The sequence below is a fragment of the Tachyglossus aculeatus genome, chromosome 21, assembly GCF_015852505.1.
Source record: "Tachyglossus aculeatus isolate mTacAcu1 chromosome 21, mTacAcu1.pri, whole genome shotgun sequence".
Lineage (NCBI taxonomy): Eukaryota > Metazoa > Chordata > Mammalia > Monotremata > Tachyglossidae > Tachyglossus > Tachyglossus aculeatus.
In genome coordinates this window covers 73,394,143-73,466,231 of record NC_052086.1, presented here as the reverse complement: position 1 = coordinate 73,466,231, position 72,089 = coordinate 73,394,143, and the positions used below count along the sequence as shown (strand labels likewise).

The 72,089-nt window shown below is 42.9% G+C and overlaps 1 protein-coding gene and 1 non-coding gene across 2 annotated transcripts; both read right to left on the bottom strand.

The window, feature by feature from the left end:
• Positions 1 to 19,611: 19,611 nt before the first annotated feature.
• On the bottom strand, positions 19,612 to 19,749 carry LOC119942965. Its single transcript, XR_005455456.1, has one exon. It is a non-coding gene; the product is annotated as a small nucleolar RNA SNORA7 (small nucleolar RNA).
• Positions 19,750 to 25,656: 5,907 nt separating this feature from the next.
• Positions 25,657 to 54,168, bottom strand: ERCC4 (ERCC excision repair 4, endonuclease catalytic subunit). Its single transcript, XM_038763288.1, has 11 exons — positions 53,957 to 54,168; positions 43,712 to 43,892; positions 42,399 to 42,594; positions 41,337 to 41,544; positions 38,535 to 38,715; positions 36,236 to 36,364; positions 34,469 to 34,579; positions 32,850 to 33,423; positions 31,206 to 31,298; positions 28,550 to 28,662; positions 25,657 to 27,343 (listed from the first exon to the last, which is right to left on the bottom strand). Exons 1-11 carry the CDS (start codon positions 54,128 to 54,130, stop codon positions 26,610 to 26,612), a joined length of 2,694 nt encoding a protein of 897 aa, XP_038619216.1. The 5' UTR covers positions 54,131 to 54,168; the 3' UTR covers positions 25,657 to 26,609.
• Between the last annotated feature and the right edge of the window lie 17,921 nt (positions 54,169 to 72,089).

The following is a 72,089-nucleotide window of genomic DNA, read 5'->3' as shown; positions in this document are numbered from 1 at the left end:
AACTCTACAGGGGGCATGGGGACCCCAAAATAACAGAGAAGCAGGAAGGTTACAACTTCTGGAGGGCAGAGCTAGGGCGTGCATGCATTTCTCAGCAGTTCTTCACTCTAGACGATCTCGACTCCTTAGACTCCCTACACTCACCTCCCATTTTGTCCTGGTCCAGCTTTGTCCCTCTGGCTTTGCCTGGAGTGAGGAAGGGATGGCTATTGTACTAAGTACAATATAACAATAAACAGATACATTCCCAGCCCACAGTGAGCTTACAGTCTAGAGGAATATGCCAGAGAAGTTGAAAGGGAAGTGTAGGAGTTGGCCTTAAAAGGGAAGAGGAGGGGGGATTAGGGAGGGACTGCAGGAATGGGGGTAGGAGAAGACAACTTTGGGGTATGGTGAGGGAAGCTGGAAAGCCATGCATTAAGGTTGAAGATGGTGTGGCAAGAGGGCGAAGGATGGGGAGGACTTACCTGGCAAAAGCAGAAAGCCAAGCACAAATCACTTCCCCAGAAGTGATTAGCACCAGGTTGTCATGGAATCATACATCATCATCATCATCAATCATATTTATTGAGCGCTTACTATGTGCAGAGCACTGTACTAAGCGCTTGGGAAGTACAAATTGACAACATATAGAGACAGTCCCTACCCAACAGTGGGCTCACAGTCTAAAAGGGGGAGACAGAGAACAAAACCAAACATACTAACAAAATAAAATAAATAGAATAGCTATGTACAAGTAAAATAAATAAATAGAGTAATAAATATGTACAAACATATATACATATATACAGGTGCTGTGGGGAAGGGAAGGAGGTAAGATGGGGGGATGGAGAGGGGGGCGAGGGGGAGAGGAAGGAAGGGGCTCAGTCTGGGAAGGCCTCCTGGAGGAGGTGAGCTCTCAGTAGGGCCTTGAAGGGAGGAAGAGAGCTAGCTTGGCAGATGTGGGGAGGTAGAGCATTCCAGGCCGGGGGTCAACGGCGGGATAGGTGAGAACGAGGCACGGTGAGGAGATTAGCGGCAGAGGAGCGGAGGGTGCGGGCTGGGCTGGAGAAGGAGAGAAGGGAGGTGAGGTAGGAGGGGGCGAGGTGATGGAGAGCCTTGAAGCCCAGGGTGAGGAGTTTCTGCCTGATGCGTAGATTGATTGGTAGCCACTGGAGATTTTTGAGGAGGGGAGTAATATGCCCAGAGCGTTTCTGGACAAAGATAATCATACACTCTCTTCACGTTCTGGCAGTAGGCACTCTGTGAAATCTTTCCTACTCTTCGATTGCTCAAAAAAATACTGTTTTTTTTAATGGGTTTAATGATATTTATTAAGCACATACTATGTTCCAGGCACTGTACAAAGCACTGGGGAAAATACAAGCTAATCAAGTTGGACACAGTCCGCGTCCCACACGGGGCTCACGGCCTTAATCCCCATTTTACAGATGAGGTACTTGAGGCACAGAGAAGTGAAGGGACTTGCCCAAGGTCACACAGCGGACAAGTGGCAGACTGGGATTAGAACTCAAGTCCTTCTGACTCCCAGGCCGAGCTTCATCTACTTGGCCATGTTATGTTACATGTTAACCTAGGCAACATCTTTTATAAAGAATTTAATCCCTGGCTTTCTCTCCAAAAGCTCACCTGCTATTTCCCTAATATCCTGGGCCTTTGTAAAAAGTATCAGAGGGCAGAGGGAACACTTGGCCACAGCAACAATATCTTGAATTTATTCTGCAGAATTGCCCCAAAGATTAGAAAGTGCTCTAAATTTCTCACTAATGATTTCCTTTATAAGGAATGAAGTTTTTCATAAATGAAGTTTTTCATGCCACCTAATGAGGTAGGGCATACGAAAATCCCTCTTTTTCCTCCACAATTCCCAATTTGGTCCCTTCAGTTTATTTTCAAAGGAACTATACCTGAATATCATTCCTCATTATCAGGAGAAGCAGCGTGGCTTAGTGGAAAGAGCCCAGGCTCGGGAGTCAGAGGTCGTGGGTTCGAATCCCGCTCCTGCCACTTGTCAGCTGTGTGACTGTTGACGAGTCCCTTCTCTGGGCCTCAGTTCCCTCATCTGTAAAATGGGGATGAAGTCTGTGAGCCCCACGTGGGACACCCTGACTACCTCGCATCTACCCCAGCACTTAGAACAGTGTCTTGGCCATAGTAAGCGCTTAACAAATGCCATCATTATTATTATTATCCTCACAATACCCCTGAGGAAAGGTTAGGCTTATTTCTCCCATTTTACAAATGAGTTTACTAAGCCCTAGAGGTGTGATCTGTTTTGCCAACTGGAGCCTGGTCCCAGAACTTCTAACTATCATTCCAGGACTATCTCTTTCGGCCTCTCGTTTTCGTTTTTTTTGATTCAATAATAATAATAATAATAATTTGGTGAAGTGAAGAGGGTGGAAGCCAGACTGGAGGGGGTCGTGGAGAAAATTTGAAGAGAGGAAGTGGAGACAATGGTTGAAGACAACTTGCTCAAGGAGTTTGTAGAGGAATGGTAGGAGGGAGATGGGGCAATAACAGGAGGAAGCAATGCAGCAAGAAAGGGGTTTTTTTAGGATAATACAGATAGAGTCAGAGTGCAGACATTTATCCAGGGGCTGGTCCACATTAGCTACCTAAGTGAGCCACATGTATCCACATAAGGTGACACAATTTGTCAAATTGGGATGGATGTTTGGAGGTTTTCTGCCACAGGCCTAGTGATAAAAATGAACCCCATTTCCCCTCAGAGAAGGCTTAGTGTGCAAACCTGATAATAATATTAAAATATTAGTTATTACTATTATTATTATGAATAATAATGATTATGGTACTCATTAAGCACTTACTATGTGCCAAGCACTAGTTTAAGCACTGAGGGGTAGATACAAGTTAATCAGGTTGGTCGTAGTCCCTGTCACACTCTTAATCCCCATTTTTACAGATGAGGTAACTGAGGACCAGAGAAGCTAAGTGACTTTCCCAAAGTCACACATCGGACAAGTGGTGGAGGCAGAATTCGAACCCATGACTTTGCTACATCCCAGGACCGTGCTCTATCCACTACACCAACGCTTACTATTTACCAGGCACTGAACTCAGCGCTGGGGTGGATACAAGCAAATTGGGTTGGCCACAGTCCTGTCCCACATGGGGCTCACAGTCCCAATCTCCTTTCTCTTACAGATGAGGTAACCGAAGCCCAGAGAAGTGAAGTAACTGGCCCAAGGTCACACAGCAGAGAAGTGGTGGAGCCGGGATTAGAACCCATGACCTTCGGACTCCCACGCCTATGCTCCACCCACTACAGTTAAAACATTCACCAAGGACTCTTCCCAGTATCCCTACAAGATCACTCGGTATTGTAACCTCCACTTTTCAGATGGGGAAACTGAGGCACAGATGAAGACTCCTAGCCCGTGGTTTCTGTGATCAGAGGCACAGATACACTTAGAATTCAGAGCCCGCAAAGAGTCAAGCGCTTAGTACAGTGCTCTGCACACAGGAAGCGCTCAATAAATACGATTGATTGATTGATTGAGTCCACAAGAACACCCACCTCTTCATTAACTCAACTGAAAACATACTTATAAACATACTGGGTGCCCCACACCCAGCAACAAGCAGTTGATTCAGTTCAGATTGCTCAACAGAATTCGTTAACAAGCACCGCATCAGCGCATACCAGCCCTGAGAACAATCGTTAAACCGAAGAAAAATGCGGCCCAAACGAAGAAAAATGCGGCCCAAACACAACCAGACCCCAGAGAGAGGCAGCAAGTTCCACGTTAGTTAACAAGGATGCACAGGGAGGTTAAAACAGGCTCAGCGACTTAAAATTTAATCTGAAGGTCCGGATACGTGATCTGATGCCTAACTAGCCTGCTTTTCATGTAGTTTTCTAAAGTGTTCCGAGAATCCAGTAGAGACCTTTTAGACTGTGAGCCCACTGTTGGGTAGGGACTGTCTCTATGTGTTGCCAATTTGTACTTCCCAAGCGCTTAGTACAGTGCTCTGCACATAGTAAGCACTCAATAAATACGATTGATGATGATGATGAAGACCTACCTGGAAAATGGCTTCTCTTTTATAGACATCCTCTCCATTTCAAAACCTAGTTCTTTTCCTGTCTAATCAAATGAACAGCCAAAGAGCTAAATAAATACTATAAAAAAAAATTGCGGACATTGATTCCACCACTTTTCAGAAGACCTATTGTCTTTTCTGAAAACCAGTTTCACACTATTTTGTTCCTACAAGGCATTGACTGTGAAATAAGGCCCCAGTTGGCCGTTGGCCAAAATGAGCATATGTTTACCACTTCTGACACCTATGCTGAAAAAGTCCCCAAACTCTGAAATGCCAACCGGAATGCTTCGACTTTCTGATCATTTCCATTATCGTGAATGCACAGACAATTTTTTCTAATTCCTTTATTATGCCCCTAGAAGCTCAGTCCCCTTTCCTTCTACTTTTAAAGTAGAAAAAATAACAGTCTATCCCCCAAACCTTCGGGTCATATCATATTGGTGGGGTTTTTTCGCTGAATAAAATGCTGTTTTTAGCAAATATGCCACAGTGTTGGTTTCCAGGAGAACACTTTGATTTTCACTGGAAGGTCTCTCACCATCACAATTACGATGAATCACTGACTAAATTTTACTTGAAGAAGCAGAGTACAGCGAGAGGGAGGAAGCCAGCCCACTTTCTTTCTTGTCAGCCTGAACCTGCTTCCTTTTAGGTGTTAAATCTGAGCCCAGAGATTAACCTCCCTTCTTCCTTATTTCTCTGGTTGAACACACAAAGAACACACAGCGCTTAGAACAGTGCTTTGCGCATAGTAAGTGCTTAATAAATGCCATTAGCACACATACCATTCTATTTTCTTTCTCCACCACACCACTTCCCGCCGCCTCTTCAGAAATAAAGAGCAGAGGCATTTCCAGGAAGGATCAAGGACCCTTGTTTAGGGAATTTCCTGACCATCCTTTGACTCAAAGCCAGTTCACTTACCTGTAGGGCATGGTGCCGAAGATCATTTTAAATTGTTCTTTTCTAGTCAGTGATGTGTAAAATCTAATTCTTTTCATTCCCTTTGCTGATGACTTTATTATTATCGGAGCTATTTTAATAGTTTAACTTTGGACTTGTGCCTTGGGAGGATCACGTTGTTTAAAAGAAGAGGAGGAAGATGGAGAAGAGGAAAGGAAGGAGGAGGAGAAAGAGGAGGAGGAAGATGGAGAGGAGGAAGAAGTGGAGGAGGAGGAGAGGAAGAGGAAGGAGGAGGAGAAGGAGAAATGACAATTTTGGGTGGGGGGCTGCTAAGACAGTGACATGTTTTCTAGACTGTGAGCCCATTGTTGAGTAGGGACCGTCTCTATATATTGCCAATTTGTACTTCCCAAGCGCTTAGTACAGTGCTCTGCACATAGTAGGCGCTCAATAAATACGATTGATGATGATGATGATGATCTGCTTCAAAATCCTACTGCTTAAGGGGCATGCTTAGAGAAAGGCACCCAGAAACGCGCCCCCGACAAAAAGAACTCCTCCAACCCGAACCAGACTTCATTCAATCGTATTTATCGAGCGCTTACTGTGTGCAGAGCACTGTACTGAGCGCTTGGGAAGTACAAGTTGGCAACATATAGAGACGGTCCCTACCCAACAGTGGGCTCACGGTCTCGAAGATTTGTGACTTCCACCCCGATTCAGGCCCCGGTACGACCGTGCAGGCTCCGCGACGGGCACCGGACGGGCATTTGTTTGTTTATAGTGAGTCATGCTGGAAGTCGGGCAGCTATTTTTCTTCTGGAGTCACTGTTTGGCAAGAAACGGATGAAGAGACTCCCCCATCCAATCTGCCGCCCCTGGCTTTGGCCCTCAAATTGGCGACAGGAGTAGGACGACCAGGAGTCCAGTCTAGGACATGAGCATGTGTAGCTCATTTTTAGACTGTGAGCCCACCATTGGGTAGGGACTGTCTCTATATGTTGCCAAATTGTACTTCCCAAGCGCTTAGTACAGTGCTCTGCACACAGTAAGCGCTCAATAAATACGATTGATGATGATGATAAGCATGTGTGACTCAATAGTGACCCCCATTGATTCAGACGAGAGGCCGCATTCACTCATTCACTCATTCACTCATTCAATTAATAATAATAATAATAATGGCATTTATTAAGCGCTTAATATGTGCAAAGCACCGTTCTAAGCACTGGGGAGGTTACAAGGTGATCAGGTTGGCCCACGGGGGGCTCACAGTCTCCATCCCCATTTTACAAATGAGGTAACTGAGGCACAGAGAAGTTAATAATAATAATGATGGTATTTATTAAGCGCTTAATACGTGCAAAGCACTGTTCTAAGCACTGGGGAGGTTACAAGGTGATCAGGTTGGCCCACGGGGGGCTCACAGTCTCCATCCCCATTTTACAAATGAGGTAACTGAGGCACAGAGAAGTTAATAATAATAATGATGGTATTTATTAAGCGCTTACTATGTGCGAAGCACCGTTCTAAGCGCTGGGGAGGTTACAAGGTGATCAGGTTGGCCCACGGGGGGCTCACAGTCTCCATCCCCATTTTACAAATGAGGTAACTGAGGCACAGAGAAGTTAATAATAATAATGATGGTATTTATTAAGCGCTTACTATGTGCAAAGCACCGTTCTAAGCGCTGGGGAGGTTACAAGGTGATCAGGTTGTCCCACGGGGGGCTCACAGTCTCAATCCCCATTTTACAAATGAGGTAACTGAGGCACAGAGAAGTTAATCATAATAATGATGGTATTTATTAAGCGCTTACTATGTGCAAAGCACCGTTCTAAGCACTGGGGAGGTTACAAGGTGATCAGATTGTCCCCCCGGGGGGCTCACAGTCTTCATCCCCATTTTACAGACGAGGTCACTGAGGCCCAGAGAAGTGAAGTGACTTGCCCAAAGCCGCACAGCTGACAAGTGGCAGAGCTGGGATTAGAACCCACGGCCTCTGACTCCCAAGCCCAGGCTCTTTCCACTGAGCCACGCTGCCCAAATCAATCAATCAATCAATCGTATTTATTGAGCGCTTACTGGGTGCAGAGCACTGTACTAAGCGCTTGGGAAGTCCAAGTTGGCAACATATAGAGACGGTCCCTACCCAACAGTGGGCTCACAGTCTAAAAGGGGGAGACAGAGAACAAAACCAAACGTACTAACAAAATAAAATAAATAGAATAGATATGGACAAGTAAAATAAATAAATAAATAAATAGAGTAATAAATATGTGCAAACATATATACATATATACAAAATAACTTGTATTTATTGATGATGATGGTATTTGCTAAGCACTTACTATATGCCGAGCACTGTTCTAAGCGCTGAGGTAGAGAGAAGCAGTGTGGCTCAGTGGAAAGAGCCCGAGCTTGGGAGTCAGAGGTCATGGGTTCTAATCCTGGCTCCGCCACTTATCGGCTGTGTGACTTTGGGCAAGTCACTTAACTTCTCCGTGCCTCAGTCACCTCATCTGTAAAATGGGGATTAAGATTGTAAGCCCCACGTGGGACAACCTGATCACCTTGCATCCCCCCAGCGCTTAGAACAGTGCTTTGCACATAGTAAGCGCATAACAAATGCCATCATTATCATACAAGGTCATTCATTCATTCATTCAATCGTATTTATTGAGCACTTACTGTGTGCAGAGCACTGGTCTAAGCGCTTGGGAAGTACAAATCGGCAACATATAGAAACGGTCCCTACCCAACAACAGGCGCACAGTCTAGACAACGGGCTCAAGGTCATCAGGTTGTCCCACGTGAGGCTCACAATCTTAATCCCCATTTTACAGATGAGGGAACTGAGGCACAGGGAAGTTAAATGGCTTGCCCAAGGTCACACAGTAGACAAGCGGTGGAGCCGGGATTAGAACCCAGATCCTCTGACTCCCAAGCCCCTGCTCTTTCCATTGAGCCACGCTGTTTCCTCGAGTGCTTTATTTATTTATTGAGTACTTACTATGTTAGTACATATGTATATATGTATATATATACATATATATGTATATATGCATATATGGGTTCTATGTTGCCAATTTGTACTTCCCAAGCGCTTAGTACAGTGCTCTGCACATAGTAAGCGCTCAATAAATACGATTGATGATGATGATGATGATGATGTTAACAGCACTGTACTAAGAGCTTGGCAGCATGGCCTAGTGGCAAGAACAAGGGCTTCGGAGCCACAGGACATGGGTTCTAATCCTGGCTCCACCACTTGTCTGCTGTGTGACCTTGGGTAAGTCACTTCACTTCTCTGTGCCTCAGTTACTCCATCTATAAAATGGGGATTAAGACTGTGAGTTCTGCGTGGGACAACCAGATTACCTTGCATCTACTCCAGTGCTCACAACAGTGCTTGGCACAGAGTAAGTGCTTAACAGATGCCATAATAATTATTATTATTACAATACAGCAATAGAGAGACAATCCTTGCCCACAGAGAGCTCACAGATATCAATGCAAGTAAACAGACATCAATATAAACTACTAAAATGACAGATAAATACACAAGTGCTGTGGGGCAGGGAGAGGGGGGAATAATAATAATGATGGCATTTATTAAGCGCTTACTATGTGCAAAGCACTGTTCTAAGCGCTGAGCAAAGGGAGCTAGTCAGGGTGATGCGGAAGGGAGTGGGAGATGAGGAAAAGTGGGGCTTAGTCCGGGAAGGCGTCTTGGAGGAGATGTGCCTTCCGTTAAGACTTTGAAGGATGGGGATTAATTGCCTGGTGGATTATTCATTCATTCAATCAATCAATCAATCGTATTTATTGAGCGCTTACTGCGGGCAGAGCACTGTACTAAGCGCTTGGGAAGTACAAGTTGGCAACATATAGAGACGGTCCCTATTCAACAGCGGGCTCACAGTCTAGAAGACTAGACTGTGACTAGACTGACTTCTAGAAGTCTAGAAGACTGTCTAGACGTCATTCAATCATATTTATTGAGTGCTTATCATCATCATCATCAATCGTATTTGTTCAGTGCTTACTATGTGCAGAGCACTGTACTAAGCGCTTGGGAAGTACAAATTGGCAACATATAGAGACAGTCCCTACCCAACAGTGGGCTCACAGTCTAAAAGGGGGAGACAGAGAACAAAACCAAACAAAATAAAATAAATAGAATAGATATGTACAAGTAAAATAAATAAATAAATAGAGTAATAAATATGTACAAACATATATACATATATATATAGGTGCTGTGGGGAAGGGAAGGAGGTAAGATGGGGGGGATGGAGAGGGGGACGAGGGGGAGAGGAAGGAATTGTGCTCAATTCATGCTTTGGGATGGGTTCGACCTACCAGTACCCCAAAATTAGACCGTGGGAACGGGAGGACCCATAAGATTTCTGAAAGTAGTGAGACCACAGGAAGGGAACATGTCTGCCAACTCCGTTGGATTGTACTCTCCCAAGTGCTCAGTACAGCGATTTGCACATAGAGAAGCAGCATGGTGTAGTGGTTACATCACAGGCCTGGGATCCAGAAGCTCATGGGTTCTAATTCCGGCTCCACCACTTGCCTGCTGTGTGACCTTGGGCAAGTCATCCAACTTCTCTGTGCCTCAGTTACCTCATCTGTAAAAAATGGGGATTAAGAGCTTGAGCCCAGTGTGCAACGTGGTTATATCCAACGTGGTTAATGGATCTATCCCAGTGCTTAGCAAGTGATTAACAAGTACCATAATCATTATTATCATAGTGAGCACTCAATAAATACTATTCAATGAGTGAATGAATAGGTGCCCTTCTTCTTCCAGCAGTTCATCCCAAGATATAACAGTGGCAATGTGGGAATGCCATGATGCTTTGCCAGGCCCACGCAACAGCAATTACCTAGGTAATTGCTCTAATAATCTTCCTAGCTGAGCCTTAAATAATTCTCCAGCTTCAAATGGTAAGCTTGCCAAATAATAAAAGTACCCCATGGGAAGGGGCAGTTGCAAGAGTAATAACTGAGCCCAAAATGCTACTGTCTCTTTCACCCAGCTTTAAATTCCTGGACATGCATCCTAATAGGAGCACTGAGGATTTCCAGAGAGAATGAATGTCATGTTCAAGGCAACGTCAAAGAGATTTAACTGCTGTTTTGATCCACTGCGGCAAAGTGTTATGTTTTGACATTAACAAATCACCATAGCAACACCGCTGCCCCAGTTACAGTAAGTTCAGTACAACCAAAATAAGAAAGAAAAATCCCCAGAAAAGCCTAGGATTGGCTGGCTAAAGTTGCCGAACATTTACTTTCAGTTTCCAAGACAACATTACTGAGCATATTTTTTTTTTTACATCAAAATTTAACGGCAAGAAAAATAATGGCTTGTAAAATAATTGCACCACAGGCCCAAGCTCCACAACTGAGGCTGGGAGCTCTTCCCTAACTCCAACTTACGCTGGGGTCGGCTTGCCAATCGCATCATCTGGATGTTGTATCCAAAGCAGAAATTCATGCCGAGGAGGCTTGGTAAAGCCCTTGTATATATGTATGTACATATTTATTACTCTATATATTTATTTTACTTGTACATATCTATTCTATTTATTTTATTTTGTTAATATGTTTGGTTTTGTTCTGTCTCCCCCTTCTAGACTGTGAGCCTACTGTTGGGTAGGGACTGTCTCTATATGCTGCTAACTTGTACTTCCCAAGCGATTAGTACAGTGCTCTGCACACAGTAAGTGCTCAATAAATACAATTGATTGATTGATTGATTGATCCTCCTGCTTGACAAGCCAGGAATCAAATAATCACCGAGCTGGAAAGGGACCTTGAGAGACAATCCCCTCTCTCCAAGCAGGCAAACTTGCTGCTATGCACACTTATCCACACCAATTAATCCATGGCATTTATTGCGTGCATACTGTATGCAGAGCACTGAACTAAGAACTTGGGGGAATACAACAAGGTTGGTAAACATGCATGCTCTAAGCACAGTTAATTTAGCTGAGACAATGCATTCTCTGCGGATAAGGCGCGTATGAGGGAATAAGAATTAATAATAATTTTGGTATCTGTTAACTGTGTGCCAAGTACTGTGTTAAGCACTGGGGTGGATACAAGATAATCAGACTGGACACAGTCCCTGTCCCACATGAGACTCTCAATCTAAGTAGGACGGAGAACAGAGTTTAAGTACTCATTTTACAGATTAGGAAATAATAATAATCACAATAATAATAATGATGATGGCATTTATTAAGCACTTACTTAATAAAGCACTGTATAAAGGCTTGTATGAGGGAATAAGAATTAATAAAATTTTCGTATCTGTTAAGGGCTTACTGTGTGCCAAGTACTGTGTTAAGCACTGGGGTGGATAAAAGATAATCAGATTGGACACAGTCCCTGTCCCACATGAGACTCTCAATCTAAGTAGGACGGAGAACAGATTTTAAGTACTCATTTTACAGATTAGGAAATAATAATAATAATAATCACAATAATAATAATGATGATGGCATTTATTAAGCACTTACTATGTGCAGAGCACTGTTCTAAGCGCTGGGGAGGTTACAAGGTCAACAGGTTGTCCCATAGGGGACTCACAGTCTTAACCCCCATTTTACAGATGAGGGAACTGAGGCACAGAGAAGTGAAGTGACTGGCCCAAAGTCAGCTGACAATTGGCGGAGACGGGATTTGAACCCATGACCTCTGACTCCAAAGCCTGGGCTCTTTCCACTGAGTCACGCCGCTTCTCGCTTAGGAAACTAAGGCACAGAGAAGTTGTGACTTTTTTTATGGTATTTGTTAAGCTCTTACTATGTGCCAAGTACCGTACTGTACTGTGCTGGGGTAGATATAAGCTCATCAGGATGGACATAGTCCGTGTCCCACATGGGGCTCACACTCTTAATCCCCATTTTACAGATGAAGGAACTGATGCTTGCCCAAGGTCACACGGCAGACAAGAGTTGGAGATGGGATAAGAACCCAGGGCTGTGATCTAGCCACTAGGCCACACTGCTTCTCTGCCCAAGATTACATAGCAGGGAACAACGAGAATAGCCGAAAAGTAAAGGGGGAAAACCAAATTGCGATTTTATAACTTCCCCATTTAGACTGATGAAGCTTCACACCTTCTCACAAATTTTTGTTAGCTGCCACCAGAGCCAATAACCAAGATGGAAACGAAAAATTTAGAAAATAGCGCAGGAAGGGACTTCAGGTTTACCTGGTAAAATTGACAAAATGCAGCCTCAAATCACCCCCACCTCCTAAATCAATATCTGGACAGGCTTTGCCAGGCCCGCGCAACAGCAATCAATCAATCAATCAATCAATCGTATTTGATTATTATTATTATTATAACCTAGGTAATTGCTCTAATAATCTTCCTAGCTGAGCCTTAAGTAATTCTCCAACTTCAAACGGTAAGCTTGCCAAATAATAAAAGTACCCCACGGGAAGGAGCAGTTGCAAGAGTAATAATTGAGACTAAAATGCTATCCACCTCCTAAATCAATATCTGCAAATAGTCATTTACTGTGCATCAAGCACTTAGGAATTACCAAATGGGTGACTTGATCCACTCAACAGTGTTTTTTAGTTTCTTTATAGCTTCTTCTACCTACCTTGATCAGGTTCCCTTCAGGCACACCTCTTGCTTAATTGGAAAAAAGAGCAGTGAGGCCCCAGTTTACACCTGAGAGATCTACTGAGTGCTTACTGTCTGCAATCAAGCAATCACATTTATCGAGCAGTTAGTGTGTGCAGAGCCCTTGGGAGATGGCAGAGATGTAAACTTTTTTTTTTTTTCTGGATAAAAAAAGAAAAAAGAAGACTGGGAAAATCTATTTCCTTTTTTCCGGCATGATTCGTGCTTAAGTGGTTGGGCAGACAATTTGATAACCAAAAAAGATTGTTGTTCTTGGAGGGCTAATCAAATCAAAGAAAAACGAGAATAGATTTCCTGGGTTTGTTTCTGGTGACTACAGAGGATACCCCCAAATCGTATAATAATTGTAGTATTCGTTAAGTGCTTACTATGTGCTAGGCACTGTATTAAGCGCTGGGGTGGATACAAGCAAATCGGGTTGGACACAGACCCAGCCCCACACGGGGCTTATGGTCTCAATCCCCATTTTGCAGATGAGGTAACCGAGGCCCAGAGAAATGAAGTCCCCCTCTCCATCCCCCCCATCTTACCTCCTTCCCTTCCCCACAGCACCTGTATATATGTATATATGTTTGTACATATTTATTACTCTATTTATTTATTTATTTTACTTGTACATATCTATTCTATTTATTTATTTTGTTAGTATGTTTGGTTTTGTTCTCTATCTCCCCCTTTTAGACTGTGAGCCCACTGTTGGGTAGGGACTGTCTCTATATGTTGCCATCTTGTACTTCCCAAGCGCTTAGTACAGTGCTCTGCACATAGTAAGCGCTCAATAAATACGATTGATTGATTGATTGATTTTGCAGATGAGGTAACCGAGGCCCAGAGAAGTGAAGTCCCCCTCTCCACCCCCCCATCTTACCTCCTTCCCTTCCCCACAGCACCTGTATATATGTTTGTACATATTTATTACTCTATTTATTTATTTATTTATTTTACTTGTACATATCTATTCTACTTATTTATTTTGTTAGTATGTTTGGTTTTGTTCTCTGTCTCCCCCTTTTAGACTGTGAGCCCACTGTTGGGTAGGGACCGTCTCTATGTGTTGCCATCTTGTACTTCCCAAGCGCTTAGTACAGTGCTCTGCACCCAGTAAGCGCTCAATAAATACGATTGATTGATTGATTGATTGAAGTGACTTGGACAAGGTCACACAACAGACAAATGGAAGAGCTGGGATTAGAACCCACGACAGGCCTGTGCGCTATCCATTACACCCCATGCTGCCTCTCCATATATATTATGAGGACATGTAGTATAGTATATGTATCATATCCTCATCAAAATTAAATGATAGAGACTGAGTGCATCAGCAAGATGACTGAGAGAGAGGGAAAACTGGGGGAAAGGGAACAGAAGAGTCAATAATATATCAGGCCAACAAGAGCCTGGCTCTCTTACCTTTCTGTAACACTTCTGCTAGACGTCACTGAAGCTCCCTGGGGACATCCGTCTCTCCTGTGGCTCTTTGTGGGAAATAGCAGTAGCATCATCAATACGATTGATGATGATGATGATGGACCTTGGTACGTCAGAAACTCCGGATGCGTGCAAGGGGGTGCCTGCAAAACAACAGTCTCGCTTACTAGAAAAGCAAACTAGAAGTATTACACTGTAAATGACTTCACGGTTCATGAAGATGTTCTGGAAAACCGGATATTTACATTTCCCAATATTTATACAATCCCAATCCCAAGCACGGGCTTGGAAGTCAGAGGTTATGGGTTCTAATCCCGACTCCGCCGCTTGTCAGCTGTGTGACTTTAGGCAAGTCACTTAATCAATCAATCGTATTTATTGAGCGCTTACTGTGTGCAGAGCACTGTACTAAGCGCTTGGGAAGTACAAGTTGGCAACATACAGAGACGGTCCCTACCTAACAGTGGGCTCACAGTCTAAAAGTGGGAGACGGAGAACAAAACCAAACATACTAACAAAATAAAATAAATAGAATAGATATGCACAAGTAAAATAAATAAATAAATAAATAGAGTAATAAATATGTACAAACATATATACATATACAAAGGTGCTGTGGGGAAGGGAAGGAGGTAAGATGGGAAGGAGGTAACTTCTCTGTGCCTCAGTTACCTCATCTGTAAACTGGGGATTAAGACTGTGAGCCCCATGTGGGACAACCTGATCACCTTGTATCTCCCCAGCACTTAGAACAATGCCTTGTACATAGTAAGTGTGTAACAAATACCGTTATTATTATTATCATTATTACTGATGTCTGTCTCCCCCTCTAGACTTTATGGGCATGGAATGTTTCAGTCATTTCTGTTGTACTGCACTCTCCCAAGGTCATAATGCAGTGTTCTGCATATAATGCTCAATTGATGATGAGCAATCCAAAAAATACTATAAGAACTCAGTAGTTTCAGCAAATAAGATCAAGATTAATTTTGTTCCCAGAGTTGCAATTTGATACTTCCGCACCTGGAGCAGGTTTTAACAACTCTGACGCAACTTTCTGTAAATGGTGCAGAGTATCTGGATCTTTTCTGGCCGTTCACCTTGTCATCCTTAATCCCTAAAAGATTATATATCCAACTCTGACCTGATATCTAGAAGACGATGCCACAGATGGGGAGATTCGATCCGTGTGTCAGTGAGGCAGGTAAATGTTCTTAGAGGACTCGTGCGCTGGTCCACTACCAGATATGCCCTGGAATGACAAAAACAGAGAAAATGAAAAATTCTATGAGGATGTAGATAGGCTCGCCATAGCAACTCCAAAGTTTGACCAACTGATTATCATGAGAGATTTATTGCGTGGATCCTCAGTATGGGCAGTGAATTTGTCTGTTTATTGTTATATTGTACTCTCCCGAATGTCCAGTACAGTGCTTTGCACACAGTAAGGGCTCAATAAATACAAAGGAATGAACGAACCAAAAAACTCCTTGCTATTGGCTTCAAAGCTCCCCATCACCTCGCCCCCTCCTACCTCACCTCCCTTCTCACCTTCTCCAGCCCAGCCCACACTCTCCGCTCCTCTTATGCCGTTAACCTCCTCCCTGTACCTCATTCTCACCTGTCCCACCGTCGACCCCTGGCCCACATCCTCCCTCTCCCCCTCGTCCCCCTCTCCAACCCCCTCATCTTACCTCCTTCCCTTCCCCACAGCACCTATATATATGTATATATGTTTGTACATATTTATTACTCTATTTATTTATTTATTTTGCTTGTACATATCTATTCTATTTATTTTATTTTGTTAGTATGTTTGGTTTTGTTCTCTGTCTCCCCCTTTTAGAGTGTGAGCCCACTGTTGGGTAGGGACTGTCTCTATATGTTGCCAACTTGTACTTCCCAAGCGCTTAGTTCAGTGCTCTGCACACAGTAAGCGCTCAATAAATACGATTGATTGATTGATTGATTGATCCTACCTCTGGCCTGGAATCCCCTCCCTCCTCAAATCCGCCAACTAGCACACTTCTTCCCTTCAAAGCCCTACTGAAAGCTCACCTCCTCCAGGAGGCCTTCCCAGACTGAGCCCCCCTTTTCCTCTGCTCCCTCTCTCCCCTCCCCATCTCCCCCACTCACTCCCCTCTGCTCTACCCCCCTCCCCGCCCCACAGCACTTGTGTGTGTGTAAATATATTTCTATTTATTTTATTAATGATGTATATATATATAATTCTATTTATTTGTATTGATGCTACTGATGCCTGTTTACTTATTTTGATGTCTGTCTCCCCCCTTCTAGACCGTGAGCCTGTTGTGGGCAGGGATTGTCTCTATATGTTGCCGAATTGTACTTTCCAAGCGCTTAGTACAGGGCTTTGTACACAGTAAGCGCTCAATAAATACGATTGAATGAATGAATGGTCTTCATAGGATTGGAAAGCTAAAGAGCAATGGTCTACTTTGGCTCAGTGGGGTTGCCAATCGTCATGGAAATCACCAGCACTAGTTTCCACTTCCCAAATAAAAGAATGATATTACGGATGCACCCAAGGTCTAAACAATGGCATCTCATAAGTCATATTATTGACGATCTGTGGGAACCGAAGCCTCGTGAGGGCCCTAATTTTAAGCTCTTTTTCCCACTTCTCTCTCCCTTCTGCATCATCTATGCACTTCGACCTGTGACGTTTGGGTATTTGATATTCGCCCCACCCTGAACCCCAAAGCACTTAGGTACATATCTATACATTATCTATTATAAATTATTTAAATTAATGTCTGTCTCCCCCTGTAGACTGTAAGATCACTATGGGCAGGGACCATGTCTACCAACTCTGTTCTCTTGTACTATCCCAAGTGCTTAGTGCAATGCTCTATACCCAATAAGTGCTCAATAAATACCATTGTTGATGATGGTGATAATGTTGGACTGAACATAGACTCATATGCTCTAAAACCAAGCTGTTAATACAACAGATATCTAGAAGAAGCATGGCTTAGTGGATAGAGCAGAGAAGGCTGGTTTCTAATTCCACCTCCGCCGCATGTCGGTTGTGTGACCTTGAGCCAGTCATTAACTTGCCCCCATCTTGTCCCCCATCTTACCTCCTTCCCTTCCCCACAGCACCTGTATATATGTATATATGTTTGTACATACTTATTACTCTATTTATTTATTTATTTTGCTTGTACATATCTATTCTATTTATTTTATTTTGTTAGTATGTTTGGTTTTGTTCTCTGTCTCCCCCTTTTAGACTCTGAGCCACTGTTGGGTAGGGACTGTCTCTATATGTTGCCAACTTGTACTTCCCAAGCGCTTAGTACAGTGCTCTGCACACAGTAAGCGCTCAATAAATATGATTGATTGATTGATTGATTAACTTCTCTGTGCCAAAGTTTCCTCTTTGGTAAAATGATAATCTGTAAGCGTGTGAGCCCCATGCGGAACAAGGACTGTGTCCAACCTGATTAACTTCTATCTACTCCAGTGCTTAGAATAGTAATAACGATGGTATTTGTTGAGCACTTACTATGTGCCAAGCACTGTTCTAAACGTTGGGGTCCATACAAGGTAATCAGGTTGTCCCACGCGGGGCTCACAGGCTTAATCCCCATTTTACAGGTGAGGTAACTGAGGCCCAGAGAAGTTAAGTGACTTGCCCAAAGTCCCACAGCTGATAAGTGGCGGAGCCGGGATTACTTGGCACATAGTAAGTGCTTAACAAGTACTATTATTATTATTGCTAATAATAATAATACTACTAAACTCAGATTCCCCGATAGCACTCCAACTTTAAATGATTGGTGCAGACTGGGCCTGAATTCCCCTGAGGCATCCAAAGCTCATAGAAAGCTGTTCTGGTGCATTGACTTTGGACACTGGGGCACTCAGAAAACAGGTGAAAACAGACAACAGGTAAGTTCGGCTGCTAAATAATTCACTTTAAGGAGCCATCTTATTTCCTCCTTAATAAAAATAATGTTTTTAACGGTGTTTGCGAAGCGCTTACTATGTTCTGTCCTTAGCACTGGTGCAGATACATGGTTATCAGATTGGACACAGTCCCTGTCCCATCATGGGGCTAGGAGGGAGTAAGGTTGAGTCCCCATTTTACAGATGAGGCGACTGAGGCCCGGAGAAGTTAGGTGGCTTGCTCAAGGTCGCAGAGCAGGCAAATGGCAGAGCTAGAATCAGACTAGCAAGCGGCAAAGGCTGCAGAGGATGCCTAGATTACTGCCAGCTGGAAATGCTACGGAATAGTACCAGTATTACACCAGTCATTGACAGTACCAGTTGTTTCAGCCCCTAAATCCATCTTGCACATAAAATCCTTAAAGTGTACTTTTAAAATTTTAATGGTATTTGTTAAAGTGCTATGTGCCCGCCACCGGACTAAGCGCTGTGGTAGATACAAGCTAATCAGGTGGGACAGAGTCCATGTCCACAAAGGGCGCACAGCATTAATCCCCATTTGAACAGATGAGGTAACTGAGTCGCAGAGAAGGGAAATGACTTGTCCAAGGTCACACGGCCGACAAGTGGCGGAGTCGGGATGAGAACCCGGGCCCTTCTGACACCCAGCATGGTAATAGTGGACAGAGCCAGGCCTCGGAGTCAGAAGGTCATGGGTTCTAACCCCAGCTCTACCCCCTTGTCTGTGTGCCCTTGGGTGAGTCACTTCACTTCTCCGGGCCTCCGTTCCCTCATCTGTAAAATGGGGATTAAGACTGTGAGCCCCAGGTGGGACAGTGACCGTGTCCAACCCGATTTGCTTGTATCCACCCCAGCGCTTAGTACAGAGCCTGGCACATAGTAAGCACTTAACAAACGCCGTAACAATCATAAAATTAATCCATGTCCATGCTCTATCCGGTGGACCGCGCTGCTTCACTGCACTTTGCAATATTCTGCACCTGACTGCCTACTCACTCATGCTCCATCCCCAAGTAGGAATATTCAATCGTATTTATTTATAATATATTATAATATATATAATGCATTATATTACATATAATATAATAATAATATAATGATGGTGTTTAAGTGCTATGTGCCAAGCACTGTTCTAAGCGCTAAGTGACTGGCAAGGATTGAGTGACATTGCCCTGACGACCGCACTACAATCCACTCCGACCCACAGATTCTGGTCTGTGACTTGTCTGTCATCCCCACCAGAAGACATCACCATCAGCCGGCACAAAGATGAATTCTGCACATAGTAAGTGATCAGCGAAGCAGCTCGCGGACCAGAGGTAAGTGGTCCGCCTCTGAATTCAGAGGTTGTCGGTTCAATCCCGCGGGTCGGACGGTAAACGCAACGTGAACCATCTTGTCCGAGTTGCTTCCCTCCCATAACATCTCCACGGACACATCTCTCCCGGGACGCCCCACCTCCATCCGCAATCGTTCGGGTGGCGTAGCCGTAAAGATTTCTTAGTAAAAATACAGTTGTGGTTTACCAGTGCCTTTTTCCACGCAGTAAACTTGAGTCTCCGGCCTCGACAGCCCAGCAAAGGCGAGTTTTGACTTGTAGCAGATTGCCTTCCACTCGCTAGCCACCATCCAAGCTAGGATTGGAACGGGTACTCTTCTGCTTGACTCTCCCTTCCGTAGTTGAGACTGGTAGAGTATTAGAAACTCTCCAGGTGCAATCACGAGAGGGGCTTAGGGCAATAGGAAGGAGCCAAATGCAGGCTGGTAGAGAAAAGAGCTTACTTTCTTTTTTAATCCACTTCAAGCACTGCTTGTTACCTTTTCTGAGGTCAAAATGTTGCCCAAATTTACCATTTGAAAAACCAGTGAAACACGTAGGCAGGGAATTAGACCATTCAGAAAAGCCTTTTCATGGTTATTCTGAAAGTATTTTAATTCAAACTGAAAACAGCGATCATTTTTCCTAATGATCGTTACCTTTCCTAAGGTCGAAAAGTTGCCCGAATTTACGATTTGAAAAAATAATGAAATACGTAGGCAGGGAATTATTCAGAAAAGCATTTTCACGGTTATTCTTAAAGTATTTTCATTCAAATTGAAAACAGCGATCATTTTTCTTAAAAATAAAAACAAGAAACCTATGCTAGCATTCTGCATACAGTTCCAAGAAGGGAACAAATCTAAACTATTTTCATTCACAAGGACAAACTTTTTTAAAAAATGCCCGATGAAGCAATCACCCAAACCCCAATCTAATTCATAAATGAAAGGCGAAAACAACTTATCTCCTAATATCCTTTTTTTCCTCTACTATATCCCTGATATTTCCCTTTAGACTGTAAATTCCTCTGGGGCACAGATCACATCACATCTTTGAGACTGTGAGCCCACTGTTGGGTAGGGACTGTCTCTATATGTTGCCAACTTGTACTTCCCATGCGCTTAGTACAGTGCTCTGCACACAGTAACTGCTCAATAATTCCTACTGATTGATTGATCTTAACCTATATGATTTACAAGCACCTCACACAGTGCACCATACTGATGTAGTTTTGGAGTAGCATAGCACTGTGAATGGACTTCTTCAGTGTAGAATATTCTATACGCATCATTACTTGTACAGTGTGACTGCAATATTTCTGCTTTTTTTACATGGAGGAAAAAAATAATTATGAGATACTTGGTAAATATTACACATTTGATTACAAAATATGCAGCCAATGACTTTGATGTTTACAAGTAATTTTTTCCCAGTCATTTCAATCAAAATAAGAGGGATGTGGTTTAGTGGAAGGAGCATGGGCCCGGGAATCACAGGACCTGGGTTCTAATCCCAACTCGGTTACTTGTCTGCTAGGTGACTTTGGGCAAATCGCTTAAATTCTCTAAGTCTCAGTTGCCTAATCTGTAAAAAGGGGATTAAGACTGTGAGCCCCATGTGGGACATGGTCTGTGTCCAACTTGATTATAATAATAATTATGGTATTTGTTAAGTGCTTACTATGTGCCAAGCACTTTTCAAAGCACTAATTGATGATGGTATTTGTTAAGCGCTTACTATGTGCCAAGCACCATTCTAAGTGCTGGGGTAGGTACAAGGTAATCAGGTTGTCCCACGTGGGGCTCCCCATTTTACAGATCAGGTAACTGAGGCCCAGAGAAGTGAAGTGACTTGCCCAAAGTCACCCAGCTGACAAGGGGCAGAGCCGGGATTAGAACCCACGACCTCTGACTCCCAAGCCTGGGTTCTTTCCACTGAGCCACATTAGTTTGTAATCTACCCCGGAGTTTAGTACGGTGCCTTGCACATAGTAAGCAAGCACATAAATACCGTAAAAAATGCCCAAATCATTTTAACCTCAAATCAAGAAGAAATGATTATTCATCCAGTCTCTTTATATTGTAAAGTTTCTCAGTGGGGAGTTTTTCCTATTGAAAAGTTATAAGAAGGTCTTTATATTGTAATGTTTCTTAGTGGGGAGTTTTTCCTATTGAAAAGTTATGAGGAGGCCAAGATTTTTCTAAAGGAGTTTTCTGAGCCAAAACAAAATTGAATTCTATCTGAAAAACAACCCCAAGTCCTGAGCCAAACTCATCAGAAGCTCTCCTTACCTACATTTAGGATCGTCTCTATGTGTTGCCAAACCGTACTTTCCAAGCGCTTAGTACAGTGCTCTGCAGACAGTAAGGACTCAATAAATACGACTGAATGAATGAATGAATGAGGATAGATTTTTGTGTAGATTGCCATATATCCAGTGACTCTTTTTTTCCACTATTAGTTCCCTGGGGCTTAACTTTCAATCTCACATTGGACTGTTGAATCGGAGAATTAATCTCTTAAATTAGCAGGGTAAATCCTGCAGATATACCAGAACCGTGTTATGCTCTTACAACCCCCTCGGGTTGAAACGATTCCCAGGTAGATCTTTTTCTAAGGCTCGTTTTGCACAATGAAGAGTCATTCTTGCATAAGTTTCAGAGAAATTTACAGAAGACTAATTATGTGGATAAAAGAAGAATTGTTTTATAACATGCATGCTATCAGAAATCCTGAACTTTGCAAGAGGCTCAAAGAAAATTAAAAAATGCACGGACTAGGGCCATGACATTCCTAATCTTATTGCATCTCCTCCCACGAGACTGTTAACTCTTTGAAGACTGGAACCTTAACTTCCAATTCAAATGTGTTCTCTCTAGGGCACAAAGTGTTCTGCATCCAGTAAGAGTTCAACAAATGCTGATTGATAAACAAGAGTTTGTACTTAGAAAAAATAAACCACACGAAAGTCCCCACTTCTCAAGGGAGTTAAAACACATTCAGAAGATACTTAGTTTTGAATATAAAAATGTGTAAAATAAACATTAAACCAGTTTGACCACATTTTAAAATGTGATAAACCATAGTACATTTTTGAATTTCTAATTGGTAAACATTAATACAAAATGATAACAGCATTTAATGACAGTTTAATCCATTTGGCAGTGTGAAGCATTATTCTGTAAGTATCTCTTTTAATTCAGTACGGGCTGACAAATCTTTCAGTGTAACAAGGTACAGCAAAATGTGAACTCTATTTATTTTACTTGTACATTTCTATCCTATTTATTTTATTTTGTTGGTATGTTTGGTTCTGTTATCTGTCTCCCTTATAGACTGTGAGCCCACTGTTGGGTAGGGACTGTCTCTATGTGTTGCCAATTTGTACTTCCCAAGCGCTTAGTACAGTACTCTGCACATAGTAAGCGCTCAATAAATACGATTGATTGATTGATTGAACATTCTTCCTCATATCTACTGCGCATTACAGGCAGACCTAGACTTACAAGGTTTCGAGTTACAATGATTATTATAATAATAATAATAATGTTATTTGTTAATCACTTCCTATGTGCCAAGCACTGTTCTAAGCGCTGGAATAGATACAAGGTAATCAGGTTGTCCCACGTGAGGCTCACAGTCTCAATCCCCATTTTACAGGTAAGGTAACTGGGGCACAGAGAAGTTAAGCGGCTTGCCCGAGATCACACAGCAGACAAGGGGCAGAACTGGGATTAGAACCCACATCCTCTGACTCCCAAGCCTGTGTTCTTTCCACTTCAGCGCTTAAGTTTCTGAAATGACAGCTGGTTTCAGCTTTACAACAAAGTGGTTTTAAATTAGTCTCCTTTATAGCACTAGCTCCATTTACATACTACAGCACTTTATTGGAGATGGGATGAGGGGGAAGGATAAAGTGGGCAAAGTGTGCAGAGGGCAGGAAATTAGCTCATCGCTGGGGAGGATCAACAGGTCCATTTTACTTCTGATGAAGGAAAAACTGGCTACCCTCTCTGACAATATAAACATATTAATGGAACTCTTTTATTCATCTGTAATACAGTTCTGGCTAATCTAGGGAAAAACAGGATATCCCACCGTAATTCAGGAACCAAACCCCCAGTTATAACCCTGCTATGAGAAAACTGGTTCAAATTTACATTTCGATTTAAGACAGTTTCAGTAACCGTGTCAAAGGTTGGCGGACTACTACACTACTCAAGAGAAAGAAGTAGCTTGACAGAGCACGGGCTTGGAAGTCCGAGGGACCTGAGTTCCAATCCCGGCTCCGCCATTTGTCTACCGTGTGACTTTGAGCGAGTCATTTAGCTTCTCTGTGCCTGTTCCCTCATCTGCAAAATATGAATTCAATACCTGTTCTTCCTTCTACTTAGATTGTGAGTCCCATCATCATCATCAATCGTATTTATTGAGCACTTACTGTGTGCAGAGCACTGTACTAAGCACTTGGGAAGTACAAATTGGCAACATACAGAGACAGTCCCTACCCAACAGTGGGCTCACAGTCTAAAAGGGGGGGGGAGTCCCATGTGGGACCTGATTATCTTGTACCTTACCCCAGCACTTAGTACAGTGCTTGACACATTGTAAGAGCTTATTACCAGAATTATTGAAAGCGTTAATAATTTAACAGGATTAAAGCCAGACAGGAGGTCTTCCCTGGTGGATTTCTAATCTCCCCATTTTATATCCTCCAATATATATATTATTTATATTCATACAAATTTATTCATATAAATCATTTATATAAATTTAATTATATATTTAATTATATTTAATTACATTATATATTATTATGACATATAATATAATTATCATTAATTAAATAACATTAAATTTAAATATTAATAAAATTAATATAACACCAATATACTAATATAATTATCTTATAATTAATATTAATCAATAATACACCTATAGCATATAATAGTAATATTAAATATTATAATATTAAACAATTATTAAATAATATTATAATAAATAATATATTATTTATTATTATTATTAATTATATTATGTTTAATTATATAAATTTATATAAATTAGGACAATTTATATCTTCCAAGTGTTTGAGCACTTCTTTGCCACCTAAGCACTTGAGGACTTGCGACTTTTAATTACGCATCTTTCTACTCCATTATTTCTTCTTATCTGCAATTTATTTTAGAGTCAGTTTCTCCCATTATATTGTAAGCTACTTGAGGATAGGCATGTCCATTCTACTTTACTCTCTCGCGTGCTTAATACAGCACTTTGTAAATGTTTGAAAAAATATTTTTACATTTTTGACTCAAATTCTTTCTTGATCTGAAATGTTAATCATTTTTTCTACACTTAAATCTTCATAACGAAGAACAATTCTACTGTATTCTCCCAAAAACTTGGTTCTGTGCTCGGCCCACAGTCGGTGTTGAATAAACACCACTGATCACTAAAAAAAGGATGGAATTAGAAAAATACATGTTCATATAAGTAAAAGTTCAACAGCTTGTAGAAAAAATAGATATAAAGTTAGTTGTCTAATCTCAACACATTTTGAATTACGAAACTATTTCAAGATCACAAAATGAACTAGATATCAATTTTCTATACAACCATTCCCATGTCAGAGACTTCATATAATCTACTTAATTTTTAGCATAAGAAAATATTTTTATCGCTGGAGCAAAATCAGCTCTTACGTACATTAGATTCGATGTGTCAAATCTTTAATATGATTTTAAATGATTTCTTATTTTCCCCTTTCCTACTACCCCTAGTAATCTTGCTAGGTTATGTTGCCCCAAATGTGTTCCTGATAATAATAATAATAATGGCATTTATTAAGCGCTTACTATGTGCAAAGCACTGTTCTAAGCGCTGGGGAGGTTACAAGGTGATCAGGTTGTCCCTCAGGGACTTGCAGTCTTAATCCCCATTTTACAGGTGAGGTAACTGAGGCACAGAAAAGTGAAGTGACTTGTCCAAAGTCACACAGCTGACAATTGCCAGAGTCGGGACTTGAACCCATGACCTCTGACTCCAAAGCCCGGGCTCTTTCCACTGAGCCACGCTGCTTCTCTGATGACCTGAGATTAACTCCATTGGTATATTAGGCTATAACCACCAATATGTCAAAAACACACCAAATTTTCTGGGAGGGAGGGCAAACAGCCCAGGACTTTCTCCTTAAGGTGATAACTATTTTTACGTCTTAAAAATGAAACTGAAATTAGATACCATTTTCTCGATCATTCATTCAATCGCATTTATTGAGCACTTACTATAGGCAGAGCACTGTCCTAAGTGCTTGGGAGGGTACAATACAACAATACACAGAACATTCTCTGCCCACAACAAGCTTACAGTCTAGAGGACGGGGAGACTGACGTGAATGCAAATAAAGTGTTTCAGTTGAGCATTTTATGCATGAAAAAAATAAAATGTACTGGCCTAGCTGGCAAAGTCCCTGGGGTTACTCCTGCTCGCATCTATTACATAGGAGGAAGAGCATAGATGACATGCCAGAGCAGCTAGTTGCAGGAATAGCAGGAAGGCCTGATGTACAAGAAAAAGGAGTAATAGGTGGAGCCCCAGGGTGCCTTGAACTATGGCACTGGTAAGGCACCACAATAGCGGAATAAAGGATACATGATAAAGGAAATGGCCTTCCTACTCCCATTTGCCTGTCATGAAGCTATAGATGAGCGAAAACCTTGTGTAACAGCTTTAAACCCACACTTGGCAAAATGATTCGGGAGTCTGAGCTCCTTCCCTGACCGATGATTTGTGTTCAGACCACTCATTCTGTGTTAATAAAAACAATGATTTTTATAGACTCCCAAGTTAAAAGTCACGGCACATGTCTTCTGTTGATCCAGAAAGTGAATACATTTTATTGTGCGTTGAAGAAAAAGCCAGGAGCTAGAGCCAGGTTTCCATTGGTTTAAAAATGCTTTTCATCCAGAAACAGTTAAAGGTCTTTAACTGGACCCTTTTGGCATACTTCATTTAAAATTGAGCTCGTGGAACTTGATATGGTTTGTGGGGTAGACGGAAATTTTTCAATTGAGGCGCTGATATGAAGTTCAAAGAGAAATTTGACTTTCAGTTCCAACAGCGAAGGCAGATTATCGTTAATAACAGTGGACAAAAATAAGGGGCCAATGGAGTGACAGACCCCAGTCTGGTAAACCAAGACCCACGTAATATATTACCCATGTAATATCATATATATTAATGATAAAAATTCAGAGCATCCCCTCAGGTTCATTTTTTGCCTTTTCCCTGAGACATAGCTTTTTCATAGGACATGTGAATGAAGTCATACAGCTGCTTAGCGTTAGCAGCGTTCCCGAGAATGTCCGAGAGCCTGTCCTGTGACAGGGTTGCCAGCTCTGCGATGCTCTTCACCTGGTTCATCAGGGAACGACAGTTTTTAGCGTTCACTCCTGGCATTTTTAATAGGAAGTCCTGGGGTCCGGGATTGTACTTATCGGACTCGGGCAGGGTTTCGGAATCCGCCGTGATGGCCATCGCTGTGGTGGCGTCAGGTTGAGGCTTGTTCTCTTTCAGCTCTTCAAATAACTCGGCTGTTGCGTGCGGGGACGGGCACCAGAGTAAGCGCAGTCTTGGGAAATGAAGAGTGAGAAGGGTGAGTTTGGAGCTAATATCGTTACTCGAGATCTCTTGGTGCAGGGAGCCCCGGGAAGTGAGGGAGAAAGGTTTACTTGGGTCGAACTCAATCAGAAGGACTGGCCGCTTATAATAGCGAGACATAGAGACGCACTGAGTGTAAAGGCGGCCGTTATTTAAGGACCCGATCAAATCGCTGATACTTTTCCGCTCCACACAGATATCTGGGGTCAGAATGTAGTCTCCAACTTCTAAGGTGACTGGCTCAATGTCAATGCCACGGCGGTGAATCAGAGATGGAAGCTCGCTACGAAATTCACGCATATCCACGATTATGCTTTGCTGCCCTCTGATCTGTTCTTGGCCACCTAAAAGAGTCATCAACAAGCATTTCGAGTAATGTCCGGGCAGAAAATTCATGACGTTTCAGATTGAAATTAATACTTCCAGTTCCAAGTTCTGTACAATTTTATCTTCTGAATGGATAGCGTGCTAAGCGGCTTGGGCGGGGGCTCGTTCATTCATTCAATTGTATTTCTTGAGCGCTTACTGTGTGCGGAGCACTGCACTAAGCGCTTGGAAAGTACAATTCGGCAACCAATACAGACAATCCCGACCCAACAACGGGTTCACAGTCTAGAAGGTTGAACAGGACACCCGCCAAAACCTGTTTATGCGCCATTTGTTCAGAAGATAAATTCATTCAGATCAACTAAGGACAAATTTGGCTCTACTATGCATCGAATAAGTAGAGAAGCAGCGTCGCTTAATGGATAGGAAGGACCTGGGTTCTAATCCCAGCTCTGTCCCTTGTCTGCTGTGTGACTTTGGGCAAGTCACTTCCTTCTCTGGCCTCAATTCTCTCATCTGGAAAATGGGGATTAAGTCTGTGAGCCTTATGTGAGACGTGGACCATGTCCAACGTGATTATCTTATATCTACCCCAGTGCTTAGTAAGGTCCCTGGCACATAGTAAGCGCTTAACAAATACTACAATTATTACTATTATAGTTATCCCCATATAAAAGGCTTCAGAAAGAAAGCTGGGCTAGATAACTCATTGGAGTAACCATTATTACCTAGCCTAAGGCATAGTGGATAGAGCACGAGCCTGGGAATCAGAAGGTCATGGGTTCTAATTCCAGCTCTGCCATTTGTCTGCTGTGTGACCTTGGGCAAATCACTTCCTTCTCTATACCTCAGTTACCTCATCTATAAAATGAGGATTAAGACTGTGAGCCCTATGCGGTATAGGGACTGTGTCCAACCCAGTTTGCTTGTATCCACTCCAGCGCTTAGTACAGTGCCTGGCACATAGTGAGCACTTAATAAGTACCACCACTATTATTATTATTATTAGAGATGACCTGCCCCAATCCCTTGGACGCAACAATTCTAGCAAGAAGAGAATAAGAATTCTTCTCAGCCATGGATTTTCCTCACGTATATCTGCTAGAAGCTACCAGTAGAAGAGAAGGAAAAATTCCTGGTGAATTTAAAGTATTCTTTAAAGTATTTTTCAAATTACCCAGTTGTCTGAAAAAGTCTTAAGCACTGCTCCAGAAACGGCCTACCTGCTTTTCGAGTGTCAGTGCAAGCACTGGCAGGAGTTGCATCTCTTATGAGATCCAAGTTGGTATCATCTCTGCCTTCCCTTTCCTCAGGTATAACCATACTTGCCTTCTCTCTGAGAGAAAAAAAAAAAAAAATTTCAAAGTTTTAGTGCTAATTTTACCACCACATTTAGGTCTGTATTCTGCAATATTTTCATTTGGTAAATTCCAATTTTTAGTTTGCTATACAGTTAGTTTGCTTTAACTCTCCCCACCTTCGAACTTTTTAAAAAACATATCTCCATGAGGCCTTCCTTGGATAAACACCCATTTCCTTTACTCTCACTCCCTTCTGCATCACCATGGCCCTAGGATTTGCACCCTCTATTCACCCCTCCCTCAGCCTCATCACACTCATGTACACATCCGTATCTCAATCTATTCTTTTATATTAATGCCTAGATCCCCCCTCTAGACTGTATGCTCACTGTGGGCAGGGAATGAGTCTTCCTACTGTTATACTGTACCCCAACGTGCCTAGTGCAGGCTCTGCCCACAGTCAGCACTCGATAAATAAGACTGATTCTTGGTGTCTCAGTTTCCCCACTGGTAAAATCCATATAACATCTTCTCCATTCCCACGCACACCTTATTGCCTGAAACAAGTTGTAAAGCATCTAAACTCAGAATGAGTTCCAAAAGTATGATGTATTAATAATACCTCCACAGGCAGCAGTCCCTTGCAAATGCTCAGTTCTGCCCAAAATATCTGTGTGTCCCTTTGAAGACTCTGGTCTTTGTCCTGCTATTCTCAGACGGTGAAAATAATTCTCCACACTCGGCTGCTTTGTGTTCATACAATTTGCATATGTCTGGGCAGAACTATTGTCTTTCTCCGGGATACAAACAATTCATGGTACAACTTACAATTTTTAATGCTTTCCCCAAATTTCTTGCTATTGTTACAACCTGCTTAGCTTTCCGAAGCTCATTTATCCTGGGACTTCCAGAATCTACCAAACTCTCGTTTTCAAAAGGTTAACAGCATTATTTATAAAACAAAGTCGAACTAGACCCACTAATAATAATAATGATGGCATTTATTAAGTGCTTGCTATGTGCAAAGCACGTTCTAAGTGCTGGGGGGATACACAGTAATCAGGTTGTCCCACGTGGGGCCCACAGTCTTCCCCCCCATTTTACAGATGAGGTAACTGAGGCCCAGAGAAGTTAAGTGACTTGCTCAAAGTCACACAGCTGACAAGGGGCGGAGCCGGGATTTGAACCCACGACCACTGACTCCAAAGTCCGTGCTCTTTCCACTGAGCCATGCTGCTTCTCTAATAATAATGTTAAATGTTCAATAATGTTAAAGCACTTGGTTAACCCAAATCCCCAAGGACCCCTCCCCCCTGAGATAGCGAGGGGAGTCCGGGTTTCAGGTGCGCAGTGCTCTTACTGCCGAACAGACCCACCGGCAGACTACAGCGTGGCTCAGTGGAAAGAGCCCGGGCTTTGGAGTCAGAGGTCATGGGTTCAAATCCCAGCCTCTGCCAACTGTCAGCCGTGTGACTTTGCGCAAGTCACTTCACTTCTCTGGGCCTCAGTTACCTCATCTGTAAAATCGAGATGAAGGTTGTGAGCCCCCCACGGGACAACCTGATTGCCTTGCAACCTCCACAGCAGCTTAGAACAGTGCTTTGCACATAGTAAGCGCTTAAGAAATGCCATCATTATTATTATTAATACATTCAGTATCTAAGAATTATTTCGCCACTGCAGTCCCAAGGAGTATGTGCTACATAAGACCAGAGTTTCAGACCCCTTTCTCCCTTCACGTGTCCTTCTCGGCCCCGTCTGAAATTCGGAGGCTCCTTAATCGTCACCCCAATTCCTATTTTTCCTTCCCTCCTCCAGACACTCCCTTTTAGGTTTCGTATGTTGGGTGATGATCTGGGTCCAGTCAAGGTCACCTACTGAGAGGGTGATTTTTGTTCCACTTTCTCTTCTGCTTTTCCGCTAGCTCTCACAACTATTCACTCATTCATCCAATCATATTTACTGAGCGCTTCCTGCGGGCAGTGCACTGTACTAAGAGATCGGGGAAGTACAAAACAACAATGAACAGCGACATTCCCTGCCCACAAGAAGCTTACAGTCTAGAGGTGGGGAGACAGACATCAATGCAAATAAAGTTACAGACATGTAATAATAATAATGATGCACATAAGTGCTGTGGAGCTGAGAGGGGATTTAACTATCCCTCAATACATATGTGCTAGCTCTATATTTCTTTTTATCCTATCTCTATCCTGCCTCACATTTTCTTACAGTCTCCCATCCTAGCTTAGCTCCCGCATTTTGTTTTGCCATCAGAAACCTATCATTCCCTCTCCTCCACAGTTTATTTCCCATCCTATTCTAGCGGGTTCTCTTTCAATCAATCAATCTTATTTATTGAGGGCGTACTGTGTGCAGAGCACTGTACTAAGCGCTTGGGAAGTACAAGTTGGCAACATATATTGGCATATATAATATATATACATATATAACGGCAACATTACTTTCCCAAGTAAGGGTGTCTGAGCATTCATCCTTTTGTTCCTAAATACATGTAAAGCAAAAGAACTACATAAATCAAGCAACGAGGATCTCAGTCTGGCCTTCTGGATATTACCGAATGAGTTTCTCAAAAGCTTCCTTTTCTTTTCTCAGAGCAGTGAGGTAGCATTGTTCTTCAGCGGAACCTCCATAGATAAGAAAATAAACCCTGGAAGTCAAGAGAAGACTTTTAAACATAAATCTCAAACCCCAAAAGAAAAGGAACAGCATTTGACATTAGTAACTCAAAGGGCTCAAATGATAAATATTTGATTAGGAAGAAAAAGCTACGGTAATCGAACTCCTAGTAAAATTTAGCTGCTTCAACTCCACCTGTTAAATGCTTTTCCCTATTTATCAAAAAGAGGAATAAAATTGAGATAAACATTAGAATACAACTGGAGAAGATGGAATCGTTCCCTTTAAAGACATAATTTATAAGACAAAAGAGTCCTTTTTAAAAAAAGAGCAAGACCCAACAAAATGACTTTAAAGAAATTATGTTCCCTTTTCATTTTTTCTTTGCATCTCTGCCAAAGGAATGTTTTAAAAACACTGTTAATTTAGTTACAGAAGAAGTCTATAAAAGATCATATATTCATGGGGAATAAATGCCAACTGTAATCTAAATGATCTTTATCTTTACAAGTGAATTCTCAGATCATTTACGGTAACAATGCTTTAAACTGTGTAGTGTTATCATGCACTTTATATAAACACAAGAACACATGGATTTTATCAAATATCAATTGTTTTATGTTCTATTTTCTCTTGGAAATAGGCCTGCTTCTTTTCTACTTGGTGGTTGCAATTGTTAGGGCATTTACATAGCCATTTTTCCTACCTTTTCTATCCTCCACTGGCATATTTGTTTCCTATCCAGTCCTCACCATTTTTTTTCTGTTTTGTTTTTTTTTAAACTTTCTCTAGATGATTCCATGAATGTCTCCTTCAAACCCTTATTCAAAAACACTCTGCTTTCAGGGCTGAAGAGTTTCTTTGGAGAGCAGAAACCCTTTCCTGAATCTTTACAGATTAAAAAAAAAATAACAAAAAAGACTAGTTCAGGATTATTACTATGTGCCAAGCACTGGGGTAGATCACCTTGTATCCCCCCCCGGCGCTTAGAACAGTGCTTTGCACATAGTAAGCGCTTAACAAATACGATCATTATTATTATTATTATTATTATATAAGGTAATCAGGTTGTCCCCCATGGGGCTCACAGTCTTAGTCCCCATTTTACAGATGAGGCAACTGAGGCACAGAGAAGCTAAGTGGCTTGCCCAAGGTCACACAACAGACAAGTGGCGGAGTCGGGATTAGAACCCATGTCCCGACTCCCAAGCCCGTGATCTTTCCACTACGCCAGGCTGCTTTCTTTCGGTTGTGCTCATTCAGAATGGGATGTTTTCACTTCCTTCTGATTACAGCTAGACCACAGCACTCTGTACAAGGCAGATTCACGATAAATTCTGCTAATTATACGAAGTTGCAATATTTTCATTTAGAACTTAAGTCGGCCTAATCGATCCTCCTTCAGAACCGTTGATAAAAACCTGCCGTAGGAACTTCTCTGGGCCTAATAATAGCTCCAGAGTTTTTTTTAACAAACGAAATGCGACAAATACAGATTTTTCTAAGTCGACTTCCAAAGAGTAATTAAATTTGAAGTCACTTTTTATCCTATTTTGAATTATTAAGGAGTGAATCAACTTGCCTCAGAGGTTTCCCAGGCCTACTTGCCTTGTAAATTTCAAGCTGACGGACAAACGTTAGCTCTGCGTCATACAATATGACGTATCTTGGCTCCACCTCATGCAGCACCCTTGTGAGAGCGTAAGGGTCACTGCACCCCAGAAGTGGATGAATGATGGTTAAGGGTTCTTTGACGATGCCATACGCGGCATTAGAGGACAAGTTCAGATCGAAATCTTCCGGTTTTGTTTCCTCAAGGCAGCTTTCTTCACTGCTTACTTCCTCACGGTCCTCCACTTCAACAACCTCTTCTTCCTCAGATTTTTCTAGCATTTGCGTTAAGGTCAAATCTTCTGTTTTCTTCGGTTTTGCAGATAGTTTTGCTTTGGCTTTTGGGGCTTTAGATCCTTTGCCAGTTTTGGCATTTTTCTTGGAGTCAACCTCTTTTCTGAGCTTCAGCCACACTTCTCCAGCTTTGTCATCTTTCCCAAAGGTTTTCTTAAATAGCCTCATTAGAAAGGCTTCCGCTCCAACCGCAATATATTCTCTAAGCTGGGCACATGTTCGGTCGTCACTTGCACAAATAAGTATTTGCCCTGCAGCAAACAAACAATATCATGCTCATTACTAGTTACATCTCTCCTTCAAACACAAGAAAGCTCTTATCATGCCTTGTGGGCGCAGATCATTTGCAAATTGCATTTTAATCATCTTAGGGACTTGCCAAATGCTTTCATCCTTCTGGTTTTAGTAATGGAATTACTTTTGGGAAGAGCTGTGAGAGATCTTCTGAAAAAAATTCTAGTCACCAAGAGGAGGTTCGTAAAAAACTCTTTTAAAAAAAAAATGTTAAATTATATAAGAAAGAACCCTTAAGCCTACAGGTATCAATCAAATCAATCGAGGAGAACAGCATGGTCTTGTGGATAGAATACAGGCCTGGGAGCCAGAAAGATCTGGGTTCTAATATTGGCTCCGCTGTGTGACCCTGGGCATGTCACTTCACTTCTCTTTATCTCAGTTACCCATCTGTAAAATGGAGATTAAGAATGTGGGAAAGGAACTGTGTCAATCCAATTTGCCTATATCCACTTCAGCATTTTGTACCGTGCCCTCAGTGCCTTAGTACAGTGACACATAGTAAGCGTTTAACAAACACCTCAATTCTTCTTCTTATTTATTGAGTTATTACTAGTTCAGGGCACTGTACTAAGGTGTCCAATCTTTTCACACATTTATGCAGACTTTCTTGGGAAAGGATCTTGGTAAATTAACAGGTGAAAGAGAAAGACCATAATTTCTCTCATCCTTTCCCATATGGTACCTTCAGATTAATTCCAGGAGTCAGATAAATTAGAAAAAACAAAGACCAAATGCCTGCCCACAATGTTGGTAGCTTTTATAACTTTTGGAAAACTTTTATATTTACTCACAGGGAGTTCTACTGTCCTGCAGCCTTGACCAAGAAGGCTCTTTCTCTTGACAAAGTCAAGAACGTGGAAAGTAGACCACTACTTGGCTATCAAGGTACTACATCACATACACTCCAAGGGTCTGTTCGGTCATTATTACGTTTTAAAAATTAACATTTGAGTCTCATTTAGCTGTTTTTCAAGCACATGTAACCTGGCACAATCTGACCTGGGCCGCCGAGAGCCTCACTGTTCTTGTTCTCTATTTCGATTTCTTTCAGCACTTCGGTTAGGGCTTTCCATTTAGGGTTGCCTTCTAGGACCAGCTCTCTTTTCATTTCTGTAACAGTGTCAAAGAATAAAAGTTGAATTCCAAAAAACAGCATTCATTTTCCAAGAACTTTTCCAAAAGGATTTTACTAATAACAACGATGGTATTTGTTAAGCGCTTACTCTGTGCCAAGCACTGCTCTAAGCACTGATACAAGGGAATCAGGTTGTCCCGTGTGTGGCTCAGAGTCTTTATCCTCATTTTACAGATGAGGCAACTGAGGCCCTGAGAAGTTAAGTGACTTGCCCAAGGTCACACAGCTGGCAAGTAGCAGAGCCGGGATTAGAGCCCGTGCCCTTTCCACTAAGCCATGCTGCTTCCCAGTACTTTAAATAGTTTATAGCACAAACACTGTGCTTACTCAAACTTCTGCAAAACACTAGAGTTTCTGAGATGGAATTTACACAATATTTTAGTACTAGAAAATGGACATTTTAAGCAAATATCAATAGAGCCTTATCTAAATGAACCTACTTTTTAAATCCTGTGGTTATAACAAGTATACACTTCCACTATCTTTTAAAAATATCACCTAAAATATTTTTTTCTTCTTCACATATTCCAGCACTGGACAAAAAAAGGCAACGCACTTCTTGATTTTTACTCATGAGACTGTCTGGTATCTTTCGGGGTCTGTCTCACTCAAATGTGCAATTTTTCTCACTGAAATACTAGTCGGTATATCACAAGACCTTAGACTTGAGGAAGAGCAGTGGGCGAGCCTGCAGAGTGCTAATCATGCTTAAGAATCTTGCAATATTTTTATCTGGTGTACACCTGGCTCCAAATTGCGTACAAAAAAGGTAGCAACAATTTTCTGATAACAGTTTTTCTGAGACACTACATGGGAATTTAAATGATTATTAAAATCAAATGGTGTTTAAACGAAACACCATTATGTTGCCAACTTGTACTTCCCAAGCGCTTAGTTCAGTGCTCTGCACACAGTAAGCGCTCAATAAATACGACTGAATGAATGAAAGCTCCTTTGAAAACAGGAATCTTTTTTTTTTTTATCAATTACAGATTTATTACAACTGAATCTTTTGAAAGCAAATAAACCACTATTTTTGTTTCATAACCACACAACTGCAAAGAAGAACATCAAACAGTTCCTTGTACTATTATACAATAGTGCCCTTCTGAATGCACTGAAAGCACACTGCCCGAATTATTTTTCACAATATTCTTCAAATGCTGCTTTTGGGGTAGATTTCAGTCCTATTCCAGGGATTAATCAAGGTTTAGATGGTAAATAATTGGGACAGCTGAATTCCAATTCAACGCCCACTCCTTGGCAATGCGAAGTTTTCGGATGTTAAATAGGCTTTCATTCATTCATTCAATCGTATCTATTGAGCGCTTACTGTGTGCAGAGCACTGTACTAAGCGCTTGGGAAGTACAAGTTGGCAACATATAGAGACGGTCCCTACCCAACAGCGGGCGGGGACCGTTTAAAGTTTTACAAGTAAATAAGCTGCTTCCGAAGAAAATAATTAAAAATATGTTTTTAATGAAAAATATTAACCACCACATTTTGGGGAAAAAACACCATGATTCATATTTTACTATTAGGAATTCTAATACACCAAATCCACACCTGCATTAATTGCATTATAGCTGTATGTTTTCTACATTAGTTGCACTAGAATTACACAAGATACCTTGGTCCTCCTTTTCCTCCATTTTTTCTGAGGTTTTGTGTTTCTTATTTGTTTTGGCCTCTGGATTACGATAAACTCTGGCTCTAGCATTTACAAACATTGAAGTACTAGAGTCAAGAAACAGCCACCCTAAAAGGGGAGGGGAAGGAAACCAAACATTAGATATTTACAAGACTGCAAAGTAGTTTTTCGTACTAAACTTCCATTACATTCTCCTTTAAGAAAAATGTATGGTTCTAAATGTTAATATTTGATAACATAAAAAGCAGAAGCAAAAGGGAAGTGTTAACCACCAAAACATCTTTATCCTGATGACTTTTGAGACTTTTCTACTTTCTTCACACTAACTCTCAGTACAGTGCTCTGCACACAGTAAGCGCTCAATAAATACGATTGATTGATCCACAACGCTTCAGCAACCACCTCTGTGGATGATCCCCAAATCTGGGAATTCCCAAATCCCGAATGATTCCCCAGAGATGACGGAGGGCAAGTGGGTTGAGAGGAGCTGGAAGAGCTGTCAAATGGCTCACCTATGGGGCATATCTGTAACTGATTCCAAGGCCCGTCTCTCCCTCTAGACTGTAAGCTCCTTGCGGGCAAGGAAGATGCCTACCAACTCTGTTATACTGTACTTTCTTAAGCGTTTTGAATAGTGCTCTGCACATAGAAGCACTCAACAAATATGACTGATTTCTTATGGAAGCAGCGTGACAGTCTAAGTGGGGAGAACAGGTACTGAATCCCCATTTTGCAGCTTAGGAAACTGAGGCACAGCAGGTACATGGTGGAGGCAGGATGAGAAACCAGGTCCTCGGACGCCCGGGCCCGTCCTCTTTCTCGTAGGCCACGCTGTTTCCCTGCTTTCCATGCTGCATCATGTCAGACTCCTCGAAATTGATTTCAAGGCTTTCCACCAACTCTCCTTATCTTCGCCTCTTCTCAGCTTGCACTCTCCACTCTTCCCAAGCTCTCCTAACTGTATCTCACTCGACTGTATATATGTTTGTACATATTTATTACTCCATTTATTTTATTTGTACATATCTATTCTATTTATTTTATTTCGTTAGTATGTTTGGTTTTGTTCTCTGTCTCCCCCTTTTAGACTGCGAGCCCACTGTTGGGTAGGGACTGTCTCTATATGTTGCCAATTTGTACTTCCCAAGCGCTCAGTACAGTGCTCTGCACATAGTAAGCGCTCAATAAATACGATTGATGATGATGATGATGACTCTCCTCCCTGTAGCCTCCTTGTCAGGCCGCTCCCCTGGCCGGGAACTCTCCCCCCTCACAAATCCACCAGGTCACAGCTCTCCTGATCATCGAGCCTCGACTAAAACGTCATCCTCTTCAGGCAGCCTTCCCTGATTAATTCACTATACCCTGGGCACCCACCCCCTTAAAACACATTTTATTCCCATCCTTGGCTCTCAACATGTGTATATTTCATAGGTGTATTCTATTATTTACTCAATGATTTCATCCCGATTTATTTCTATTACTTCTTACTGCTTCTACTATTTAGAAATCATCTTTATCTGTCTCCCCTACCAGATTATAAACTCTGAGGGATCATATGCTTTGCTTCTGTTGCAACCTCTCAAGTACTTCGTGCAGAGCTTTCGATCAATGGCTTTTGAGCGTGTCAGTGAGCAGAGTCCTATACTGCGTGCCTGGGAGAGTTCAACTGAGTAAGTGGACAAAATTCCTGCCCTCACGGAATTAACGGTCTAGTGTTTTGCACTCAGTTGGTCTCTGATAAATTTCACTGCTCGACTGATCAGGTTCTGTAATAAAATGTCATTTGAAATCATATATCGGAATATAGTTCCTTAGTTCTGTTCTCTATAACTGCACATTCAAAAAGCCTAAATATGTCTGCTTAATCCCTAAAATCAGTTTCTAGGACCTGGATCGGTCACATTTTCCAGCCAGTGTTCTGCTATGACGTGCCAGTGGGGAGGGGTTGAGGGAAAAGCTGAGGCAAGAAAATTTCAGGAGTGTCAAGAAGTCAACCTGAAACCTAAAACCCCCTTGAAATCTTTGAGGAATGGTAGGGACCAAGGTTCAGGCACCTCTTTTTAAATGGCTGGAGTCCCTTTAAATAAGGGGGGATGTAGGCTCACATGTTCCTTGTAAAATACCGCCTTCAAATCAGCTGAGGCTTCAGCGTCGAGAAGTTTGAGAGACTCCAAGCACGAGTTCCCAAACCAAAATGCTCCACCCTCTCTCACACGTCGAAGTGAGGGCTGCCAACGCCTACCCTGGAATAACCTTGGGCACTTTCACCTCTTACCTGAATTCTGGCCAAATGTTTTTTCGGTTGCTCTCAACGACTCCAGGAGATTGAGGAATGTAACGCAGTCATACTGGGAGAGATACTGTAGCAAAGTACGCAGAATCTTCAGATCCTGAACCAAAGATTTAGTCTTTGCCCCGAGCTGATGCCACAGAGGATCGAAATAGTGACGAATTGTCTACAAATAAAAGTGAAAAAACCAAGAGCCTTCCTAAAATACACTCTATGTGGGGTCTTCAAAAAATGTACAGAAAGCAAAAACTCCACCTTGGAAATTTATACAATTTGTAGCTAATGTACTAAGAAAATCGTATTATCAAATACAAAATATGTGCCAGTGCATGGTGTGCAGCATCAGCACTAAACGCTATTTATTAGCAAATGAAGAAAAACGCACATATTTACTTTTTTAGGCTGAAAAGATGTTTTTAACTATGGGAGTTCCTCAAGGCTCTGTTCTGGGTCCCTTATTATTCTCCATCTATACCCACTCCCTTGGAGAACTCATTCGTTTCATGACTTCAACTACCATATGTACTCAAATGATTCCCAAACTAATCTCATCAGCCCTGACCTCTCTCCCCTGCATCTTCTCTTGCCTCAACGACTGCATCAGACTTCTCGCTCATCTCCCTGCCTCCAGTCTTTCCCCTCTCCAGTCCATGCTTCACTCTGCCGCCCGGGTCATTTTTCTAAATAATCGTTCTATCACATCTTAGGAGAAGCAGCGTGGCTCAATGGAAAGAGCCCGGGCTTTGGAGTCAGAGGTCATGGGTTCAAATTCCAGCTCCGCCAGTTGTCAGCTGTGTGACTTTGGGCGAGTCTTTGTGCCTCAGTTACCTCACCTGCAAAATGGGGATTAAGACTGTGAGCCCACCGTGAGACAACCTGATCACCTTGTAACCTCCCCAGCGCTTAGAACAGTGCTTTGCACATAGTAAGCGCTTAATAAATGCCATCATTATTATTAGTATTATTTTTATTATCTTTCAACTCCCCCAAAACCTCCAGTGGTTGCCCATCCACCTCGGCATTATGCAGAAACTCCTCAACTCAGCTTTAATACATTCAACCGGCTTTTTCCTTTCTTCTTATCCTTGCCCATCTCCCACTACAACCCAGTCCATACTCTTTGCTGCAGGGATACCAATCTACTTATTTTGCCCTCAGTCTCGTCTCTTTAGCTGTTGATCTCTTGCTGCCTGGGATGCCCTCCCCTTCACGTAGACCACCACCACCCTCCTCATATTCAAAGCTCTCCTAAAATCTTTTCTCCCCGAAGAAGCCTTCCCTAACTTCTCCCTTCTGCATCACCTTCACACCCGCTAGCACTGAACTATTCACATGATCCCCGGAGCACTTACATACATATTCTTTGTCTGCTGCCTCCCCTATTTGTAATTTATTTTACTGTCTCACCCACTAGATTGTAAACTCTTTGTGGGCAGGATCATGTCTTTCAACTCTGCTGCACTCACCCAAGTGATTAGTACAATGCTCTGCACATGGTAAGCGCTCAGTGCTGTTGATTGGAAAATATGCACATAATATAAAATCTTAAGCAATTCGTTTCTACCATCCCTAAATTTCTGCCATTACCTCTTCTTTTTGACAATGGGAGGTAAAGTTCCGGAATAAAACATGCAGACGCCCAGAACACTTTCTCATTTCACTTTGCTAGACTGTTCCTGATCCCTTCACAGAGTGCATATAATATATACATATAATAAAAAACACCATGATACTGCATCATCTCATTAAAAGAAATTAGCATGATGAGGGAATATTTCAAACTTTGCACCCTTTGTAAAACTGCCCCCAAAGTCACAGTTTAGAATAAAAAACACATTACGACTGAATGCTCACTTGATAAAAGCATCGGCTTTTCATGGGTTCAGAGAAAATTTAAAAAAAAAGCGCAGCACCCAAATTCTACTGTTCGTTTGGTGTCAACTGCCACTTTCGGACGGCTGTTTGCCTGTCCCTCTTACTGTGTGGTGAATCCCTTTTGATACCCACCTGCCAGAACCCTCAGAGGGGAAGAGCTCTGACTGCTGAGGTGGTCAGGCAGGGATTGAATGTGCCCATCTTCTTGGAAAATCCCCTCATTCGACAGAACACAGCCCTCTGAAACCTCAAAAATAACTAAGCATCTCTCCAAACGGCAGCAGGACAATTAGGAGTTTGCCATGTGCAGTGTGTACACGGTACATGGAGCACGCTTCCCAGAAACTTGGTTGGCATAGATTGGAATCCATTCCAAAACCCCTGGAAAAATATGGAATACCTATATGGTGCTCTATGCTCTTATATTAAGCATCATTAAATAATATTTAATCTTTGTTAATGGTATTCAGGGCAGAGCATCCCGTTAGCTAAACTGGACTGTGAGTTCGTTGTGGGCAGGGACTGACTGAGAAACGGGGAGCTGGGGAATAATTACAAACCTCTGCCAAACTAATGATTGATGGGTTGCACTTTGCAATGTTTCACACCCCTGCTTGTCTACAAGACCCGCCCCGTGAGAAGGCAACTGGCAAAGAAGAGAAAGCATGAGCGGTGCTGAGCGACGCTAGCACTAAAATCGATTCCTTTGTAAACGTTCTCAGCCCCCAAATCTGAGAACCAAGGCTCACCCATCTTTCCTGACTCTATCATCACGGCTTGCTTTGGTAATGAGCGAAATCAGAAGCGTAGAATTTAAACGCTTCCAATTTAATTCTAGAATATTATTATATTTTTCTCAGGGGTAATTCAAATATCAAGGCTACTTTCAATCTTAGAACAACAAATAAGTACCTTGTCAAATGACCTTCCAATAGCATTTTCTAAAGTTAAATCTTCTACTTCAAGAGACGGATTGTAACATTTCAGCTCTTTCAGGCATGCATTTATAATGTCCAATATAGCGCTTTGGATGGCGAGCATGGCAGGAGTCATAGCAACATGTATTTCTATCACTTCAGGTTTGTGCTTTTCTAAAAATGAATTCACTGCGACATGAAACCTAAGGAGAGTAACATTTTAAAAATTACTTTTTTGACAACAACCGATCACTTGTCTCATTTCTCACAGTCTACAACGTACACTTTTAAGGGCACAGAGCGAAAGAAATGGCAACCTGTACACTCCAAATACTGTTCACAGTATTTTAGACTGTGAGCCCACCTTTTAGACTGTGAGCCCACTGTTGGGCAGGGACTGTCTCTATATGTTGCCAATTTGTACTTCCCAAGCGCTTAGTACAGTGCTCTGCACATAGTAAGCACTCAATAAATACGATTGATGATGATGATGATGATGTTCATGAACTGCCAATTCTACCTAAGATACAACTAGAGAAATCTACATAACTTTGGCACGATTAAAAAAACTGCCTGTTAGTATTCATTCCAAGGGTTTGAAACTTGAATTCACGGAAAATATAGATTACAGGGCTTCAAAAATCCTTTAGTCGGCTCACTCTGGGAGCTTTATAGGGGAGTCTGTCGTATTGCACTTTCCCAAGCATAATCAATACCACTGACTGACTGATTGAGTAAGAGCTTGGGTTGTTGGGGATCCTGCTGCCAACTATGGCTTCTCACCTTAAACAGGACTCCAGGTGCCTGCAGAACTCAGGGGAGCATATTGGTCAGAGTAAAGTGACTCCAGTTTGCTCCTAATAGTCTGTTGAGGGCTTGGGGAAAACATAAAGAGAATGACCCCAGTGATACATCTCCTCCTACTTCAAAAGGCATCCCAGTTTTGAAGACAATAGAATCATTTTTCGCTTGCAAATGATTCCTCCCAAATGCAAACCTAGCTCAAATGAAGCTCAAACACCAGTTTCCAATGTCAAAACTTTGCCACGGTACTTACCTAGGCCACAGGTACAGTTTCCTGACAAAAAGATTTCTCATTACTCTTTCCACATGGCAAAAGCCAGTGTTAAAAGCAACTGCATTGTCTGTGAAAGCTTTAATGAAACCATGCTTGTTCTTCTGGCGAAAGAGACGCAAGATAAAGGCTTCCTGACAAGATTCAACTATTCTGTGAGCTCTGTATACCAAAATGCCTGGAAGAATAGGAAAATGTAAAGAAACAGCACATTACATTCAAGTTGGAATTTAGTTTTCATTTTCCCTTAAAAAATTCCTTTCTCTGTGATCATTCAATCAATCAATCGTATTTATTGAGCGCTTACCATGTGCAGAGCACTGTACTAAGCGCTTGGGAAGTACAAATTGGCATCACATAGAGACAGTCCCTACCCAACAGTGGGCTCACAGTCTAAAAGGGGATCAAATAAAGCACTTCCAAATATCCGGGTAACTTTTACCTAACTAATTCTTTACTAGCTGCAATTTGGAGCAACTGTTTGCAATTTACAAGTTTCAGAGTCAATTTTGAACAGACTTTTTAATTTAAGTGGGCATATCACTGCTAATGAACAGCTGACAAATGTATTCAATTACCCTCCCAAAATTCAGTTGTTCAAGTCACCACCTCTGCCAGTTAAAATAATAGAACTGTACTGGATAAATAGCTAAACAACGGGTTCTAAGAAAATGATACTGGCATCGCATAATTTAGACTGTGAGCCCACTGTTGGGTAGGGACTGTCTCCATGTGTTGCCAATTTGTACTTCCCAAGCGCTTAGTACAGTGCTCTGCACATAGTAAGCGCTCAATAAATACGATTGATGATGAATACCACCTTATACTACTATATAACAATAAATACAAGTCTTTAGCAAAATCACACTGACATCTAGTGGTAATTTCACTAAAATAATGGTCTCATTTCTGAGATCAAAGCAAAATTATTTCTCATTATAGAGAGAAATAATCATGACTATATGAGGACCAAGATGGTCACAATAGGATCATTGATTTCTTTTTCTAGAGAGAAGCCAAATGTTTGCTCAAAAACCGATTACCATTTAGCAGGCACTTATTCTTTAGAAAAGACCAAGGGGCGATTCCCCTTCAGTGTTCAACGCAGTATAGAAAACCAGTAATCTTCAATTTCGAATTTAGAGGCCATAAAAACAGATTTTTAAGAAGAGAAACTGGTAAAAGTGTCTACCAAAATAGGATGCCAACTTGAAAAAGCTGTTGAGCTAGTTTCTGAAATCGAATGCGTGCTCAAAAATTAATCTAAAGCCAGTTATTAACAAATTGTTTCTTACCCGTAATTAAGTCTGAAGGGATCCTATTGGTTAGGAAATCCACCACGAGGATTCGACTCGTTGCAAATATGACACCGCCTTGCATGTAAACATCGTACCGGCTGCTAGTTGAAATTTCATTTGTCACACGCCGAGGGAGGTGTTCAACTTCTTCTAACTTCAGTTGACTTATGAAAAACTCCTGAACCAAAGAAAAATGTATTAGAAGTCTATTTCATTTCAGGACAAGTTTAATCATCATCATCATCATCATCATCAATCGTATTTATTGAGCGCTTATTATGTGCAGAGCACTGTACTAAGCGCTTGGGAAGTACAAATTGGGAACATATAGAAACAGTCCCTACCCAACAGTGGGCTCACAGTCTAAAAGGGGGAGACAGAGACCAAACATACTAACAAAATAAAATAAATAGAATAGATATATACAAATAAATTAAATAAATAGAGTCAAAAAATATGTACAAACATATATACATATATACAGGTGCTGTGGGGAAGGGAGGGAGGTAAGATGGGGGGATGGAGAGGGGGATGAGGGGGAGAGGAAGGAAGGGGCTCAGTCTGGGAAGGCCTCCTGGAGGAGGTGAGCTCTCAGCAGGGCCTTGAAGGGAGGAAGAGAGCTAGCTTGGTGGATGGGCAGAGGGAGGGCATTCCAGGCCCGGGGGATTTAATAATTTTGTTGTTAAGGGAAGTAATTTAACATGAACATAAAGGTTAAGTTGGGCCTTATTTTACCTAGCCCAGGATAAGGTTGCCAAGATTTTCAGCGTTACATATTCTGCCGCAATATTTACAATTCAATTCACCCCAGATTTATACTAAATCTACATTCTATCCTGGTCTCTGAGTAGATAATGTACACTGTCCCATAATGTATACTCGAGTCAGACAACACTAATTTGACTAATTTGATCACACCTATGTTTACTTTAGGCAGTCTGGGGTCTCCTTATTGGACGTGATACTCCCTTCCTTTGCTCGATATGCCATCAGATACACCCCAAACCTCTAATCTCTCTGTCCTGTTAAATCAGTTACTCTGACTGGCAGAAACTCTTCCATTCCTCTCCGTTTACTGTCCAGACGATTACGGTCCCTTCTTCTCCTGCTGATCGCGGGGTCCGCCTATCAATGTTCAAGTCCCTGTCTTCCTCTCTTGCACCTGCGTCAAGTTTTCATTTTCAATGTAGGGGTGAATGGGGACTAGTTTTTTTTGGGGGGGGGGAAGGACGGGGGAGGAAGAAAGGGTGGCAGCAAACGGGACCTGTGTTGGGCAAGCTTCAAAGGGACTTGGAAAGCTCCGATTTGTGATGTTTTCCTCCCTGTTTTGAAACTCTTAGCGCTTTTCAACCCTGCTGGATAGCACTGTGCTCTCCCAAGTGCTTAGTACAATGCTCTGCATGCAGTAAGTTTCAGTATATACCACTGATTGATTAGGAGTCCTGCCTCAACATTTTTAGACTGTGAGCCCGCTGTTGGGTAGGGACTGTCTCCATATGTTGCCAATTTGTACTTCCCAAGCGCTTAGTACAGTGCTCTGCACATAGTAAGCACTCAATAAATACGATTGATGATGATGATGATGATGTGGTGGAAATTGTACTCTCCCAGTTAGTAGAGTGTTTTACACATAGTAAGTGCTCAATAAATAGTTAGTAGAGTGTTTTACACATAGTAAGTGCTCAATAAATACCAATGATCAATTGATGAAAATAACGGTTTTGTCTTCTCCTCAGCTGGAAATCTGTGAAGAAATGAGAACCGCCCCCATCGCTCCATAAGGTTGGCAGCCAACTCTGTCCTTACTTTCTCCTTTCTCTTATTCTGTCCCGGTGGCTTTCACAGTTCCTCAGATGTCGCCTCAAATCCTCTGCCCTCAATCAATCATATTTATCGCACAACTACCGAGTACTGTACTAAGTGCCTGGGAGACTACAATAGAACAGAATTCGTAGCCACTTTCCCTTCCCGCAAGCTGACAGTCCTCCATTCCACCCCACACCTCCTCTCTTTTCATCCCTCGAGCCCCGGCTGTCTATCTCATTCACCCTGTCCCAGCCCATTCCGGGCCTTCCTTTACCTCACCGTGACCCTCGTCCAGCACTGATTCCTTAAATCCACATTTCTTAGAGGGTCTCGGACTTCCCTATCAAAAGCGGCATGGCCTACTGAAAAGCACCGAGTCGGAGGCCCTGGGTTCTAATCTCAGCTCAGTCACTCGTTTGCTGTGTGCCCTTGGAAGAGACACTTCTCTGTGCCTCAGTTTCCTCATCTGTAACACGGGGATGAGATCCTCCTCCCTCTGACATGGACTGTGAGCCCTGCGTGGGACAGGGACTGTGTCCAACCTGAACAGTCTGCACCTACCCCAGCACTTACAACAGTGTTGACACACAGAAAGTGCTTAGCAAATACCATTTTTTAAAAAGCCATGTGTTCTCCTCCCCCACTTCAAACCCCAACTCCCTCTGCCCTGCACTCATTCATTCATTCATTCAATAGAATTTATTGAGCGCTTACTGTGTGCAGAGCGCTTGGGAAGCACAAGTTGGCAACGTATAGAGACGGTCCCTACCCAACAATGGGCTCACAGTCTAGAAGGGGGAGACAGACAGCAAAACAAAACATGTGGACAGGTGTCAAGGCATCAGAATAAATAGAAATAAAGCTAGATGCACATCACTAACAAAATCAATAGAAGAGTAAATATGTACAAGTAAAATAAATAGAATAATAAATCTGTACAAACATATATACAGGTGCTGTGGGGAGGGGAAGGAGGTAGGGCAGGGGTGGATGGGGAGGAGGAGAGGAAAAGGGGGGCTCGGTCCTTCAGGAACTGCTACTTCTATCTCCAGCCAAAGTAATTACTTTGGGTCGGCGATCCCCCGAACTCACGCCCCAATACCCCCAAATCCCCCAATTCCCCACGTTCTCTGACGATTGAGAAGCAGTACAGCCTAGGGAAAAGAGCAAAGGCCTGGGAAATCAGAAGGGCCTGGTTTCCCGCAACTTGCCTGCTACGAGCTCTTGGATAAGTCACTTCACTTCTCTGTGCACAGTAAGTGCTCAATAAATACGATTGATTGACTGATTGATTGACTGTGCCTTAGTTACGTCAACTGGGAAATGGGGATTAGACCGTGAGCTCGACTGATTGATTGTGCCTTAGTTACGTCAACTGGGAAATGGGGATTAGGCTGTGAGCTCGTTATGGGCAAGGAATGTGTCTGTTTGTTGCTGTACTGGACTCTCCCAAGTGCTTAGTACAGTGCTTTGCACTCAGTAAGTGCTCAATAAATCTGACAATGAATGAGCCCCATGGGGACTGCGTCTGACCAGATTGGCTCGTGCCTACATCAGTGCTTAACACTCTGCCGGGCACATACTAAGTACTTAACCCAGTGCTTGGCACATGGTAGAAGCAGTATATATGTCTGTATGTAATTATTACTCTATTTATTTATTTATTTTATTTGTACATACTTATTCTATTTATTTTATTTTGTTAAATATGTTTTGTTCTCTGTCTCCCCCTTCTAGACTGTGAGCCCACTGTTGGGTAGGGACCGTCTCTATATGTTGCCAACTTGGACTTCCCAAGTGCTTAGTACAGTGCTCTGCACACAGTAAGCGCTCAATAAATACAACTGAATGAATGAATGAAAAGTAGGGAAGCAGCATGGCTTACTGGAAAGAGCCCGGGCTTGGGAGTCAGAGGTTGTGGGTTCGAATCCTGACTCCACCACTGGTCGGCTGTGTGACTTTAGGCAAGTCACTTAACTTCTCTGTGCCTCAGTTATCTCATCTGTAAAATGGGGATTAAGACTGTGATCCTCATGTGGGACAACCCGATAACCTTGTATCTACTCCGGCACTTAGAGAACAGTGCTTGGCACATAGCACTTAGCCCAATGTCTGGCACGAAGCAGCATGGCTCAGTGGAAAGAGCCTGGGCTTTGGAGTCAGAGGTCATGGGTTCAAATCCCAGCTCCGCCAATTGTCAGCTGTGTGACTCTGGGCAAATCACTTCACTTCTCTGTGCCTCAGTTACCTCACCTGTAAAATGGAGACGAAGACTGTGAGCCCCCCGTGGGACAACCTGATCACCATGTAACCTCCCCAGCGCTTAGAACAGTGCTTTGCACATAGTAAGCACTTAATAAATGCCATTATTATTATTATTATTAACCCAGCACATGGTAAGCGCTTAGCCCAGTGTCTGGCACATATTAAGTGCCTAGCCCAGTGCCTGGCACATAGTAAGCGCTTAACCCAGTGCCTGGCACATAGTAAGTGCTTAACCCAGTGCCTGGCACACAGTAAGTGTTTAGCCCAGTGCCTGGAATATAGTAATCGCCTAACCCAGTGCCTGGCACAAAGTAATGTGGTCACGGGATCAGGAGGTCATGGCTTCTAATCCCGGCTCTGCCTTCCTTTCCTTTCCTTCTCCTTCCTTTCCTTTCATTCTCCTTCCCTGCCTACCCTTTCCTTCCTCTTCTTTCCTTTCCTTCCTTCTCCTCCTTTCCTTTCCTCTCCTTCCTTCCTTTCCTTCCTTCCTTTCCATCTCCTTCCTTCCTTTCCTTTCCCTTCCTTCCTTCCCTTTCCTTTCCTTCCTTCCCTTCTTTCTCTTTCCTTTCCTTCCTTCTCCTTCCCTTTCCTTCTCCTTCCTTTCCTTTCCCTCCCTTCCTTCACGTTCCTTCTCCTTCTTTCCTTTCCTTTCCTTCCCTTCCTTTCCTTCTCCTTCCTTTCCTTTCCCTCCCTTCCTTCACGTTTCTTCTCCTTCTTTCCTTTCCTTCCCTTCCTTTCCTTCCTTCCCTTTCCTTTCCTTCCTTCCCTTCTTTCTCTTTCCTTTCCTTTCCTTCTCCTTCCCTTTCCTTCTCCTTCCTTTCCTTTCCCTCCCTTCCTTCACGTTCCTTCTCCTTCTTTCCTTTCCTTCCTTCTCTTTCCTTTCCTTTCCTTTCCTTCCCTTTCCTTCTCCTTCCTTCCTTTCCTTTCCTTCTCCTTCCTTCCTTTCCGTCTCCTTCCTTCCTGCCACTTATTATTATTATTATTATTATTAATCATCATATTTATTGTGCACTTAATTTGTACAAACCATGGTACTGAGCACTTGGGAGAGGACAACAGAACACCAAACACATTCCCCGCCCTCAATGAGCTCAATTGTCTGCTGTGTGACTTTGGGCAAGTGCCTTTCCTACTCTGGGCCTCAGATCCCTCATCTGTAAAATGGAGATTGAGACTGTGAGCCCCAAGTGGGCCAAGCTGATTACCCTGTACCTACTCCAGTGCTAAGAACAGTGCTTGGCACATAGTAAGCACTTAACAAATAAGAACTTAGTACAGCGCTCTGCACACAGTAAGCGCTCAATAAATATGATTGAAGGAATGAACAAATACCATCATTATTATTGTTAAGGGGGGAAGGGATTGTGTCCAACCTAATCACCTTGCATCTACCCCAGCGCTCAGAGCAGCATTTGGCACCCAGTAATGATAATAATAATAATTATTATTATTGTTGTTGATTATTACAACAATTATATAATTATATAACAACTTGTTAAGTGCTTAACTATGTACCAGGCACTGTACTAAGCGCTAGGGTTGATACAAGCAAATCAGACTGGACACAGTCCCTGTCCCCCATGGGGCTCACAGCTTCAATCCTCTTTTTACAGATGAGGTAACTGAGGCCCAGAGAAGTGAAGCGACTCGCCCAAGGTCACGCAGCAGACAAGTGGAGCTGGATTAGAACCCAGGTCCTTCTGACCCCAAGGTCCCTGCTCCATCCACTATGCCATGCGGCTTCTTCAGTAAGCACTTAACCCCTGTGCTTAGCACCCGATGGGCGCTTACCAAATACCCTCATTATTATTCTAAGGATAAAACAGTGCTTGGCACATAGTGTGCACTTAACAAATAAGAACTTAGTACCGTGCTCTGCACACAGTAACCGCTCAATAAATACGACTGAAGGAATGAACAAATACCATCATTAGTATTGTTAAGGGGGACAGGGACTGTGTCCAACCTAATCACCTTGCATCTACCCCAGCGCTCAGAGCAGCATTTGGCACCCAGTAATGATGATAATAATAATAATAATTATTGTTGTTAATTATTACAACAAATTATATAACAACAATTATTATAATTATTGTTAAGTGCTTAACTATGTACCAGGCACTGTACTAAGCGCTAGGGTTGATACAGGCAAATCAGACTGGACACAGTCCCTGTCCCCCATGGGGCTCACGGCCTCAATCCTCAATTTACAGATGAGGTAACTGAGGCCCAGAGAAGTGAAGCGACTCGCCCAAGGTCACGCAGCAGACCGGTGGAGCTGGATTAGAACCCAGGTCCTTCTGACCCCAAGGTCACCCACTATGCCGTGCGGCTTCTTCAGTAAGCACTTAACCCCTGTGCTTAGCACCCGATGGGCGCTTACCAAATACCCTCATTATTATTCTAAGGATAAAACAGTGCTTGGCACATAGTATGCACTTAACAAGTACCATTATTATTATTATTATTATCATTATACTAGTGATGTTAGAGATGCGGCGTGGAGCCCGGGCTTGGGACTCAGAAGGTCGCGGGTTCTAATCCTGCCTCCGCCACCTGCCAGCTGTGTGACTTTGGGCGAGTCACTTCACTTCTCCGGGGTTTAAGACTGTGAGCCCCAAGTGATCACCTCGTATCCCCCCCTCAACGCTTAGAACAGTGCAGCAGATGCCTAAGACCCATCCCCAACCCTCTAAGAGTCTTACAATCTAATGGACAGCTTGAATACAACTTGTAATAATAATAATTATGTTATTTGTTAAGCACTTACTATGTGCCAGAGATATTGTACGTTCGCTATTCCATTTATTTGTTAATGATGTGCATCTAGCTTCATTTTATTCTGATGACACCTGTCCACAGGTTTTGCTTTGTCGTCTGTCTCCCCCTTCTAGACTGTGAGCCCGTTGTTGGACTTCCCAAGCGCTCAGTACAGTGCTCTGCACACAGTAAGCGCTCAATAAATACGGTTGCATGAATGAATGAAGGCTTCGCACACAGTAAGTGCTTAACAAATACCAACATTTGTATGTTGTCAGCATTTGCCAACATCTGTCTGCTGACCCGGAGTCAGAGGTCGTGGGTTCAAATCCCTGCTCCTTGTCAGCTGTGTGACTTTGGGCAAGTCACTTCCCTTCTCTGGGCCTCAGTTCCCTCCTCCGTAAAAGGGGGATGAAGACTGTGAGCCCCCTAGTAAGCGCTAAACACCAACATTTGTATGTTGTTGTATTTGTATGTATGTTGTATTTGTATGTATGTTGTGTTTGTATGTTGTCAGCTGTCAACATCTGTCTTCTGACCCGGTGTGAGAGGTCGTGGGTTCAAATCCCGGCTCCGCCACTTGTCAGCTGTGTGACTTTGGGCAAGTCACTTCCCATCTCTGGGCCTCAGTTCCCTTCTCTGGAAAAGGGGGATGAAGACTGTGAGGCCCCTAGTAAGCGCTTAACACCAACATTTGTATGTTGTTGTATCCGCATGTATGTTGTGTCTGTATGTTGTCAGCATTTGTCAACATCTGTCTGCTGACCCGGTGTCAGAGGTCGCGGGTTCAAATCCCGGCTCCGCCACTTGTCCGCTGTGTGACTTCGGGCAAGTCACTTCCCTTCTCTGGGCCTCAGTTCCCTCCTCCGTAAAAGGGGGATGAAGACTGTGAGCCCCCTAGTAAGCGCTAAACACCAACATTTGTATGTTGTTGTATTTGTATGTATGTTGTATTTGTATGTATGTTGTGTTTGTATGCTGTCAGCTGTCAACATCTGTCTGCTGACCCGGTGTGAGAGGTCGTGGGTTCAAATCCCGGCTCCGCCACTTGTCAGCTGTGTGACTTCGGGCAAGTCACTTCCCGTCTCTGGGCCTCAGTTCCCTCCTCTGGAAAAGGGGGATGAAGACTGTGAGGCCCCTAGTAAGCGCTTAACACCAACATTCGTATGTTGTTGTATCCGCATGTATGTTGTGTCTGTATGTTGTCAGCATTTGTCAACATCTGTCTGCTGACCCGGTGTCAGAGGTCGTGGGTTCAAATCCCGGCTCCGCCACTTGTCCGCTGTGTGACTTCGGGCAAGTCACTTCCCTTCTCTGGGCCTCAGTTCCCTCCTCCGTAAAAGGGGGATGAAGACTGTGAGCCCCCTAGTAAGCGCTAAACACCAACATTTGTATGTTGTTGTATTTGTATGTATGTTGTATTTGTATGTATGTTGTGTTTGTATGCTGTCAGCTGTCAACATCTGTCTGCTGACCCGGTGTGAGAGGTCGTGGGTTCAAATCCCGGCTCCGCCACTTGTCAGCTGTGTGACTTTGGGCAAGTCACTTCCCATCTCTGGGCCTCAGTTCCCTCCTCTGGAAAAGGGGGATGAAGACCGTGAGACCCCAGTAAGTGCTTAACACCAACATTTGTATGTTGTTGTATTTGTGACTGTGAGCCCACTGTTGGGTAGGGACTGTCCCTATATGCTGCCAATTTGTACTTCCCAAGCGCTTAGTACAGTGCTCTGCAAATAGTAAGCGCTCAATAAATACGATTGATGATGATGGCGTATGTATGTTGTGTCTACGTATGTTGTGTCTGTGTGTTGTCAGCATTTGTCAACATCTGTCTGCTGACCCGGTGTGAGAGGTCGTGGGTTCAAATCCCGGCTCCGCCACTTGTCAGCTGTGTGACTTCGGGCAAGTCACTTCCCGTCTCTGGGCCTCAGTTCCCTCCTCCGTAAAAGGGGGATGAAGACTGTGAGCCCCCTAGTAAGCGCTAAACACCAACATTTGTATGTATGTTGTATTTGTATGTATGTTGTGTTTGTATGTTGTCAGCTGTCAACATCTGTCTGCTGACCCGGTGTGAGAGGTCGTGGGTTCAAATCCCGGCTCCGCCACTTGTCAGCTGTGTGACTTTGGGCAAGTCACTTCCCATCTCTGGGCCTCAGTTCCCTCCTCTGGAAAAGGGGGATGAAGACTGTGAGGCCCCTAGTAAGCGCTTAACACCAACATTCGTATGTTGTTGTATCCGCATGTATGTTGTGTCTGTATGTTGTCAGCATTTGTCAACATCTGTCTGCTGACCCGGTGTCAGAGGTCGTGGGTTCAAATCCCGGCTCCGCCACTTGTCCGCTGTGTGACTTCGGGCAAGTCACTTCCCGTCTCTGGGCCTCAGTTCCCTCCTCTGTAAAAGGGGGATGAAGGCTGTGAGCCCCCTAGTAAGCGCTTAACACCAACATTTGTATGTTGTTGTATTTGTATGTACGTCGCGTTTGTATGTATGTTGTGTTTGTATGCTGTCAGCTGTCAACATCTGTCTGCTGACCCGGTGTGACAGGTTGTGGGTTCAAATCCCGGCTCCGCCACTTGTCAGCTGTGTGACTTTGGGCAAGTCACTTCCCGTCTCTGGGCCTCAGTTCCCTCCTCTGGAAAAGGGGGATGAAGACCGTGAGACCCCAGTAAGTGCTTAACACCAACATTTGTATGTTGTTGTATTTGTGACTGTGAGCCCACTGTTGGGTAGGGACTGTCCCTATATGCTGCCAATTTGTACTTCTCAAGCGCTTACTACAGTGCTCTGCAAATAGTAAGCGCTCAATAAATACGATTGATGATGATGGCGTATGTATGTTGTGTCTACGTATGTTGTGTTTGTATGTTGTCAGCATTTGTCAACATCTGTCTGCTGACCCGGTGTGAGAGGTCGTGGGTTCAAATCCCGGCTCCGCCACTTGTCAGCTGTGTGACTTCGGGCAAGTCACTTCCCGTCTCTGGGCCTCAGTTCCCTCCTCTGGAAAAGGGAAGACTGTGAGCCCCCTAGTAAGCGCTTCACACCAACATTCGTATGTTGTTGTATCCGCATGTATGTTGTGTCTGTGTGTTGTCAGGATTTGTCAACATCTGTCTGCTGACCCGGAGTCAGAGGTCGTGGGTTCAAATCCCGGCTCCTTGTCAGCTGTGTGACTTTGGGCAAGTCACTTCCCTTCTCTGGGCCTCAGTTCCCTCCTCTGGAAAAGGGAAGACTGTGAGCCCCCTAGTAAGCGCTTCACACCAACATTCGTAGGTTGTTACGTCTGCATGTATGTTGTCAGCATTTGTCAACACCCGTCTGCTGCCCCGGAGTCCGAGGTGGTGGGTTCAGGTCCTGCCTCTGCCAGCCGCGTGACTCCGTGTCCCCCCCCCCCCCCCCCCCGCCGTCCGTACCTGGTCGTGGTGTCGGGTGTTGAGGACGAGGAGGAGGCAGGCCGGGTGGCAGTGCAGCCGCAGGAAGTGGCGGAGCAGGCGGGGGAGGCCCAGCCCGCGGGCGCCCACCAGCAGCCCGTCGCACTCACACAGCTCCACCACCTGCTCGCTCTCGTACGACAGCAGCGCCGACATCACAACCGCCCACCGGACCGGACCCGACCGGACCGGACCGGAACGAACCGGACAGAACCCGACCGGACCGTACCGGACCGGACGCGAGCGGAGCGGGCCGGGCCTGCCCTTCCGCCTCCCCCGCCCGGCCCACCCACACCACCGAGACGACGACGCCGACCACGGCTAGAGGGGCGCCGTCGGAAGCCCACAGCGCCCCCTGCCGGACCGCCTCTGCCCTCGACCCCGCCGCCCGCAAATGCCTTGCCCCCCCACCACCTTTTTTTCCTTTCCTTTCCTTTCCTTTCCTTTCCCTTCCCTTCCCTTCCCTTCCCTTCCCTTCCCTTCCCTTCCCGTCCCGTCCCGTCCCGTCCCGTCCCGTCCCTTCCTTCGCCTTCCTTCCTTTCCTTTCCTTTCCCTTCCTTTCCCTTCCTTTCCTTTCCTTTCCTTTTTTCTTTCCTCTCCTTTCCTTTCCTTTCCTTCTCCTTCCCTTCCTTTCATTCTCCTTCCCTGCCTACCCTTTCCTTCCCTTCCTTCTCCTTTTTTCCTTTCCTTCCTTCTCCTCCCTTCCTTTCCTTTCCTTTCCTTCCCTTCCTTCCCTTCCCTTCCCTTCCCTTCCCTTCCCTTCCTTTCCTTCCCTTCCCTGTCCTTCTCCTTCCTTTCCTTTCCTTTCCTTTCCTTTCCTTTCCTTTCCTTTCCTCTCCTTCTGCTTCTCCTTCATTTCCTTCCTTCCCTTTCCTTCCTTCTCCTTCTTTCCTTTCCTTTCCTGTCCTTCCTTCTCCTTCCTTTCCTTCCCTTTCCTTCTCCTTCCTTTCCTTTCCTTTCCTTTCCTTTCCTTTCCTTTCCTTTCCTTTCCTTCTTTCCTTCCCCTCCTTCCCTTTCTTTCCCTTTCCTTCCATTCCTTCTGCTTCTTTCCTTTCCTTTCCTTCCTTCCCTTTCCTTTCCTTTCCTTTCCTTTCCTTCTCCTCCCTTTCCATCTCCTTCCTTTCCTTTCCTTCCCTTCCTTTCCTTCCCTTCCTTTCCTTCCCTTCCTTTCCCTTCCTTCCTTTCCTTCCCTTCCTTTCCCTTCCTTCCTTTCCTTCCCTTCCTTTCCCTTCCTTCCTTCCCTTCCTTTCCTTCCCTTCCCTTCCTTTCCCTTCCTTCCTTCCCTTTCCTTTCCTGTCCTTCCCTTCCCTTCCTCTTCCCCCCTTTCCTCCTTTCCTTTCTTTTCCTTTCCTTTCCCTTCCTTCCTTCCTTCCTTCCACACTGACTGTGTGCAGACCACTGGACTAAATGCTCAGAAAGGACAATTTGGCCACAGATAATGATAATAATAATAATAATAATGATGGTCGTGGGTTCTAGTCCCAGCGCTGCAAGTTGTCAACTGTGCAACCTTGGGCAAGTCACTTAATTTCTCTGTGCCCCAGTTCCCTCATCTGTCAAATGGTGATGAAGACTGTGGGACAATCTGATTACCTTGTATCTACCCCAGTGCTTAGAACAGTACAGTGTGGTGCTAAGCTCTTGAAAAGTACAATGCAACAAATAAACAGAGACAGTCCTTGCTCACAATCAATCGTATTTATTGAGCACTTACTGTGCGCAGAGCACTGTACTAAGTGCTTGGGAAGTACAAGTTGGTAACCAAGGAGCTCACAGTCTAGAGGCAGAGAGACAGACATCAATACAAGTAAACAGGCATAAATATAAAGAAATAGAATTGTGTATATATATATTATATATATATATATATACTTAGGTGCTATGCTATATTATTATTATTATGGTATTTGTTAAGTGGTTTCTATTCATTCATTCAACCATATTTATTGAGCGCTTACTGTGTGCAGAGCACTGTACTAAGCGCTTGGGAAGTACAAGTTGGCCACATATAGAGATGGTCCCTACCCAACAGCGGGCTCACAGTCTAGAAGGGGGAGACAGACAACAAAACATAGCATATTAACAAAATAAAATAAATAGAATAGTAAATCTGTACAAGTAAAATAGAGTAATAAATAATGTACAAGCATATATACAGGTGCTGTGGGGAGGGGAAAGAGGTACGGCGGGGGGTAGGAGGGGGAGAGGAAGGAGGGGGCTCAGTCTGGGAAGAGCTCCTGGAGAAAGTGAGCTCTCAGTAGGGCTTTGAAGGGTGCCAGGCACTGTACTAAGCGCTGGGGTGGATCCAAGCAACTCAGGTTGGACACAGTCCCTGTCCCGTGTGGGGCTCACAGTCTCAATCCCCGTTTTACAGATGAGGTAACTGAGGCCTAGAGAAGTGAAGTGACTTGCCCAAGGTAAAAACAGCAGATACGTGGCAGAGTCAGGATTAGAACTCATGACCTTCCAACTCCCAGGCCCATGCTCTAGCCACTACGCCGTGCAGCTTCTTACTGTGCTGTATATAAATATATACAAAAGTGCATCCAGGCTTTAGGCAGCCACATCGAGACCCTTTTGTATTCAAGAAGTGATTTACTTTTATATCTATGCCTGCTTATTTGTATTCATGTCCGCCTCCCCAGCCTCTCTAGACTGTGAGCTCCTTGCGGTCAAGGATTGTCTCTCTTTATTGCTGTATTGTACTTTCCCAAGACCTTAGTACAGTGCTCTGCACACAGTAAGCACTTAATAAATATGACTGAATGAATTTTCTGCTAAGCCAAAGATGTTTGGTTATGTCACCCCACATGGCTTTTTACAGCTTTCTGTGAGCAAAGAAGGGGTTTAACAACTCGGTTATATTGTGCTCTCCCAACTGCTTAGAAAAGTGCTCTCTATACACAGTGAGTGCTCACAAATATGACCGATGGATAGAACTAAAATGAATGACTCCTCACAGCACATGTTTCTATCTGTATATATCTGTAATTGATTGTTTTATCTATTTGTATTAATGTCCGCCTCCCCCTCTATCAATCAATCAATCAATCATATTTATTGAGCGCTTACTATGTGCAGAGCACTGTACTAAGCGCTTGGGAAGTACAAATTGGCAACATATAGAGACAGTCCCTGCCCAACATTGGGCTCACAGTCTAAAAGGGGGAGACAGAGAAAAAAAAAAACCAAACATACTAACAAAATAAAATAAATAGAATAGATATGTACAAGTAAAATAAATAAGTAAATAGAGTAATAAATATGTACAAACATATATACATATATACAGGTGTATGTAGTCCGTGAGCCCTCTAGTCCGTGAGCTCGTTGTTGGGTAGGGACTGTCTCTATATGTTGCCAACTTGCACTTCCCAAGTGCTTAGTACAGTGCTCTGCACACAGTAAGCGCTCAATAAATGCGACTGAATGAATGACTCCCCACAGCACATATGTATCTATTTGTAGATATCTGTAATTGATTGTTTTATCTATTTGTATTAATGTCTGTCTCTCCCTCTAGACCGTGAGCTCGTTGTTGGGTAGGGACCATCTCTATATGTTTCCAACTTGTACTTCCCAAGCGCTTAGTACAGTGCTCCGCACACAGTAAGCGCTCAATAAATGTGATTGAATGAATGACTCCCCACAGCACATATGTATCTATCTGTATATATCTGTAATTGATTGTTTTATCTATTTGTATTAATGTCTGTCTCCCCCTCTAGTCCGTGAGCTCGTTGTTGGGTAGGGACCGTCTCTATATGTTGCCAACTTGTACTTCCCAAGCGCTTAGTACAGTGCTCCGCACACAGTAAGCGCTCAATAAATGTGATTGAATGAATGACTCCCCACAGCACATATGTATCTATCTGTATATATCTGTAATTGATTGTTTTATCTATTTGTATTAATGTCTGTCTCCCCCTCTAGTCCGTGAGCTCGTTGTTGGGTAGGGACCGTCTCTATATGTTGCCAACTTGTACTTCCCAAGCGCTTAGTACAGTGCTCAGCACACAGTAAGCGCTCAATAAATGCGATTGAATGAATGACTCCCCACAGCACATATGTATCTATCTGTATATATCTGTAATTGATTGTTTTATCTATTTGTATTAATGTCTGTCTCCCCCTCTAGTCCGTGAGCTCGTTGTTGGGTAGGGACCGTCTCTATATGTTGCCAACGTGTACTTCCCAAGCGCTTAATACAGTGCTCCGCACACAGTAAGCGCTCAATAAATGCGATTGAATGAATGACTCCCCACAGCACATATGTATCTATTCGTAGATATCTGTAATTGATTGTTTTATCTATTTGTATTAATGTCTGTCTGTTCCTCTAGACCGTGAGCTCGTTGTTGGGTAGGGACGGTCTCTATGTGTTTCCAACTTGTACTTCCCAAGCGCTTAGTACAGTGCTCCGCACACAGTAAGTGCTCAATAAATACGATTGAATGAATTGAATGAATGAATGAACTAGTTGTCGTATTTGTTAGGCGCCTTTAATCTGCCAAGCACCGTTCTAATAATAAGGTAGGTCAATCAATTGATTAGAAGTATTTATTGAGCATTTATTATCGGCAGATCACTGTACTAAGGGCTTGGGAGAGTACAATAGAGTTATTCAGCGGGCAGGTTTAAGTGATAGCAGTTTGCCCGCAAAGTGTTTAATGGGGATTTTAGAGATAATTTAGTGGAAAATTAACACAGTCTTCCCAAGACTTTCTGGAAACACATATTATTTGGTATATTTCCTCAGAGCAAGCCAACTACGCGCGAAACAACATAAGAAATGCATTATCCGGTGAGACCAGCGATAGACACAATCCAGTATTCGGTTTCTGACAGTAAAGAACGCCTGAAGGAACAGTATGATGGTTACTCTCCTTGACATCGAAAGTCATAACTCCTCCAATTAATCAATCAATCAATCGTATTAATCGAGCACTGTACTAACAGCTTGGAAGAGTACAATACAATAGAATTAGCAGACATGTTCCCTGCCCGTAACGAGTTTACAGTCTAGCAAAGACCTTACAGTCTAGAGGCCAGCTATCAGTTTAGAGATGAGATAACAGTGTAGAGATGGGATTACAGGCTAGAGACGCCAAAAGGCTTTCCTTAAGACTTCATAATCTCTGTTCACCTGTGCACGTGGATCCATATCCATTAAGCAATTGACATTCACCCCACCCCAGCACCGGAGCACTTTTGTTCACATCCATTTCCCCATCTATAATGAATTTAAATATCTGCCCCCCCCTCTAGATTGTAAGCTCCTTGCATTCAGGAAACATGCCTACCAACTCTATTCTATTGTACTTTCCCCAGCACCTAGTAGAGCACTTGGCACACAGTGAGCACTCAATAAACACTGCTGAGTGATTGACTGTTTTCACTCTCAGTTGTCCCTCTAATAAAAAAATCATGGTCTATCATTCATGTCTCCCTCATGTCCCCCTCTCCGTCCCCCCATCTTACCTCCTTCCCTTCCCCACAGCACCTGTATATATGTATATATGTTTGTACATATTTATTACTCTATTTATTTATTTATTTTATTTGTACATATCTATTCTATTTATTTTATTTTGTTAGTATCTTTGGTTTTGTTCTCTGCCTCCCCCTTTTAGACTGTGAGCCCACTGTTGGGTAGGGACTGTCTCTATATGTTACCAATTTGTACTTCCCAAGCGCTTAGTACAGTGCTCTGCACATAGTAAGCGCTCAATAAATACGATTGATGATGATGATGATGATGATGTCTCCTTAAAACACCCTGAGATTTCTAATATCCCTAACTTTTCCCTCAACATCCCCAGCTTTCCCTTAGAGCAGCAGTGTGGACTACTGGGAAAGAGTTTAGGACTGGGAATCAGGAAATATGGGTTCTACACCCAGTTCCCTGACTTGCCTAATGGGTGACCTTGGGGGGAGTCACCTAATTTCTCTCCGCCACAGTTTCCTCATTTTATTATCCCTTCCTCATCCCTTTTAGACTGTGAGCCCACTGTTGGGTAGGGACTGTCTCTATATGTTGCCAATTTGTACTTCCCAAGCGCTTAGTACAGTGCTCTGCACACAGTAAGCGCTCAATAAATGCGATTGATGATGATGATGATTATGAGGATACAATTCCTGTTCTCCCTCCCTCTTAGACTCCGAGCCCCATATAAGTCAGCAACTGAGTTGAATCAGATTATCATGTGTTTAACCATTCGCTTAGCATAGTGTAAGTGCTTAATAAATGTCACCATTATTATGGTCATCTATAACCTAATCACGTGTTTAACCAATCGCTTAGCATAGTGTAAGTGCTTAATAAGTGTCACCATAATTATGGTCATCTATAACCTAATTTGGACCTCTTGTTCATGAACATATCCAAACTTCTTTTAACCTTGCTGATGTTTCTGGCCTGTGCAATTTCCTACGGCATTGAATTCTATATTCTTATCCCTGTTTTGTGAAAAAGTATTTCACCTTTTTTTGGTTTGTTATGTCCCTATCACCTTCAAGCATCAATCATGTCCCTCCTATTTCTTTCCCTTTGTGTATTGTAGAATTAGGAAAACAACAATTATGAATTTACTCAGGGGACAACCTTCATAATTTTGTCAGCTTTTTAAAGGTATTTGTTAAGATAAAAGATAATTGGGTTGGACACAATTAATCGATCAATCAGTGGTATTTACTGAGCTCTTACTATGTGCAGAGCACTTTACTAAGCACTTGGGAGAGTACAATAGAACAGAATAAGTGGACCCGTTTCATTCATTCATTCAATTTTATTTATTGAGCGCTTATTGTGTGCAGAGCACTGTACTAAGTGCTTGCCCATAATGAGCTTAAAGTCTAGAGGGCAAGACAGGCATTGATATCAATAAATAATTTATAATGAATGATTTAAAGATACATATGTAAATGCTGTGGGGTTGGGAGTGGGGAGAATATTAAATGTCCAAAGGTCACAGATCCAAGTGGAAAAATGATGCAGGAGGGAGAGCAAGCCAGGGAAAAGAAGGCTTAATTTGGGAAGGCCTCTCGGAGGAGAATAATAATAATAGTAGTCATCATCATCATCAATCGTATTTATTGAGCGCTTACTATGTGCAGAGCACTGTACTAAGCGCTTGGGAAGTACAAATTGGCAACATATAGAGACAGTAATAATAATGATGGTATTTGTTAAGCGCTTACTATGTGCAAAGCACTGTTCTAAGCGCTGGGGAGGTTACAAGGTGATCAGGTTGTCCCACGGGGGGCTCACAGTTTTAATCCCCATTTTCCAGATGAGGTAACTGAGGCACAGAAAAGTGAAGTGGCTTGCCCAAAGTCACACAGCTGACAGTTGGCAGAGCCGAGATTTGAACCCATGACCTCCGACTCCAAAGCCCGGGCTCTTTCCACTGAGCCACGCTGCTTGTCGCGACCTTAATAGTGCTTTGAAGGTGGGAGAGCGGTTGTCTGCTGTATATGAAGCGGGAGGGAGTTTCAGGGAAGGATGTGGGAAAAGGGTCGGTGACGAGATAGAGAAGATCGGGGCACAGTGAATACACTGTGCTAGATGTGCAGAGTGTATGGGCTAGGCTGTGATGGGAGATCAGTGAGGTGAGGTAGGATGGGGCCAACTGTTTGAATGCTTTACAGCCAAAGGTAAGGAGTTTATGTTTGATGCACAGGTGGATGGGCAAAATGACCACATCATAGTGCTGATGCTGTATCATAATGGCTTAGAAAAACTGGTGGTTGCCAGAAAAGCTGCTTTGGTTGCCACTGCTGTTTAGCAGTCCACATTAGGCAGCTATTTTAAGGATTCCTGCTGAGCTTATCCACTATGAGACATGCCCTATATGTTGCCAACCTGTACTTCCCAAGTGCTTAGTACAGTGCTCTGCACACAGTAAGCGCTCAATAAATACAATTGATGATGCTGATGCCCTAAATCAGAATCCTTCAGTTGTGATGCCAGCAGAAACTCACTCCCCTAGTTCTATTTGTTTCACCCCTTCTCTGTGGTGCAGTGTGGCTCAGAATTTGTGAGGGCGGCTCGCAATTACAGAGAAGAGAGAACAGTACCATGAAAAAACGATAGATTCATTTTCTCTCAATTACCTAACGATAGCGAGCAAGTGACAGTATTATACCAAGCAAAATATTTGAGCTTAGCTCGCTGCGGCCAGCGAACTCATCTACCAACTCTGTTATATTGTACTCTTAAGTGTTTTGTTGTTCAGCACACAGTCAGTGCTCAATAAATTGAATCGATTGACTGATTGAAGTTAATGTTACAGAAATCTTTCTATTTTGTACTCCAAGCTGTTTTCTAAAGTGTTATAGCCATCTTTCTACTTGTTAAAGCTGCTTCCCAAGTTTTCCCTGCTCCATGTGACAACCTGTTTCCTCTAATTAGCGCAGCTTTCTCCTCGAGAGTTTCAATTCACAATGTTTTAGAGTTTCCAAACAAGTAGTTGTCTCAACCAATCCCGCAAAGGGCATTCTGTAGTGCTACAGGCTGCTTTTGCCTCAGGCTGTTCAAATGTTCCGGGGAAAGGAAACATACCGCATTACCTCAACTTAAAAACTTTCTGCTTTATATGAGTAGGAATTTCTGTCCTTCCACTTTAAAAGTCATTCTCACTAAAACATTTTCCAATTGAACCAGTCCGTTATCATAAGCTCCCTGAAGGCAGTGATCCCATATATTAACTCCATAGTGCACTCTCCAGCGCTTAGTTCAATGCCTTGGGCACAGAAAGTTACTCAATAAATAGTATTGATTGGCTGATTGTTTAATTATGGTATTTGTTTAGTGTTTTTGGTACTAAGCCCTAGGGTAGATACAACATAATTAGGTTGGAGACAGTCCCTGTCATCATCATCATCATCATCATCAATCAATCATGTTTCTCCCACCTCCCCCCTACCCTCTTCCTCTCACCACAGCGCTTGTATATATTTCTACATATTTATATCACACTATTTTATTTGTACATACTATATTTATTTTATTTGTATATATAGCTATAATTCTATTTATTCTAATAGTAGTGAAGCCTGCCGTTTTGTTCGGTTGTCTGTCTCCCCCTTCTAGACTGTGAGCCCGTTGTTGGGTAGGGACCATCTCTATATGTTGATGATTTCATTCATTCAATCGTATTTATTGAGCGCTTAGTGTGTGCAGAGCACTGTACCAAGTGCTTGGGATTTGTATTTCCCAAGCGCTTGATACAGTGCTTTGCACACAGTAAGCGTTCAATGAATACGATTGAATGAATGAATGTGTATATAGCTATAATTCCATTTATTCTAATAGTATTGAAGCCTGTCTACTTGTTCTGTTGTCTGTCTCCCTATTCTAGACCGTGAGCCCGTTGCTGGGTAGGGACCATCTCTGTATGTTGACGATTTGTATTTCCCAAGCGCTTAGTACAGTGCTTTGCACACAGTAAGCGCTCAATAATGTGAGCCCACTGTTGGGTAGGGACTGTCTCTATATGTTGCCAACTTGTACTTCCCAAGCGCTTAGTACAGTGCTCTGCACACAGTAAGCGCTCAATAAATACGATTGATGATGATGATTTACTGAGCGCTCGTAAATCCGTCAGATCCTCCTATTTACTGAGCGTTTTAGGCAATTTGACAACGGTGGTATCTGTTAAACGCTTACTAGGTGCTGAGCATTTTTGTAGGCGCTGAGAAATCATCATGACTGAACTCCTTAAAATCAGCCTATTTCCTGAGAGCTTTCGTAAATCTGTAAAGTCAGCTATTTACTGAGCGCTCCTAAATCCGTAAGATCCTCCTGTTTACTGACCGCTTTCGGAAATCTGTCGAATCGTCCTATTTACTGAGCGCTCGTAAATCCCTAAAACCGTGATGACTGAGCACTTTCGTAACTTTTTAAAATCAGCCCATTTACTGAGCGGTCTCCTAAATCCCTAAAATCAGCCTATTTACTGAACGCTTTCATAAATCCGTCAAATCGTCCTATTTACTGAGCGCTTTCGTAAATGTTTTGTTGTCTGTCTCCCTCTTCTAGACTGTGAGCCCGTTGTTGGGTAGGGACTGTCCCTATATGTTGCCGACTCGTACTTCACAAGGGCTTAGTACAGTGCTCTGCACACAGTAAGCGCTCAATAAATGCGATTGAATGAATGAATGAATGAATAAATACGATTGAATGAATGAATGTTCACTCAGTCACCAAATCTTGTCAATTCTAACCTCACAACAGCTCTAGGATCTGTCCCTGCCTCTCCATTTTAAACTGCTACCGTGCTGATCCAAACACTGGTCATATCCCCCCTTACTACTGCATCAGTGAAGCAGCGTGGCTCAGTTGAAAGAGCCAGGGCTTTGGAGTCAGAGGTCATGGGTTCAAATCCCAGCTCCGCCAATTAGCTGTGTGACTTTGGGCAAGTCACTTAACTTCTCTGTGCCTCAGTTCCCTCATCTGTAAAATGGGGATTAAGACTGTGAGCCCCGCGTGGGACAACCTGATCACCTTGTAACCAGCGCTTAGAACAGTGCTTTGCACTTAACAAATGCCATTATTATCATTATCAGCCTCCTCGCTGACCTCCCTGTCCCCTTTCCAGCCCATCCTTCGCTTTTCAGCGGGTATCATTTTCTAAAAGAAACATTCTGTGCACATCTTTCCTCCCCTTAAACCCTCCAACTGTTTCTCATCCATCTCTGTAGCAAAAATCAATCAAGCAATTAATCATATTTATTGAGTGCTTACTACGCGCAGAGCACTGTAATAAACATTTAGGAGAGTACCATATAACAGAATTAGCAGACATGATCCCTGCCCGTAACGAGATTACAGTGTAGAGGGGGAGACAGACATGAATATGGATACATAATTTATAATATATAACATAAAGATACATACATAAGTGCTGTGGGGTTGTGAGTGGGAGAGTATTAAGTGTCCAAAGGTCACAGATTGAAGAAACTCCTGACTGTCAACTTTCAGGCACTCAATTGGATCCTTCTCTCCCTCATATCTATCCTTGTTTCTCTTCCACTACAACCGAGGCCACTCACTTTGCTCCTCTAACAGCAACCTACTTACTGGCTGGAACTCCCTCCCACTTCATATCTGACCGAGCAACACTTTCCCCATCTCCAGAGCCATATTAAAATCACATCTCCTCCAGGAAGCCTTCCCTGACTAATCTCTAATGTCCTCACCCTACCTTTCCTCCCTTCTGCATCATTTATGCACTTGGGTCTGTACCCCCATGCAATCAGTCGTCTTCTTCATCCGTGTCCCCACAGCACTTACGTACTTATCTTTATAGTCAGATGCTTCCCCTACCTGTAATTTATTTTCATGTCAGGTTCCCCCATTAGACTGTAAAATCTTTGAGGGCAGGGATCCTATCTACTAACCTGTTGAACTGTAGTCCTTAGTTCAGTGCTCTGCACATAGAAAACACTCAATGTGGCTTAGCGGAAAGAGCATGGCCTGGGAGTTAGAAGGTCAAGGGTTTTAATCCCGGCTGTGCGACTTGTCCGCTGTGTGAGCTTGGGTAAGTCACTTCCCTTCTCTGGGCCTCAGTTACCTCATCTGTAAAAGGGGGATAAAGGCTGTGAGCTCCATGTGGGACAGAGACTGTTTCCAACCCGATTTGCTTGTATCCACGCAGTACTTAGTACAGTGCCTGGCTCATAGTAAGCACTTCACAAATCCCACACTGTTGGGTAGGGACTGTCTCTATATGTTGCCAATTTGTACTTCCCAAGCGCTTAATACAGTGCTCTGCACACAGTAAGCGCTCAATAAATACGATTGATGATAATAAATGATCGATTAATTGATCGCCTGCCCCCTCCCTACACCCTGAACCTGCACCTTTACCCCCACCCGTTTCCCCCCGCTTCTATTCCCAATCAACTCCTGTAGTTTTCTGCAGCAACATCAAGAGCGAACATGTTGAAACCACAATAAATGTTATAAAAATACATTTAGAATATAGGGTGGGCTGAGGTGGGCCAAAGGTGTGGGGGAAATCCCAGAAATCCCAGAAATCCCATAGAAATGACGAGGGCTGGGCGAGGAAGGACAGGTCAGGCTTGGAAGACAAGGCTGGGCTACGAAGGACAGGGCAGTGTTATTTCTCTGACGAATTAACCAAGCTGGAGGCTTTCACTTAAATTATCCCAATATTTCCACCTGGTTGACGTGAAACCTAGAGAGAAAATTAGAAGGAATGCCTGGGGTTTGATTCAATTTTAATATTAATATATCTTCTCAGATTAATATCTATCACCTTTCTTTTTTCATTTTAAAATTCTTTGTGGTTCATGCCTTGTTTTAGTTCATTTTTTTACCAAATTAACCATTTTAAAAATACAGTCCCTATTTTTCTCTTTAAAATAGGGGCATCTGAAAAATTGAGTGGATAACACATCTCACATTACTACATTAATCCTAAAAAAATGAAATCATCTGGTTAGTATTGCAGCATTATGAGTCAATTGAGAGTAGTAGTATTATCTGGATCAGTAATTATTGCTCCTAGAGGTAACGATAAATTTTAATCTTTAAAACCAATCTTTCCTCTTCAAAATATGCACTTTTAATGACTCGGTAATAGTTTTTTTCTGCTTTTTTTTTTTTTTTTAGCAAGTCTTTAATCATTACCATCAGGAAAAAAAAGATGTAAGCAAGAAGCTGAGAATGAAAGTCAATTACCCACTCATCTGTGTAATGGCAACAGGCTTTTTCCTGAAAACCGATAGCAGTTCTTATTTATTATACAATTAACCTTTTGGTAGTGATTGGCAAAGAGTTGAGAAGGATTTCCTTTGGGAAAGATAGTACTTTAGTCAGACAAGCTTTACAGAGCTTATTTCATAGTCTTTTTAAAACTAGAGCTGGGCGTCTTTTGTATTTCTTTTCCTAGGCTGTCTGGGGAATACACATGATCAGAGCTTAGTATAACAAGCAGGGAGAGAGTTGGTGAGACACTCTGTTTTTAAAGCAGCATTATCTGTGTTCAAGATAAATTCAGTGCATCTTAACAAGTGCACTTTGAGTGGATTGTTTTAGCTGTCTTGAACTGCCCGCTTGGTAGCAAACCAGCAAAACCAGGAGGGGTAAGACGCCTCCTGGCCAAAAAATGATCAATCAATCAATCAATCGTATTTATTGAGCGCTTACTGTGTGCAAAGCACTGTACTAAGCGCTTGGGAAGTACAAGTTGGCAACATATAGAGACAGTCCCTACCCAACAGTGGGCTCACAGTCTAAATGTGACTATTGTAGTCGAGTGAGTCGTTATTTTTAATGCCCGATACCTTAAGTGGTTCCCACCAAGGAGTATCTCCCTTTCTAGACTGTAAGCTCACTGTGGGCAGGGAATGTGTCTGTTTATTGTTGAACAGACAATTGAATGAATTAATTCTTAAACTGTACTCTCCCAAGCGCTTAGTACAGTGCTCTGCACACAGTAAGCGCTCAATAAATATGACCGAATAAATTAGTGAAGTACGTGGTGGATTTTGAGGGGTGAGCCTTAACTTGGAAGGGCCCCCTCCTAGTGTATCCTGCATTCTAGATCCTTCAGTCTCCACCGTCTTGTTATCAAGAAAGGAAGTGCCCTTTTAAAGCGTTACCTTCATTAGGAATAAAAGACAAGGAGGAAAGAGAAGAAACAACACCAGGAACTGAGAACATCAAACTTGACAACACAACACAGGACAACCTCCTGGTGTACACAATGTGGCAGGGATTGTGGGTCCTGCATTAACCTTTACACATTTACACAAATACTCATAAATGAAATTCACTGTCAGTGGCATCTCCAAATAAAAGGGACAAATCTGTCTGTCTAACCGTCTATTTATCTTTGTTTCTGAATGCCATGTAAGCCCCCAGTGATGTTCTCCTAGGAGTCTGTATGAGGAGAGGGGAAGAAGCCAAACTCTTGGGAGATTATCCCAATCCTCCCAATAATCTTGGGAGGTTACTGGGAGGAGGAGAAGGCCATCTCTTCAGTGCATGACATGTTGAAAATTTTCCCAGCCCTGAAAGGAGGCATTCAAATTAGGGAAGCCCATGGAGCAGAGGACTTATTTTCTTTTCTGGGAAGGATCAGCCCCACTCTGTGAGTTTCATCAGACTGGTCTGAAGGTTTGTTCAATTGACAACTGTTGCTTCTGGGCCCTGGAAGAGAGCTTAGTACAGTACTCTGCACACAGTTTTCACTCAATAAATTTACTTGATCTGCCCTTTCCTCTCTGTCCAAACAACCCCCACTTTGGTTCCTATCACAGTTAGACTTTTGCATCGGCCTCCTCAGTGGTCTTCCTACCTCCAGCTTCTCTCCACACCTATATATTCTACACTCTGCTGCACAGATCACACTGAACAGTTTCTTGGTACACATCTCTCTCCACTCCTTAGAAACCTCTAGTGGCTTCCTACTTCCCACCACATCAAGCAAGAAATTGGTTTCAAAGCTCTCCATCAACTCTCTTTAGACTACATATTAGCTCCCTTTACATACTTCTTCCAAGCTCTTCATTCCTCCCAGGTTCACCTTTTAATTCACCTTCTGACTATACTTTGCTCTTCAGTCTCTCACTTCTGCCCTCTCACTCATGCCATTTCCCCAGCCTGGAACTCTTTCTCACCATACATCCACCAGACTATAGTTTCCCCCAACATTAATCAATCAAATGCATTTATTAAATATTTACTCTGTGCAGAGCATTGTACTAAGTCTTTGGGAGAGTAAAATATAATAGAGTTGGTAGACATGTTCCCTGCCTGTAATTAATTTATTTATATGAGTAACTGTCTCCCCATCTAGGCTGTAAGCTAGGGAATGTGTCTTTTTATTGTTATATTGTACTCTCCCAAGCTCTTAGTACAGTGCTTTGCACACAGTAAGCGCTCAATAAATATGATTCACTGACGATGGGCTTACAGCCTAGAGAGTTCCTAAACTCCCACCTCCTTCAGAAAACTTTCCCCAAATAATTCACAATAACTTAGTCAAGTCAATCCAAGAGCCACCTTTAGAAGCTACGTATTTTAATTCCTATCCTCAGCATGCATAAAGATTTTGATTTGAATTACTTATTTTGCTACTTCATCCTGCTGTACTTGAACGACTTCTTGTTCTCGTCTCTTGTATACTATTTACCTAGCTTTCCCTGTAGATTGTGAGCTTCTTGAGGGCAAGGATCATGTGTTTTGCTTCTACTGTACTCTCCCAAACACTTAATACAGCACTTTGCACTCCATAGGTGCTCACTAAATACAACTGATTGATTTTTTAATGAGGAAAATTAATTTTAAAAATTATACTTTCTTCAGGCCAACCCATTCCTAGAGTACCCAGAACTATCTGCATCTGGGACAAATATATCAATTTGTGTGTAAGGATCATACTATTGGTCTGAATTGCATTTATGAGTATAAATCTCTAAGTTGATGATAGCTGTTATAAGTTATTAATGAGCCTTTTCTTTCTGATAGAACTGCTAGAGTTTCCCACAGACAGGCTAGGATACACCACATTTATCTTGTGTCAGAACTTGTTCACATATTTTGATGAAGTGCCTTAAGAAAATACATGATCATATTTTTCAACTAGTTTAATGTTTGTCCCCAATTTCATCACGCCAAGAATCTGGTTAATATTATCTTAATTATCTCCCCTCATTATAGTGAAGGCCAAATGGGGCTCTAGAGACCGCTCTGTCTCAATAGGAATGATGACTGATTGGAGTTCAGGGACTGATTATTTATTCAAATGGCAAATCATTATGGGAAAAGAGAAAGAGCATCATATATTAAAGGTTAAAACCACAAAAATTTTAAATGTAATCATTGGAGTACCCTTCCCATTCAGCTCAGGCTCTCAGTGCTGACAACTTTCGTAGACTCCAAAAGTTCTAATGAAACCAAACCTGAAGAGGAGCTGTCTTTTCATTTTCAGCAAGAGGATCAATAGCTTTAAGCCTCAAGCTGGGTGGATGGGTAGGGGGTTACTCTGAGGTTTAGAATGATAAATAGTTAAGTGATATGTAAGATGATGGGTACTTTTGTTTCAGGAATCCATAGTCTCCAGGAAAGAGTTCAGTCAGAGAGAATTTAAGGTCTGATAACAGGAGTTATGAGAGAGTTTAGGGGAGGAGCTACCCTCCATTCCTCCCTCTAAATCTAAATCTATAAAAGAGAAACAGTGTGGCCTAATGGGTAGAGCTTGGAGTCAAAAAAACCTGTGTTCTAGTCACTGCTCCACCGCTTGACTGCCGTGTGACCTTGGGCAAGTCATCTCACTTCCTCTTGCCTCGGTTGCTTTATCTGCAAAATTGGGATTAATACCATGAACCTCATGTGGGACATGGACTGCGTCCAACCCCAGAACTTAGTACAGTGCCTGAGACATAATAAACACTTAATAAATACCATAAAATATAATTCCACAATGTTTCCACCTCTGACATCGTTTACCCCTCCTCCTGACACCCATATCCCTGTTTCCCTTTTTCCCCCTTCACCTCCCACCCCTCGGGGCCCAGATCATCTTTAAGGAGCTCCTGGGTTCCTGCATTATTTTAAGCCCAAGGCATTATCCTCTGAGGTTGTTGTTGCAGATAAGGAGTTGCCCAATCTTAGAAAAGCAGCATGGCTCAGTGGAACAAGCACGGTCTTGGGAATCAGAGGTCATGGGTTCCAATCCCGGTTCCACCACTTGTCAGCTGTGTGATTTTGGGCACGTCACTTAACTTCTCTGGGCCTCAGTTCCCTCATCTGGAAAATGGGGATTAAGACTGTGGGACCCATGGGGGACAACCTGATTGCCTTGTATCCCCCCAGTGCTTAGAACAGTGCTTGGCACATAGTAAGCGCTTAATAAATGCCATCATTATTATTATCCACAGAGGCTGCTGTGGAGATGGGCAACTTCAAGGTGGGAACAGGCAGAGCAGTACAGGGCCAGAGTCTGGACCCAAAAATACATTGGGAAGCCAGGACCACCCTATTTTTAGTTGAAGGGCTGCCCCACTAACTGTAGGCCCAATAATCTGTTCTATTCAAAACTCTCTAGCCAGTCTCAGGTCAGAACCAACTCTTATGGTGGGAGAGACCCGATAGGTTAAGAGATTTCCACTCTTAGCTCCTTCTTCTGACCCAATCCTAGATCAGTCTGCACACAGTAAGTGCTCAATAGATGTGATTGAATGAATCAGCCTCTCTCTGGATCGAGAAGAAGCATATTTTTTTCTTTTCTTTCCTTTTTGTAATGGTATTTATTAAGTGCTTACTAATGTGCCAGGCATTTTACTAAGCGCTGGGGTAGATGCAAATTAATCAGGTTGGACCTGGCCTACTGACTTTTCCGATTCCCATTCCCACAGTACTTGCATATATTTAAGCAAATTTACTGCTCTGTTTATTTTACTTGTACATATTTACTATTCTATTTATTTTGTGAATGATGTGCCTACAGCTATATTTCTATTTGTTCTGACGATTTTGACACCTGTCTACATGTTTTGTTTTGTTGTCTGTCTCCCCCCTCTAGACCGTGAGCCCGTTGTTGGGTAGGGACCGTCTCTATATGTTGCCGACTTGTACTTCCCAAGCACTTAGTACAGTGCTCTGCACATAGTAAGCGCTCAATAAATACGATCGAATGAATGAATAATTGGGGAGATAGTAGGAGCCGGGACATTTCCTCCACAGATGGCAAGAACACTACAGTGAACTTCTGATCATGCTTTCGACCACTGAGGAGGAGGCCTTGCAAAGCAGAGAAGATCGGATGGAATGTGGAGACATGATTTTAGCCCCTACATTTGAGGAAGTGACCTCAAGACCCCTCAAAACCCCTCTAGACTGTGAGCTCATTGTGGGCAGGGATTGTCACTCTTTATTGTTGTATTGTACTTTCCCAAGCACTTAGTACAGTGCTCTGCACCCAATAAGCGCTTAATAAATATGATTGAATGAATGAACGCATGACCTCTACGGAAGCAGCATGGCTTAGTGAGAAACAATGCGGCTTAGTGGACAGAGAATGGGTCTGGGAGTTGGAGGACTGGGTTCTTATCCTGGTTCTCCAAATATCTTCTGTGTAAC

What these genes read in the sequence shown, in the direction of transcription:
- ERCC4 (XM_038763288.1), bottom strand. Translation starts at nt 54,130, where the DNA reads ATGTCGGCGCTGCTGTCGTACGAGAGCGAGCAGGTGGTGGAGCTGTGT. An exon ending in AAACTGTACCTGTGGCCTAG is followed by an intron (nt 41,545 to 42,398) that starts GTAAGTACCGTG and finishes TACTCTCCTTAG; the next exon opens with GTTTCATGTCGCAGTGAATT. An exon ending in CACTGACACTCGAAAAGCAG is followed by an intron (nt 27,344 to 28,549) that starts GTAGGCCGTTTC and finishes TGACTCTTTTAG; the next exon opens with GTGGCCAAGAACAGATCAGA.